This window comes from Lathyrus oleraceus, chromosome 3 (genome assembly GCF_024323335.1).
Source record: "Lathyrus oleraceus cultivar Zhongwan6 chromosome 3, CAAS_Psat_ZW6_1.0, whole genome shotgun sequence".
NCBI lineage: Eukaryota > Viridiplantae > Streptophyta > Magnoliopsida > Fabales > Fabaceae > Lathyrus > Lathyrus oleraceus.
Window position 1 is genome coordinate 234882160 of NC_066581.1, and position 72089 is coordinate 234954248.

The window sequence follows — 72089 nt, forward strand, 5'->3', positions numbered from 1 at the left end:
GATCTGAGGAGTACCTCCTTCAGCTTTTGGTTCAACAATCAGTGGTCCGACTGCCAGATATGGCATGACAAGTTCACGAGCTCTTGTGCGGACCCATCTGAGATAAGGTTCCATAGGAATAGAGTTTTTCTTTCCTAAAGTATTTCTTTTCACCATGCCCCAAGCTCGCACAAATCTTTGACGGAGACCTTGGGAATCGTTATCATAGTCAAACACCGTGCCTTGTATAATCATTTCATGTGGACCATCTCTTCGAGCACAACCAAACTGACGTAGGGCTAAAGCAGGATTATAAGTAATACCTCCTCTTATCCCCATGAGTGGTACATTAGGGAATTCTCCACAACGGTCAATGATGATATTGTTTTCTTTGAAATGAGGACACCAACGGATGTCTGAGTGGGAGAGCGACATTATCCTTTGAGACCATCTCAAACTTTGCTCATTCTTCAAGACTGACTGAGGAAGGTGCGAAATAAACCACCTGGATAATAAAGGTATGCAGCACATGAGAGTCCCTTGCCTCTTCATAGTACGAGTGTGAAGGGAATGCAGAATGTCGCCGAGCAAGGTAGGCACAGGGTTACGAGCGAGAAATATCTGAATAGCATTCATATCTATGAATTGATCTGGATTAGGGAATAACACCAAACCATAGATTAGTAATGCTAGAATCTCCTCGAAAGCATGGACATTCATGACTTTTAAGAATTCTCGGGCCTTATTCATCAGAAATTTGGCAAGTAAACCCTTAACTCCACTTCTTGTTACCCAATTAGCTTCAATATCTGACTTTGTCATGTGTAAAGCTGCGGCAACTTTTTCGGACCTCGGAATCTTTTCTAAACCACTGAAAGGTATTTGATCAAGAATAGGTATCCCAAGCAGCTGGGAAAATTCTTCTAATGTGGGCACCAACTGATAATCTGGGAATGTGAAGCAATGATGTTTAGGATCGAAGAACTGGAATAGGACTCTCATCATATCTTCTTTGAAACCAGTGGTAACCAAATCGAGGAGAGAACCATGCTTTTTGACGAACTGAGCCTGATCAGGAAGTTCTGACACTAAATCCTTGAGTTGAGGAGAGATGACTACAAAATTTATCCGGATAGTCTTCCTGGGAGCCATAGCCTTACAAAATAGAGCCAAGTTAAATCCCTAAGTCCTCGAAGTGATTAGTGCAATGTCATAATGTTATGATGTTATGATGTTATGATGTTATGATGTTATGATATTATGATATTAAACAAATAACAAGCATAAGCAAGTCATACAACAATCATTCCTAGGTTTTAAGGCTTGCATGAGTTCCATAGGTAAGTACCCTCCCCACTGAAGTTTGGTGGGTTCAACCTGTCTTAGAATAGTAACCGGGTTCTAGAAGGATCTCAAATCATTGACCTTTCCTTAAGTCCACTTCAGTGCAACACCAAGTGGTTGACCGAAGCTTCCCTAAAGTCCAATCTCAAAGAGTGTAGTATCGAGTCTCAACCAACTCCAGTCGGAACCGAAGCCAGTTATCTCACTACTTTCTAATGGCCAGGATGAGTCAATTAGGGTTCTAAAGGTCTGGTTAATGCTTTTATGACACCACGCGAATGCCAAATATTTCCTCAACTAACATGAGGAACATCAGGACATCCAAAGTGCCACATTAACCGTAGCCATCATTTTGACCATTCCAGTATACGCCGGACAGTCGCGATGATCTCTTGCTACTTACCTAAGGTACACTAGATCCGGGTGTAGGATCTTTCACTCAAGCATAACATACCCAAGCAATCCCTTAAAAATAAATCAGACAAATTGAATAAGTGATCTTGTTTTTAAGGTAACCTCTCTTTTTAAATATTCCCCAGCAGAGTCGCCAGTTCTGTCATACGGTGAACTGGACTTTTTGTGTTTTTAATCGCAATGTCGCGGTTAGTAAGAGTCGCCACCGACTTTTCTTTTATCCAATAAGGAAAGGTGGAAAAGAACAGGAAAGACCTTAATTTAGATTTTGGGTTCGGGAGGTACATTACACAAAGGGAAGGTGTTAGCACCCTTTGTATCCATGGTTATCCATGGGCTCTTAATTGCTCGATCACTTATATTATTTTTGTCTAAAAAAAGTGTTTGTGAATGGTTTGGAAAATTGTTTTGAAAAGAGAATTTAACTTTGTAATGATTCTTGTATGAATGTATACAAAGTGGTTATCTCGTTTAGTTTTGAAAATTGTTTAGAAAAATATAACTCGGTAATGATTCTAGTATGAATGTATACCAAGTGGTGATTTTCTAAAGGTATTTTGAAAGGTGTGAGGTGCGAAAAAGTGTTTTAAGTTGTGAGCCAGCAATTAAGAGTTATACCGACCCAAGGTCTTTACGGGCATTTCCTATCCTTATGAGGGTAAAACTGTCCTTATTATTGAGAAATAAGTAGTTTTATCCTTTGGATGTAAAAGGGTCATCGTAGGGTCATCGATTGGTCATTGAAGGCAACAGTTATGAGGATACCTTAGCATTCGAAGGGACTATCATCATTTAATCGTAGGCAACATCGGAGGGTCATCGAGGGACAAAGTTGTATATTCGAAGGCAACATCCGAGGGACTATAATTTATTTTATGATGATTTAACCGAAGGGTCTTTGCTAAGGGTATCCCCACATTCGCGGGACATGACCGTAATATCGTAATCGTAAGGCAACAAAGAGAGGTCCAAGATCACTTATTCAAAGGCAAAGTTTTACAATTAATTAGGTGATTAGGAGGAATTCTCCCACATTAAAATTAATACATTAAAATTAATACATTAAAATTAATACATTAAAATTAATACATCAAAATTAATTAGGTAATTTAGGGTGAAAACTCCACAAGGGTATCCCACAAATAAAGTGGAATACCTAGCCAATAACCTTTTCCTGGGATATGTGAACCTTTTCGAAGCTCAAAAAGAAACATGTCAGAATACCAAATCAAGGTGCAATCGAAGATTACACCGGAAAAATATCGCAACAGTAAATAGGATAGGATGAATAATGCATGGCTATGATAAAAACATAAAAAAAAACAGACTAGAAAAATCAGGTACTGTCTCGTTCGCCTCTGCCTCGCCTAGCGAAGGCCAGGCGAACGGCCACGGATTTTGAATTTTGAGAAAAACAGCCCCATGTTAGGAACCTTGAACTTTATGGCATTTTATCACAGGAACAACATGGTCAAACATTCAGGGTATTCAGGCATATTTAAATTCACATACGAAAGCAAATTATATATCAACATTCAATCATGATGCATTATATGTGTAGATATGGCCAATTGAAAGTATAAACAATAGAGATACGCAAACCTGTTTGCCAATTCAAGGTTGAAGGGATTGACCACTTGTGGTATCGGAATGAGTTAGGCGGCGGGAATTGGGCGGCGATGGCTTCGGGGCGGATGAGCTGCCTTCAGGGTTTCTTTATTCTGAATTCTCCGGGTTGGCAGGGTTCATATGCCAAAGTTTCTATCCGTCCTTCTCTGTTCTCTCTCTTTCTTTTTCCTCAAGGTTTTGTTCCAAGGAAACCTCAGAGTGTTTTGCTTCTCTTCCTTCTTTCTCCAGTGAATCTCCCAGTGTAAACTCTAAGTCTAACTCCCAGTCCCTTTTCCTCTACTAAAACTTCAGTATTTATAGACTAATTTTGTGGGTAATGGGCTTGGAATGAGGGAGACCCAAGTCCAAAATAATTTGTTTTATTTTATTTATTTATTTATTTTAATTATTTAATTAATTAATTAATTAATTAATTAAATTTTTTTTTTCTTTTTTTCGTTTTTTTTTTCGTTTTTTTTTTTTCCAGGAAAAATGATGTGTAAATTTTGGGGTATGACAAGTGGCATAATAAACCCAAACCAGAATGTAATCATTAGAGTTAGATAGAGGAAAAGGACTCATAAAGTCAATTCCTCAATAGTCAAAGGGTTTAACATCTATTGTACCTTTAAGCGACATATCGTCTCGTTTTGAAATGTTATTTATTTTCTGACACTCGAGACATTCTTGCACATAAGACTTACAATCTTTGAATAGATTTGACCACCAGAAGCCACTTTGAAGTACATTTGCTACTATTCATTTACCACTATGGTGGCCTCCATAAGTTGGGTTATGGTAGTGCCTCGTAATGTCCTTTGCTCATTTACCTGCAACACTCACATAAATTAAACCGTCAACACTAATATTAAACAAATAAGGCTCATACCACAAATAGTGGTTATCCTTTTTATAGAATTGTTTTTCTACTGCCAAGTGTAGTCTTCTAGAACATTTTTTGTGGCTTTGTAATTAGCCATATCAGCAAACCAAGGTTATTTTCTAATTTCCATAAATTTCTCATCGAAAAATTCTTCATTGATGTTCTTTTCTTTCCTAGTTACTTCCTCATTCTCGAACTTGAACAAGTGACTAGCTAAAACATTTTCACCACCATGTCATATCCCAAAATTTTCCCTCACTTTTTGCTTTTCAGCTAACCTATATCTGGAGATCCATTTAGACTCATTCATGTGCATCAGTCATTTATGATCAACATTCGCTAACAAGCATCATAGGTTTAATGCTTATGCTTAATGAAAACAAGGGCTTCGCTTGAGGATTATGGTTTTCCTTATCATATGGGTTGAAACCCTAACAACTTGGTTCTTAGGAACCTTAACTTCTAAGGTCTACACCATAAAATTCATCTGGGCATCATAACCCTAATTCTTGACTACGCTCCTTTTTGATCTTGCTGCTTGACTTTCTGTGCATTGACTTGACTTTTAAACCCAAATAGGTGGTCCTCAGTTTAATATGTTGCTTGGGGAGCATTGTGCTGTGTTTGAAACCCTAATTAGGGATAAGTGGTATTCAGGTGCTTTACTGGATTAACTTTCTGATATAAGGTTCATTAAAACCCTAGCTTTTGATCTGGGAGGTTTGTAAATCATGTGACTTGCATTGAGGCGTTGGAAACCCTAGTTGGGATTCATGGCATTATTTCACTACTTGAGTTGACTTCCCACTTGGCTTGAGGTTATTGTTTATAGCTTCGAATTATAATTTGACTTAGCTAAATCCTAATTCATGGTGCTGTATGATTGATTCAAGGCAGGTTTACATTCATGTTTCATTGACCTCATGGTCTCATGATCTGTTTGATCTGACTCTTATTTCATTCCCACTTCATCCATTATTCTCATAGTTTTATTAAAATGTCAAGATTCATTCATGCTTTAATTTATAGTCCCATTGATACAGATTCATTGTCCATTTGATCAAGTCATTCCATGACCCATTAATTTCATTTCATTCAAACATGTTCAAAAGTCCAGCAAAAGCTTTTGCATCAAGTTAATTTCATATTGAACAAGAAAGTCAAAACATTATGCCTCACAAATGAGCCCATGCATCAAAACAAAGTAAAAAAAATACATTTTTTGTGATGGAAATCAATTTCCATATCGTAGGGAATCGATTTCCCTACTTCTAGTAGCTAAAAATGCATTTATGGGTGATTTGGAGCAAAAAAAAAATCATTTTTCGTGATGGAAATTGATTCCCATATTTGGGGAAATCGATTTCCCTGCTTCCAGTAGCCAAAAAAATACATTTTTTTATGATGGAAATCGATTTCCATGTTCTTGGAAATCGATTTCCCCTGGGACAGTAGCCAAAAAATAGAATTTTTCAACAATACTGCAACACCCTTTACACTAAAAAACAACTCCAATGCTTAGATCAATGTACATTGAAATCTCCACATAATTATGCAACAACCAACCATATCATTCTTAGGGCATGGCATAGGATCTAGGGTAAGGGATAAACATTCGTAAAGGTTATCATCGATGTATGGCTTCCTAAAGTTATCATCTTCCAGTATGAGAGTTGATGGCAACTTAATTGTTTTTATGATTTCTTCTTGTTCTATTTCCCTAACGCATTCATCAATGATATTTATGGCATAACATGCGTCTCCCATCACAGGTGCCATAAGAAATTTTGAAAGTATAAATTCTATCTTCTCGTCACCTACCTCAAAGGTCAACTTTTCTCTCTTGATATCTATTATGGATCTTGCAGTTGATAAGAATGGTCTACCTAGAAGGATTGGTATATCATCGTTCTCTTTAATGTCCATGACAACAAAATCAGTAGGGATAAATAACTGACCTATCCTAACAGGGACATCTTCTAATATGCCTATCAGATACTTAACAGATCTATCGGCTAATTGAAGTGACATCTTAGTAGGTTGTAATTCTCTTAAGTTTAACCTCTCACAAACTGCTAAAGGCATTAAGCTCACACTAGCTCCTAAGTCTACAAAAGCTTTTTCGATGACATGACTTCCCAAAACACAAGGAATGGAGAAATTTCCAGGATCTTTATCCTTTTTTGCTAACTTATTCTCGGAAATAGAATTGTATTCCAAGGGCTTCGGATCGTCGAGTCTACGTTTGTTGGTAAGGATGTCTTTGAGAAACTTTGCATAAGAAGGTATTTGGGTGATGGCTTATGTGAAAGGGATTTCTACGTGAAGTTTTTCTATATCCTTAATGAATTTCTGATACTAGTTATTGATTTGGGTCTGTTTGAGTCTTTGTGGATATGGTATCAGTGGTTTGTATGGCGGGGGTGGTACATAAGTTTCGTCTTTAGGTTCTTCTCCTTTTTCTTGACCTTCCTGTTTTTCAAATTCTTCTAGTTCCTTCACTTCATCCGTGGGTTTGGTATATTCCTTAGAAGTTTTAGGTTCACTCAATCTTGGGTTAAATGGCTCCTCATAAGCGGTCCTACTTCGTAGGGTAATGGCATTGGCTTGTCCTCTCGGATTCTATTGAGGTTGTCCAGGGAAATGTCCTCCAGGCGTAGTCTGGGGGGCTTGGTTTAAGGCTACCTGAGAGATCTGGGTTTCAAGCATCTTATTGTGAGTAACTATTTGGTCAACCTTGGTTCCTAACTGGGTAATCAGTTCGTTAACGTGAATGTTCTGGTTCATGAACTCTTTGTTTTGTTGGGTTTGAGCAGTGATAAAATTTTCCACAATTTTCTCAAGGCTCGACTTTGGTGGCACAGGTTGCATAGGTTGATTTGGTCTTGGGGCTTGGTAACCTGGTTGTCTCGGAGGTGCAGTATTTTGGATATGGTTATTGTTCTTATAGGAGAAGTTCAGGTGATTCCTCCATCCAGGGTTGTAGGTATTCGAATATGGGTTCCCTTGGGCGTAGTTCACTTGCTCAAAGTTGGTTTCGTTTAAGAGATTGCATTCTGCAGATTGGTGTCCTTTGGTTCCACATATCTCACAATCCGACAAAACTGCAGCTGTAGTATTCAGGTTTATACACATATGCTCAACCTTGAGGGCCAACACGTCCATTTTGGCTTGCATCATGTCTATAGAGCTTAACTCATGTACTCCTCCTTGGGCTTCCTTCTTCTCAACTGTCGCTCGTTCAACTCCCCATGATTGATGGTTTTGAGCCATATCTTCGATGAGGGCACTAGCTTCAGGGTAAGGTTTGTTCATCAGTGCGCCACCTGCGGCAGCGTCGATGGTCATCTTAGTGTTATAGTGAAGTCCATTGTAGAAGGTCTGAATGATTAACCAATTTTCTAAACCATGATGTGGGCATGCTCTTAACAACTCTTTATATCTCTCCCAAGCTTCGAACAACGATTCTCCTTGATTTTGGGTAAATCTGGTTATTTGGTTTCGAAGAACGGTGGTCTTACTTGGGGGAAAGTATCTAGAAAGGAATACTTTTCTAAGGTTTTCCCAGGTTGTTATGGAATTGGGTGGAAGGGAATCTAACCATGATAGGGCTTTATCTTTGAGGGAGAAAGGGAATAATCTTAAACGGATTGCCTCAGGAGAAGCTCCATTGGTTTTTAAAGTGTCTTCTAATTAGAGAAAGATTTTTAAATGTTGGTTTGGGTTCTCAGTAGCAAGACCTACGAATTGTCTCTGTTGCACTAGTTGCAACAGGGGGGGGTTAAAGTTTGAAATTATTAGCTGGGATGGTTGGGTTTACTATACTAGAAATAGGTTCTTCGTTGGATGGTTGGGCGAAATCCTTAAGAGGTCTTTGATTTTGATCTTCGGCCATAGCTCTCATAATTCTATGGAAAAATAAACGTGCGCGAGCATAACGTTCAGGTTCCTCCAGAGGATCTACTAAGCTTTCGGTACTACGAGTCCTTCGCATTGACCGGCAGGTAACAACCTAAGTCTAAACGATATAACAACAGGGTACGAAATTTGACGAAATTGGTCCCCGACAACGGCGCCAAAAACTTGATGCATATTTTTCGCAAGTATACGAACGCGTCAGAGTAATATAAAAGATTGTCGAATCCACAGAGACCAAATGTTAATCTATCGTTATCTATTGTTACAGTGTTTATCTAAGGTAATCGAAATAGGGTTTTTAAGAGTTCACAATGAAAAATAAAGTATTAAATTAAATTCAATTAATAAAAACGGGTTCGAATGTAATTCACATGATCAATTAATAATCCAAGTACTTGCTAATAGAATTACTTATGGGCAGTGTTTCCTACTTTGAAAAGAACCAATTTAACGGGAACTGTCGCTTTCGCGTATTCAGAACCGAGTTGTACTCCCTAATCAAACCCTCTTATTATCACTTATAAAAAGGCGCGCATTGCGTTAGAGTAGTAAACATATTTTTAAGAAATATAGTGTCTTGACTAAGTTGAAAATTATTTTGATCTGGATTTTTTAACCAAAAGAGGTTCTCACGAACCAGACTCTAAACTTATAAACGCGTCCGGAAATAGTTTTAAAATCACTTTTCTTTTTAAGTTAAAAACTCCTAATGAACTAAACAAAGTGCTTTCGCTGTATTTGAAATAGTTCAAAACAACTAAGTTTAAACAGACGTCAGACGACTTTCGATCTTACCCAATGGAAATTAAGTGTGGGAAAACTTAAGTTGAAAGTCAAAATAACCCTTAAGTGTTTCTACGAACAATTGTACGGATTATCGGTTCAATTACGATCCTTACATTCTAACCTTTATAGGTTTAGCCAGACATGGTAAAGTAAAATTGCATTTTAATTTTTATCATAAAACGGATAAATAAAAAGGTAATAAGTGCGAGTGCGGGAAAGTAAATAAAAGTAGTGCGGTGCAAGAAATAAAGGAAAGTAGTGCAGTGCGAGAAATAAACAAAGTAAAGTGCGAGTGCGGAAAAGTAAACAAAATAAATACGAGTGCAGGAAAGTAAATAAAAGTAGTGCAGTACGGGAAAGTAAACAAAATAAAGGCAGTGCGGGAAAATAAAGTAGACAAAGGTAAAGCAATAAAACCTGCTCCAATCGGAGGGTCGAATAAAGTGCGTAACAGAAATGAAAATGGCGGTAGAATTAAACTTCCTTCCAAAGTGCTCCAAACTCGATTACAGACTCGATTTCACAGTGTGGCAACACTCTGATGTGAAGCGATTACCACTTTTACACAATACTGATATATGCCTAGTTGTAACTAAGTTTGGATGATGAAACAAATGAAATCAAGGCTCTATTTATAGGAAAGAAAAGAACATGGAGATTACAAGGATGCCCTTAAGTTTGAAAATGGGCGAGAACCATTTTGTTCTTGTGGCGCCCACCACAACATCATGGCGCTCGCCACAGGAGGAAATTGCAGCGCCCAAGTGGAGATCGTGGGAGGCGTGGCAGTTAAGGAGAGGTTGAGACTGGGACACGTCATGGCTGGACCCATGGCGCCCGCCACAAGTGTAAAATGCTGATTTTATGGCTTTTTAGCTCATTTTTGCTCCTTTTCTCGATCGGGGCTTCGATTAGATTGAAAACCTGAAAACAAAGAAGAACATAGTAATAACATAACAAAATAACAATAAAACAACTAAAATGCATGCGAAATCGGAGTCGAAAATACGGTGAATTTCAGTGTCATCACCGACTTCCTTGCCCTTTTCTCTTTCCCCCGGGTTTTATCGATGTTTTCCCTTTCCTTTAGGAATAAATAAAGTTTGATGGCGACTCTGTATTTTTCGTGTAGCGACAACTGGAGACTCAATTGGGGACCTTTCCCTAAGCAAGTCAAGCCTAATCTTGGTTGCTTCCTCGCGTGTGTGGGTGTTTATCCTTTTGATTGCTCGCCTTATTTATCGCATTTTGCTTTAAATTCTATAAAATCGTTCTATGGTTCTATGTTATTGATGGATACTAGTTTGATCGCAAGAAGCCTTGTGGGAAAGACTTTCTACCCGAGTCTAGAGTGGAAACTTGAGATATCAGAGGTTGAGTAGTATGGGCCACCGAGAAGCTCTTCTCGTAAGGTTCGATACGAGAACCTCGCTTAGAGTAGATTCTTTTGTAGATGTTGACGATCGTCAATCTTTTGACGTAAGCGATCAATGTGTTCACTAGGATCCATAACTCTAAGGACCTTTGTAAAACATTGAACCTTTGGCCAATTAAGATTGATGGTAGCGTAGTGTGGGTCCCCGAGAAGCTTTTCTCGCGAGGGTCGGCGCGAAGATCTCACCCATAATAGACTCATGTGATGGAGTTGATGACCGACATGCTTTTTCCGTAAGTGGTAAATAGTCAAATGAATCAATGACTATGAGGTTCCTGTCTAAAACCCTAGATCGTACCTAGTGAGTCCCTGATGTGGAAAGCAACCAGTGTTATCCTCCATCCGTACCTCAAACTTTTGAATCCATGTGCTTGAATGATTCCATTCATTCATTCATTCATTCATACATCAAAACGGAAAAAATCGCAGGTATCCATGCATCATTTTTTCATATCATTTTTCCAGACCATAACAAAAAAATGAAGATTATTCGTCCTTCGTCCATAATCCGTAATTGATTCCCCGACACTCGTATTGGACTTGAAAAATCATGGAGCAAAATCAGTTTGCGTCAAAGACGAATGTTGATTTGATGAAAAAATAGTTGGACCAACATGTGGAAGCTATGACAACCTTAGCAAGAAGAGAGGACAACATTCAACAGACTGCAATCACTGAGAATGTCATTCCACCTCAAGTAAACAACCTTGCTCAAACGCAGCCTGTGCAAATCCCTATTGAAACGCATGTTAGACAAGAGCGTCCCATTGTCCGGGATGAACACTCCTCTTGTGATGCTATTGAATATCATAGTTTTGCATTCTCTGCACAAAATTCCCAAAGGGAAGTCCCAGTGATGAAAGTCAAGGATCCACGAGATGTGGAGGTTGCTGGAAGATTTAAGGTGTTAAAAGAGAAGCTTAAAGCCATAGAGGGGCATGATGCTTTTGGTCTGAATGCTTTAGACATGTGTTTAGTGCCTGGTCTAATACTACCTCCAAAGTTCAAGACAACAGATTTTGAAAAGTACAAAGGGGATAGTTGTCCAAAGCAACATTTGGTGATGTTTTGCAGAAAAATGACTTCCTATGCTCATAATGATAAACCAATGATTCGTTGTTTTCAGGACAGTCTGGGTGGGGCGTCATTGAGTGGGTACATGAAGCTAGAAAGGTACCACATCCGATCATGGTTAGACTTGGCTAACGCCTTTTTGAAGCAGTACATATACAATTTGGACATGGCTCCCAGTCGTATGCAGTTATTGTGAAGACAAGCTTCCTATAAGATTTTGATGAAGACAACATATCAAGCCCTTCATATCAAAAGAATGGAAAAATAAGATCATATCAACTTTGCTCAAGTTTTTTTCATGAATCTAGTTAAGGTATATGGAATTCTTGACAATATACTCCTAGTGCTCAAAAAGTTTTTATCATACATTATATGATCATTATAAAACTTTTTCTATCATGATTTCTTGTTTTAAAATGATGTTTACAACATTGCATATTCAAAAGGTTTTTTAACTTAGAAAATTTTCAAAGTTTTGCCTGTGTCAATCGGTTGATCCTATATTGCAATTGATTGATCAAACTTTTTGTTTTAGCATTTTTCGTTTTCAAAGTTGGACCAATCGATTGGTGTTGTATGTCAATCGGTCGATCTTAGTGTATTTTTCAGTTTTTTTGTTGATGTCAATCGATTGGTCATGAGATTCAATCGATTGATGCTGGGAAATTTTTGAAAAATCTGAATTTTGTTTCACCACTCTTTGCACCAATTCATCATAACTCTTCAGGGCAAAACCTTACATATTTTCATCAAGAATTCTCAGATTGCTCTTCTAATCATTGTCATATTATGATTGAAGGGATGCATTCATACTATAAATACTCTTTATGTTTTCATTTCAAATTCACCTCTTTCAAATAAATTTCCAAATCTATATACATTCATTTTCATCTATATTTTCATATTCAGATACTTTTGAAATAGAATTTTCATATCATTTTCTTCAAAAGTACTCTTGAGCACTTAGAGATTATTTTATCTTGAACCTTCATATTGAAAGAGAAGAAGATTCTAATCAATTAATTAAAGTCTTGTCCAATACAAATATTCATATTCATTCAAAATTACTTTGTAAAATCCTAAGTACCAAGGATTGTTTTCTTTTAGGTGCGTTGCTTATTATCCAGGATTGTTGGATATAAGTGTCAAGAAAAGGAAGGATTATTTTCTTTTCTTGTGAGTTAAGTATTCAAGAGGATTGTTCTTGATCACTTAGTTAGAGGCTTGATTTAGGAGATCTAACAATAATAAAATCTCTTACACATTGTAAGGGGACTGGAGTACTCTTAAGTTGTGAGGGGAACCAGTATAATTCCTGGTGTTCTTTACTTTTCGCTCTTTACCGCTTTCATTATCTTATCAATCCAGAAAAGAAAAGAACCTTTATCCACCAAATCAGAATAAATTTTCTAAAGTCTTAATTCACCCCCCTCTTAGGCTCATTCCTAACTTACATTTGGTAGCAGAGCAGGTTCTGGTAACTTGCTCCACAGATCCAGACGATGGCTTCCGCAAGCGCAAACCCGGTGTTTAAAGATGGAGGTAGTAGTAACAAACCACCTCTATTTTTTGGAGAATATTTTGACTTTTGGAAAATCCGCATGAAAGCACATTTAGAAGCACAAGGAGATGGTATCTGGGAAACCGTAGAAAATGGTCCACATAATCTGACAAGTGTGGTCAATGGTGTTGGCACCCAAAGATCAAAAACTCGTATGATGAAGATGATAAGAAGAGAATACTTAATGAGAAGAAGGCCATCAATATTCTTCAAAGTGCATTAAGTATGGACGAGTTCTTCTGCATATCTTAATGCAAATCTGCGAAAGAAATATGGGATGATTTGGTGGAGACTCATGAAGGAACCACTGAAGTTAAAAGATCCAGATTAAACACGTTGAGTCAAGAATACGAAATGTTCATAATGCAGCCCGGAGAATCCATTTTTGCTTTGCAAAAAAGATTTGTTCACTTAACGAATCACTTAATTGCTCTTGGAAAAACCTTCACAAATGATGATCTCAACCTTAAAGTGCTAAGATCCTTGACGAGAGAATGGCAACCTAAAGTTACGACCATATCGGATAAGAAAAGTCTTTCTACAATGACGTCCGCATCATTATTCGGAAAACTCCAAGAACATGAACTTGAACTTTGACGACTTGAAAAGCATGAAAATCAGGAAAAGAAATCCAAAGAAATTGCTTTAAAAGTTGAATCAAAGGAAGAAAAAGATGAGGCCGCATTGAAGGAAGATGAAAATTCAATGCTCCTTGTTAAAAGGCTTGGTAAGTTTTTTGGTAAAAATGACAAACCTTTTCATGCTAAAAGAAATAAACATTTCAGGAAAAGGGAGGCTTCCACTTCCACACAAGAAGTCACATGTTATGAATGTGGAAAGCAAGGTCATATAAAACCAGATTGTCCGAGACTCTCAAAGAAAGGAGGTTTTAAAGGCAAGAAGGATTTCAAGAACAAAAAGGCGTATGTTGCATGGGAAGATAATGAGATAAGTTCTTCATCCGAGTCGGAGAGTGACGAATGTGCAAATTTATCATTAATGGCTTCACACCACTCCGACGATGAAGAAGATAAGGTTAGTAGCAACTTTTCTCTTTTCGATAGTGATGCACAAGGTGCTATAAATGAACTTCTTGAAGAATGCAAAATTTTGTATAAAACTATATCATCTCAAAAGAAAACAATTTTATCTTTAGAAGGAAAAATCGTGACAATTGAAAAAGATGTCAACGATGAAAAACAAAAGATGATTAGTGAAAAACAGAATTTTGTATGTAAAAATTGTGAGCCACTTTCTTTACAAATTGTCCAATTAAAAAGAGTTCTTGAAAGATATGAAAAAGGACAAATTGGATTGGAAGGAGTCCTTAGCCAACAAAGATATTCAAATGATAAAAGTGGTCTTGGTTACTCAAAGTTTTCCAAACCAAGTACCAGTAAAGTTGTATTTGTTAAGGCTAAGGATCAACCATCCAAAGAGAAAGTAAACAAGCCTAAAGTTGTTCATCACTATCCTAAAAATAAAATATTCCCTAAAAAGAAATCTTATGTTCCTTGATATATAAGCAACTTTGAACCTACTTGTTTTTATTGCGGAATAATTGGCCATAAACCAAATGCGTGCTATGTTAGAAATTTCAGCGTAGCAAGTGGGCATTATGTATGGGTAAAGAAAGTCACTAATTATGAAGGACCCAAAGCAATTTGGGGTACATAAAAAAACTTAATTATGTTTTGTAGGTATGTTTGAAAACCACTTCAAACCTCTGATATCTTGACAGTAGTTGTTCCAAGCATATGATGGGAGATATTAACAAATTTTCAAATCTAGCATTGAAGGCCAAGGTTTATGTCACATATGGTGATAACAACAAAGGGAGAATTCTTGGCATAGGCAAAGTTGGAGCACCACCTTTCACATCAATTTAAGATGTCCTTTATGTTGAAGGACTAAAGCACAATCTTCTAACTATTAGCCAACTTTGCGACAAGGGCTTCAAAATCAAGTTCACCAAGGATGAATGCTTGATTGAAGATGAAGTATCTCATGAGGTAAAACTCAAAGGTACAAGAATTAATAACATATTTATGATTTCCTTGATGATGTTTCTTTAAAGGTAAAATGTCTTATGGTGAGCAATAATGAGCCATGGCTGTGGCATAAAAGATTCACACATATCCATATGGAACACTTGAATAAGCTTATAAAGCATGATCTTGTTATTGGTTTGCCCAAGATAAAATTCGTCAAAGATAGACTTTGTGATGCTTGTCAAAAGAGGAAACAAACCAAATCAACTTTCACATCAAAGAATGTGGTGTCCATTACAAGGCCACTACAATTGTTGCATATGGACTTATTTGGTCCATCAAGAAAAAGAAGCTTCGGAGGTAATGTATATGCTTTAGTTATTGTTGATGATTTCTTTATATACACTTGGACTTTCTTCTTAGCGCAGAAAAATGATGCATTCAAGGCATTCAAGAAATATGCGAAGCAAAGCCAAAATGAGAAATCGCTAACTATTGCCTCCATAAGAAGCGACCATGGTGGAGAATTCCAAAATGCCTCCTTCGAAGAGTTTTGCGAAGAACATGGAATATTTCATAATTTCTCGGCACCAAGGACTCCTCAACAAAATGGAGTGGTGGAGAGAAAGAATAGGTCACTTATAGAACTTGCACGAACAATGTTGAGCGAATTAAATCTTCCAAAGTATTTTTGGGCGGATGCGGTAAGTACGACATGCTATCTAAGTAATAAAATTATTATTAGACCTATCTTGAAAAATACCCCTTATTAACTCTTCAAAGGAAGGAAACCAAACATCTCTTACTTTCACATTTTTGGATGCAAATGTTTTGTCCTCAACAATGACAAAGACAATCTAGGTAAGTTCGACGAGAAGTCCGACGAAGGTATATTTCTTGGATATTCTCTTACTAGTAAAACCTATAGAATATATAATAAAAGAACTTTAAAGATTGAAGAATCTATGCATGTTACTTTCGATGAATCTAACCCCTCCAAGGAGATATTGTTTTATATGATGATGATGATGATGATTTTGTAGAAGTTCCTCAAAATGATACTTCAAGTGGAAACAATGATGATCAGCCAAAACATCAAGATGAGCAAGATCAACAAAAGTCAAATAATAATGATCTACCTAAAGAATAGAGAAGTCATTGGGATCATCCAATTGATAAAGTCATTGGAGATATAAGTCAATGTGTTGCAACAAGATTGAATCTTAAAGATGCATGTCTCAACATGGCGTTTGTTTCTCAAATTGAACCTTCCAAAATCACAAAGGCCTTAGATGATGATCAATGGATTCTAGCCATGCAAGAAGAAATTAATCAGTTTGAAAGAAATCAAGTATGGGATCTAGTTCCTAGATCAAAAGGTAAGCATGTTATCGGTACTAGATGGATCTTTAAAAACAAGCTAGATAAAAATGGTATCATTGTAAGGAACAAGGCAAGATTGGTAGCCCAAGGCTATAATCAAGAAGAAGGTATTAATTTTGAAGAAACTTTTGCCCCGGTTGCTAGACTATAGGCAATTAGATTATTGTTGGCATATGCTTGTTCTTTGAGTTTTCAGTTGTACCAAATGGATGTTAAAATCGCATTCCTAAATGGATACATACTTGAAGAAGTGACGTATGTCAACCTCCAGGATTTGAAGATTTAAAACATCCCAATCATGTGTACAAACTCAAAAATGCCTTGTACAGATTTAAGCAAGCACCAAGGGTGTGGTATGATAGGTTAAGTAATTTTCTTTGCGAACATGGGTTCGAAAAAGGTAAAGTTGATACTACTTTGTTTATCAAAAGAATTAACCATCATACTATCTTAGTGCAATTTTATGTAGATGACATCATATTTGGATCTAGAAATGAATCTTTATGTGAAGAATTCTCAACAATCATGCAAGGAGAATTTGAAATGTCCATGATGGGTAAGTTGAACTACTTCATTGGGTTGCACATCAAACAAACAAAGGATGGGATATTCATCAATCAATCTAAATACTACAAAGAAATTCTCAAAAGATTTGACATGGATGCTTGCAAAGATATAGCCACTCCAATGGGATTAGGAACATATCTTGATCAGGATGAATCTGGAACTCCAATTCACATAACTAAGTATCGAGGTATGATTGGTTCCTTGTTATATCTAACGGCTAGTTGACCTGATATTATGTTTAGTGTTTGTTTATATGCTCGATTTCAAGCATCTCCAAAGGAATCTCATCTCTCTGCTGTAAAGAGAATAATGAAGTATCTCAATGGAACATCCAATGTCGATTTATGGTACCCCAAAGGTAGTATATGTAGTCTTGTTGGTTTATGGTGCAGATTATGCAGGATGCAAAACAGACAGAAAAAGCACAAGTGGAACATGTCACATTTTTGGAAATGCTCTAGTCTCGTGGTCGTGTAAAAAGCAAGAGAGTGTGGCTCTCAGCACCGCTGAAGCAGAATACATCGCCGCTGGTAACTGTTGTTCTCAGATTCTTTGGTTAAAGCAACAACTTCGTGACTATGGTATAATCCTTGGAAGCATTACTCTCAAATGCTACAACACAAGTGCCATCAATATTTCAAAGAATTCGAAAATGCATTCAAGAACAAGGCATATAGACATTCGTCACCACTTCCTAAGGGATCACGTTCTTAAAGGAGACATCGAGATATCCTTCATTGATACACAAAATCCACTCGCAGATATCTTCACTAAACCATTGGCAAGAGATGCATTCTATAAAAGCAGAAGGGATCTTGGTATTTTAAGCGAAAATGACATTTAATCGAATCAAGACCCTCAAATGGTTCACAAAAGGTACATGCACTCTTTCTCATGATATTTAGTAACTAATTATTTAATGTTATTGAAAATGTTTTTATTTTAATAAGTATGTTTGTTGATGTGTTAACTCTAAGCATTTATCAAAAATTGTTTTGTGTCAATCGATTGTTGGTCATGTGTCAATCGATTGGTCCCTCTTTTTTTCTCAATTTTTGTTTTATAGTAAGTTCATTCAATCAATTACATTCTTCTATCAATCGATTGGTTCCTTATTTTATTTTTTAAAAAAAATCATTTCATCAACCAATCGATTGGATTCCTAGCATCAATCGATTGATCCTCTTATTTTTTCAACTTTTTCACTATGCCAATCGATTGGTCCATGAGTGTCAATCTATTGGTCTTTAAATTTTTTAATTTTATTTGTTCAGCCTACGCATGATTTATTTCCCACTATTCCTTCACATGTGCTTCCTACTATATCTACTGATACACTCTTCTATATATCATTTATTCATTTTTGTCCTTTACCACTTTTTCTCCCATTCCTTCTCCTTTCCCTATTTTCTAGTAAATGCTATTTACCAAGTCTTGTTAATAGTCTTTATGTCACTTTATTTCTATTCATTGCTTTTTATTTTCTTGGTCCAACCACTTGATTCTTCACATTACTACACTTTACCACCATAAAACCACATCTCTCTACAAGTAACTTTCAACATTCTACACGATTTGTCTCATTCACTCAAAGGCTTTTGCTTTCTCCTTCAATCCCTTGTTTTTCTCCAAGCAACCTTCATGGCCTCTCAACTTCAATCTAAAGGCAAAGGCAAGGCTTCTAGTTATAGAGGCCCTCTAGATTTGTCAAGGATTTTCACCACCAAGAGTCAATAGGAAAGGTACGAGACATACTTCTTCCAAAAGAAAATCATGAAGCCAAAGTATGGCTCTTTTGTTTCTTTTCCTGAAGATGTGTTTAGGTTTCCTACTGTTTTTGAGGAATTAGGATTGAGTTACCTCATTGGTTATAATACAAATTTTTACCCCGAATTGGTCAAAGTGTTCTATTCCAACATGGTGAAGAAGAAAGGGAAACTGACATCTGTGGTGAAGGGAGTTCCAATCTCCATGACGGCTTCTGATTTAAGTGTTATTCTTGAAACTCCTAGTGGTGGTCACAAGTTTGTTGGCACAAAGGCTCCGTGGGAAGACTATAGCAAACATGCTTTCTACTATAGTTTGAGTCGTTTGTCTGAGCATCCATTTTACAACAAGAGGAAGAAGAGTTTGGGAGGAGATAACTCGGAACATGTGTACTGGTCTCCAGCTAAGTTCTTTATTGATGATAGAATGTTGCACTATTTTATTATTTATGTTATTGTGCCTAGATTCTCAAATCATTGCACTATAACAGATCCGAAAATGATGCTCCTCTATACCATTAAAAATAATTTTCGTGTTGATTGGGGGCATACAATTCTTTCTCATATGATGTCCCATGATGAATATGCTAAGGGTTTACCATATGCATATTTCTTGACAAAGATTTTCCGTCATTTCAACATCAACATGGAGAATGAACTTTGCTTCTCAATGGAAAAGCCTTCATTCATGATTAGTATCAAGAAGGTCAATAGGAAGATGGGAGTTATATAAAATCAACGAACCCATGAGGTAAAATACCTAGACAATGATGATGAAGAACCTCAACCTGAAGTTCATAGTGATGAAGACTTTAACCCTCCTTCGGAAGCTCAACCAGATCAACCCTCCAACCAAATTATTATGGAATATCTCCAAGGGTTCCAAACGGATGTTATGACTGAGATTGGTCATTTATCTTCTAGGATGGATCGTTGGGAGTTTTCACAAGGCGGTTATAAAGGTAGTGGGTCAAATAACAGGAACAATAATCAGTGATTGGATCTCTTGTGGTGTTTTTATGACTTGTTCTTCTTCAATTCTGTCTTTTGTCATACTTGTTTTATGTTCTACATAACTTATTTGGTTCTCTATGTTGTAATATTTGGACATCTTTGTGTGGTTGAATGTTTATTTTTCTCTTAGATTTTCTTGTTTTCTTTTCCCTTCTTTTTGATCATGACAAATGGGGAGAATATGTATGCATGTGTGTTTTGCTTGTGTTGTTTTATGCAGGGGGAGTTTTTCATTTGATTACTTTCAAGAGATAAGGGGTGTATGAGTTAAAGCTTCAAGATTGGTTGTCATCATCAAAAAGGGGGAGAATGTGAAGACAAGCTTCCTACAAGATTTTGATGAAGACAACATACCAAGCCCTCCATATCAAAATAATGGAAAAAGAAGATCATATCAACTTTGCTCAAGTTTTTTTCATGGATCTAGTAAAGGTATATGGAATTCTTGACAATATACTCCTAATGCTCAAAAAGTTTTATCATACATTATATGATCATTATAAAACTTTTTCTATCATGATTTCTTGTTTTAAAATGATGTTTACAACATTGCATATTCAAAAGGTTTTTTAACTTAGAAAATTTTCAAAGTTTTGCCTGTGTCAATCGGTTGATCCTATATTGCAATTGATTGATCAAACTTTTTGTTTTAGCATTTTTCGTTTTCAAAGTTGGACCAATCGATTAGTGTTGTATGTCAATCGATCGATCTTAGTGTATTTTTCAGTTTTTTTGTTGATGTCAATCGATTGGTCATGAGATTCAATCGATTGATGCTGGGAAATTTTTGAAAAATCTGAATTTTGTTTCACCACTCTTTGCACCAATTCATCATAACTCTTCAGGGCAAAACCTTACATCTTTTCATCAAGAATTCTCAGATTGCTCTTCTAACCATTGCCATGTTATGATTGAAGGGATGCATACATACTATAAATACTCTTTATATTTTCATTTCAAATTCACATCTTTCAAATCAATTTACAAAATCTCTATACATTCATTTTCATCTATATTTTCATATTCAGATACTTTTGAAATAGAATTTTCATATCATTTTCTTCAAAAGTACTCTTGAGCACTTAGAGATTATTTTGTCTTAAACCTTCATATTGAAAGAGAAGAAGATTCTAACCGATTGATTAAAGTCTTGTCCAATACAAATATTCATATTCATTCAAAATTACTTTGTAAAATCCCAAGTACCAAGGATTATTTGGTTTTAGGTGTGTTGCTTATTATCCAGGATTGTTGGATATAAGTGTCAAGAAAAGGAAGGATTGTTTTCTTTTCTTGTGAGTTAAGTCTTCAAGAGGATTATTCTTGATCACTTAGTTAAAGGCCTGCTTTAGGAGATCTAACAATAATAAAATCTCTTACACATTACAAGGGGACTGGAGTACTCTCAAGTTGTGAGGGGAACCAATATAATTCCTGGTGTTCTTTACTTTCCGCTCTTTACCGCTTTCATTATCTTATCAATCCAGAAAAGAAAAGAAACTTTATCCACCAAATCATAATAAATTTTCTAAAGTCTTAATTCACCCCCCCCCCCCCCCCCCATCTTAGGCTCATTTCTAACTTATAGTTGCATGGTTTATCTCAAGAGAGCAACGAATCCTTTAGAGAGTATGCCCAAAGATTGAGAGAGTTAACTACCCGCGTTCAACCACCACTTATAGAGAAGGAATTGGTTGACTTATTCATGGATACCTTGCAAGGTCCGTACTTCGAAAGGATGATAGGCAGCACTTTGTCTGATTTTTCTCACCTGGTGTCTGTTGGAATACGCATCGAGAGCATGCTCAAAAGTGGAAAGGTCCAAGACGTCTCGAACATCCAGGCTAGTGAGAGTGAATCTCTTGTTATTTCCCAAGAGAAAAAAGAGATAGAAATTAATGCAATATGGGAAGCTCAACAAGCTCCATATCAAACGTCACTCCTTTCACAAGGCTAATACCCTCCTGATAACTGAAGATCTCCTCGATATCAATGACAAACTCCGCATCAGCAGCGTCAACACACTCGACAAAGACCAAGAAAGCAAGTGAGGCATCTTGATCTTCTTCCAATGCCGTACACCCAAGTACTACTGTATTTGATCAAAGGTTGATTGATAGTGCCAAAGGAACTATATCTAGTGATTCCTCCATACCCACTAGGTTTTGACGTCAACGCCTGATGTGACTTCCATGTTGGGGTACATGGGCATTCAACTAAAGATTGTAAAGTGTTGAAAAGCCAGGTACAAAAGTTGCTTGACTCCAAGATGTTCTCATTTGCGCCCAAAGGTCTTCGAACCAATAATAATCCATCACCTGGTCATGAGGGTCCATCAGTGCATGTTATTCCTCATATTGGTCTCGATGAGCAACTATGAAGAAGGCTAGCCCGACAACAAAACGAAAGAGGAAAACTCAGTTCCCCAACACTGGCAATCCTTAGATCACTTCATTACTTTGCATTTGTAGTTTCTTTGTTGTTAAGTGCTACTTGCTTTTAAACATTGTTGTTTACAAATGGTAGTGTTATTAAATTAACATGCATGTTTTGAACGAATCCATTCATATTCACTCATATTTTCTCATTTTTATTTGAAAAAATCATAAAAATAACTCTCCATTTATTTTATCAAACTATTATTTTAGCAAAGATTGGAGGGAGGATGGTGAAAACAAGATACCCATAATTGTTGATAATATGCTTTTGGATAAAACCTTGTTGAGGATGTACATACATTGATTCAAATCCCCAAACACTGGAGAGATAAGGAAGATAATCCCTAGTTAACCACTTTGAGCCTAGAAGCGTGTGTTTCTTTCGGATCTAAAAACCCTTACGCTTAACCTGGGGCAGAGTAGTGTTCAGTTAATTCGACTATGCATTCAGATTACAAGATGAGATATCCCGTATAGGGATCAACCACATGATGTTCTTCGTACACATCCTAAAGTGTCGAAAGAATCATGAGAAACCCAAAATCTATGATAGTGGTTCTTCAATGACCAATGACTTAGCAGTCATAACCCTTTAACAAAAATCGAAGAAGGGAAAAGCAAAAACCCGCTAAGTTGGACCCCTAAAGGGTGACTTAGGCAAAAACTAGGGTAATCCCAGTGGACCAAAGACTTCGAAAAAATGGTCCTGGAAAAAATTAGGGAAAAACAAAAACAAAGAAACGAAAAGAGGTCGTTAAAACCTCAATAAAGGAAAAGCAAGATTCGGTGACCACCATATCAGGAATCCAAAGGTCACTGACATCCCTGAAAAATTGAGGTGACTGCCATTGTAAGCGAACCTTGGAACATCATCTTCATTCTTACATCGTCAAACTCTCTTGGAAGACAGATGCGTATGTTAAATTAGCTAAGCGTTGGACTGGAGGACATCACGAATAAGGGGTGAGTTAAAATTAAAATTTGAGCTTTATATCCTTTGTATCGATAACCGTGAACCATATCACATTACAACCCTCAAAATGCCTAATTGAAGCAGGGTTTATTCTGAAAAGTATACTACAACAAGGTTGCGTAAACTGACTCCTAGATATTTGCTAATCTTTTATGTTGATATCATATTTTCAGTGTATCTTGCACGTCAGCCAAATCAACACTACGTTTGGGCAATGGTTCACTCGTCACATGTCAATCAATCATCTCAAATAACTAATTCTTTTTCAAATCTTGCATGAATGTTACATTAAAATTAGCATTATTAAATGAGCAATTTTAACTTCAAGTCAGTACTTGATGTCAAGGAAATTTCAAAGATCAGTCAGAGAGAAGCCTGGACATTCACTGAGGCTAACTCGAATCAAGACCGCCTCATAACCCTATGGACCAGGGGCATGGCATCCAGTGACTATGTTGACCTAAGATTTGGGTAGTTCGAAGCAAATATCTAAGCATCAAGTTGACCAGGGAGATAAGTCATCAATACCCAGTTAATCAGAGGCAATCCCCTCAAAGGCTCAAGCAACGGAAGAACACTCCAGATTCAGACACTGGGCAAAATCATCTTAGACCATGGCATGGTATAATCCCTCCCCATGATTCCTTTGAATACCCTACAAACAGGGGAAGACAAGTTGTAGATGGGAGGATTCTCTCCACGCTTTCAAGTTAGTCAAGCAGACTATGCCAGATGCTGGTAACAATTGAGTTCATAACAAGTGTCTAAAGATTACGCTAGTACAACATCATATCTTGACAAGAGGCCTTAGGGAAGAGCAAAATCATGATTATTATGCATTGATTACGCCGTTGCGCTCATGCAATCATTTGCAAACTGTCTTGGCATATCAGGCAAAGGAGTGGAAATTACCTTGGGAACAAAGACACAACTTCGCCTTAGGGCAGAGCAAAATCATGATCATTGTGCATTGATTACGCCGCTCCGCTCATGCAATCATTTGCAAACTGTCTTGGCATATCAGGCAAAGGAGTGGAAATTATCTTGGGAACAAAGGCACAACTTCAACGGAGGATCAAACCTGGGCTCAGACACCAAGAGCATCTGTATCTATCTCTGGTCATAGCATCATTAAATATCGAGTGTTGGAAAGTCAAATCCTTTCACAAACCAGAAGTCCAATCCATATTGGCAACTACCAAAAAACCAAAGTCCATTTGGCTGACATCATCATAAATTCAAATCCAATCGATATTGGTACCCAAAAGATCTCACCTTCAAAAAAGGGAGACAAATCCAAAACTAATAACCCGTTCGCATTTCCAAGTGCACTGCATACGACATACATGCATAACTTTTATGCCGAGGCAAGAAGTTCCGTATCACAAAAAAAATTCTCTCACCGAGACGAAAAGATTGCATCAACTTAACATGCATCATATGCATACAGAACCTAACATTTTCCATCAACCTTTTCATGATGACTATCCTTTCTATCAACCCTTTGATGACGACGATCCTTTTCCGTTAATCCTTTGACAATGATAATGGTTTTTCCGCCAACCCTTTGACGATGATATTCACTATTTTTCCATCAACCCTTTGATGAAGATATTACCTAAGTAGTTTTTCTGTCAACCCTTTGATAATGACAAGTTATTTTTTTGTCAACCCTTTGATGAAGATATCCCCTTTCTGTCAACCCTTTGACGATGACAAGTTGTTTTCCGTCAACCCTTTGATGACGATATTCTTGTCCCGTCAACCCTTTGACGATGACATTTACTTTTTCATCAAAAGTAGTTTTTCTGTCAACCCTTTGACGATGGCAAGTTCTTTTTCCGTCAAACCTTTGATGAAGATATCCCCTTTCTGTCAACCCTTTGACGATGACAAGTTGTTTTCCATCAACCCTTTGATGATGATATTCTTGTTCCGTCAACCCTTTGACGATGACATTTACTTTTTCATCAACCCTTTGATAAAGTCATCAACCTTTTGATGACGATATTGCCTAAGATGATTTCCATCAACCCTTTGATGATAATATTTTTGTTCAGTCAACCCTTTGACGACGCCAAGTTCTCTTCCATCAACCCTTTGATAACGATAATCCTTTTGCGTCAACCCTTTGACGATGTCAATTGTTGTCCCATCAACCCTTTGATGACGACATTCCTTTTCCATCAATCCTTTGACGAGGACAATTGTTGTTTCATAAACCTTTGAAGTCAGATACCCCAAAGGCTTTACCAAAAGCCCAACCACACTTGGTGTACCCAGACATATTCAGACTATTGAATTTTTGCATAAATAATCTTGCATTACATATCATTGCATCATGAAGCGCATAGCATATTCCATCAAGATGGAGCATTACGCAAAATATACATGCATAAATGCATAGAAGTCTTTCTCGAAAGCATAAAAGAATCCTCTGTTGAGACATTCTTCCTTCCTAGTTAAGAACATCATCATGAAACCTTGGAATGGTATTCCCCACAGATTTTCCCGAAATATCTCCTATGTGTTGCCTTTTGCAAATACCTTTGGAATCTTCAACCAGTCACTTACCTTTCGTAAGTGGTCCCCTTCCGTTTGCATGGGAGGTCCCTCTTCCTTCTTTCAATAACTCGTTCGTATTGACCCTTAGTTAAGTCTCCATTTTCAACACTCATCCGTGTTGGCCCTCTTTCTAAATACTCGTTCGTATTGATCTTTAACACTCGTCTGTGTTATCCCTTTTTCTTTAATACTCGTCCGTATTGATCTTCAACACTCGTCCGCGTTGATATCTTCTTCTCCTAATACTCGTCTGTACTGATCGCCAACACTCGTCTGTGTTGATACCTTCTTTTTCCAATACTCGTCTGTATTGACCTCCGACACTCGTCCGTGTTAACTTTTTTCAATACTCGTCCGTATTGATCTTCAACACCCATCCGTGTTGATCCTTCTTAAATACTCGTCTGTATTGATTTTAAACACTCGTCCGTATTGATCCTTCTTTTTCAATACTCGTTCGTATTGAGCTTCAACACTCGTCTGTGTTGGTCCTCTTTCCCGATACTCGTCTATATTGACCTCCAACACTCGTCTGTGTTAAATTTTTTCAATACTCATCTGTATTAAGCTTCAACACTCATCTGTGTTGGTCCTCTTTCCTGATACTCGTGTGTATTAACCTCCGACACTCGTTCATGTTAACTTTTTTCAATACTTTTCCCTATTAATCTTCAACACTCGTCCGTGTTGATCCTTTTTTCATACTCGTTTGTATTGATCTTGATGCCCGTCCGTGTTATTAAGCCCCTTTTGATACTCGTTTGTATTGGTATCTGCCACTCGTCTGTGTGAACCTCACCTCCTCCTTAGCCTTTTGCTCGAGGATTTTTATCCCTAAGCCTGCTTACCTTTTGTAAGTATCATTTGCCTTTTGCATTGGAGATTTTCCCGTGATAAGGAGTTGTTGCTACTTTCGGTATGGGAAGTTCTTTTTTCTTAAATTTTCGCTAAGAATCTTTCTCACTACCTTTCGTGTGAGAATCCCCAGCAGACTTTGTGTCTAGGAGTTCCCGTTACCTTGTGTACGAGAATCTCATCCCCATCTTTCTTCTCAACCTTTTGTTGGGAAAGCCTTTTTCCAGTACAGAGGAGCCGTTGCTACCTGTTGTGCGAGAAAGTTGTATATCCCCAGTAAAGTTGTCACTCATTCCCATATTCTTCATGACCTTTTGCCAAGAAGTTCTCATCACCTTTTGTATGAGAAATCTTCCTATATTTTTAACTGAATTTGAAGATTCCATTTCTCTTGCTAAGGAGCCCTTGCTGTTTATTGCAAGAGAAGGTCGCTTCTTAGTTGAGCTGTTTGCCTTAAGCAAGACGCCTCTCTGCCTTTTGCAGAAGGTCCCATTTCAATACTTCTTATCCACGGGTACTTGCCTTTTGCAAACACTCATCCCTTTTACCTTCACGAAATCCTGCGGGAATACCTCGACCACCTGTCACATGCCAAAACTTGATGGTGGAGGCGAGAAAAGTAAAGAAAGAATGAAAAATAAAGAAAGAATGAAAAAGAAAGAATGAAAAATAAATAAAAAAAGATAAATACAAAAGAGGAGATCAAGCATACACTACATACATAGCATACTGCATACTTCATGCATGTCCTTACAAAACATTCCTTTGCACAGCTGACCCATTTCCCCATAGATATTTCAGTTAGTCCCTAACAAATAAGCATATACAAGAGCCTGCATGCCATTCATTGAACAACTTTCCATCAATACCCTTACCTTAAATCTCATTCATTTCATTCATTCCCTGCGGATAAATTTCTTTGTTATTTTAGTATTTAATCCCCTCTTACCGCGAATGTTTGAAAGCCATTGCTATTCATACCTTCAGGTCTGAGAAGATTAAATAGGGGCAACTTTCATACCCCAAAATTTTCCCTTCCTTTTTGCTTTTCAGCTAACCTATATCTAGAGATCCATATAAACTCATTCATGTGCATCATTCATTCATGATCAACATTTGCTAACAAGAATCATAGGTTCAATGCTTATGCCTAATGAAAACAAGGGCTTTGCTTGAGGATTGTGGTTTTCCTCATCATATGGGTTGAAACCCTAACGGCTTGATTCTTGGGAACCTTAACTTCTGCGGTCTACATCATAACATTCATATGGGCATCCTAACCCTAATTCTTGACTATGCTCCTTTGGGATCTTGTTGCTTGACTTTCTGTGCATTAACTTGACTTCTAAACCCAAATAGTGGGTCCTCGGTTTGATATGTTGCTTGGGGAGCTTTGTGCCGTGTTTGAAACCCTAATTAGGGATAAGTCGTATTCAGGTGCTTTACTGGATTGAATTTCTGATATAAGGTTCATCAAAACCCTAGCTTTTGATCTAGGAGGTTTGTAAATCATGTGACTTGTATTGAGGCGTTGGAAACCCTAGTTGGGATTCATGGAATTATTGCACTACTTGAGTTGACTTCCCACTTGGCTTGAGGTTCTTGTTTATAGTTTGTCTTTGTAATTTTGACTTATCTAAATCCTAATTCATGGTGTTGTATGATTGATTCAAGGCGGGTTTGCAGTCATGTTTCATTGACCTCATGGTCTCATGACCCGTTTGATCTGACTCTTATTTCATTCCCACTTCATCCATTATTCTCATGGTTTTATTAAAATGTCAAGTTTCATTCATGCTTTGATTTATAGTCCCATTGATACAAATTCATTGTCCATTTGATCAAGTCATTCCATGACCCATTAATTCCATTTCATTCATTCAAACATGTTCAAAAGTGTAGTGAAATTTTGCTTCAAGTTAATTTCATATTGAACAAGAAATCCAAAACATTATGTCTCACACATGAGCATGTGCATCAAAACAAAGGAAAAAATACATTTTTTGTGATGGAAATCGATTTCCATATCATGGGCAATCGATTTCCCTGCTTCTAGTGGCCAAAATGCATTTCTGGGTGATTTGGAGCCAAAAAAACCATTTTTCGTGACGGAAATTGATTCCCATATATGGGGAAATCAATTTCCCTACTTCTAGTAGCTAAAAAATACATTTTTTTATGATGGAAATCGATTTCCATGTTTTGGGAAATCGATCTCCCCTGGGACAATAGCCAAAAAATAGCATTTTCAACAGTACTGCAACACCCTTTACACTCCAAAACAACTCCAATGCTTGCATCAATATACATTGAAATCTCCACATAATTATGCAGTAATCAACCATATCATCCATGCATTGAGCCAAGCTCTTAATACTTCAGTTCACCAAATTTCTCAACATTTGTGAGTTACTCATAACAGTCCCAAACCAAATTCCAAACTTTTTCAAACTAATTCCAAACCTCTTCAAACTAATTCCAAACCATTTTAACAAACTCCAACCACATAAAAACTAACTACAAACCTCTATTTGGTACAAACCTATAATTATATAAACTTATCACTCTCATCAAATCAAAGGAGAACCAAAAATCAGAATCACTTTCAAGTTACTCATTATAAATTCAACTTTTCTTCTCTCACTTCATCTTCTACAAATCATATCCCTACACCAAAGCTCAAATCACCATTGGAGCAAGCTTCACATTGAAGTTTGTTATTAGTTGAGCTAAACCTCTTACACTCAATAATCATCCCTACATTCATGTAGTCAACAACAACAACAACAATTCAATTCATAATTTTTCATAATTGGTTCTTGAAGAGGAGAAGTTCATAATAGAAGTAGAAGATTGAAGGTTTAAAGTAGCATACCTATGGTTTTCACATCATCTTCTTTATCTTCATCACCTTCAAATTTCAGCAAGTTCCAAGACAATCCTCCATCTTACAGGTCGGTGAATTTTCATCCTTGCTTATTTGTTGAATTTTTGATACCACGATGTAGCTTGTGTAGTGGAGGATCAAAACCCCAATATTTTGTGGTTTGATTCTCCTCAATCTCCATTTAATTTCAGATTTTGTGCTTAGGGTTCTTGACTTTAATGACTTAATTTCCAGAATGGATTAACTTGTGGTTAGAATAAATGATAGATTAGGATAGAAGAGGTTGAGAGGAGTAGGAAGATAGTGTTTTTTCTTGACTCCGGCCAACTCCGCCGCCTCTGGCGCGGTGGTGCCGGAGCTCCGGTGGTGGTTCTGTTTTTACATGAGAATCAAATTTGGTGTGTAGAGATGATGAATTATGGTTGCTGGATTTTCCCCCCATTTCCTTTGCAAATTTTGTTGGGCTTAGCCATTAAGCCCAATATTTTCCTTTTTTCCACCCCTGTTTTACTTAGCAACATACTTGCTGAACCTAACTACATTTCCTTGTATTTGGGCTTATTCTGTTGGGTCCAAAGCCTCTATTTTGGAATTCTGCACTCCATGTTCAGGTTCTACACCTCTCTCCTTATGCTTGTTTATGATCTTAGGATTATTAGATTAGAATTTTTAGAGATTTTGAGCTTGGATTAGTAATATAATTTTCAGAAATATTGATAATTAGTTTTAATTAGATTTTTAGGAAATTAGAACTAATTAGATTTAATTGATTTTTATGATTAGGATTTAATTCAATATTAATGATTTTGTAAAATGATCAGTTTACCCTTTGGAGGTTTATTTTACCATTTTTAGCCATGTAAATGCATGTTACCTTAGGATTAATTTTGACTTGGGATTTTAATTAGTTTTAAATCAAGTTTGGATTAACAATTGCATGATCCTCTAACTTTAGAACTTAGAAATATTCTAATTGATCAATTAACCCTTTAGGTTATCGTATATTCATTTTCAACTAACTTTTTCCCAATTGATCAAGTTGATCAAAGTACGCTTTGATCAACTAAATCCTTTGATTGTGCCTAATTTCTCAAGCTTAGTCAAGTGATCATAAGACCCTTGATCACTTGAAAAAGCAAGTCCTTGTGCTCAAGATGTGCTGGATACTGGATCTCCAACTTCAATCAAGATTCAAAGACAAAGATCAAGAGTTCAATCAATTCAAATCAGTACAAGACATGACTACTACTCAGGCACTACAAAGGTCAAATTCAACACTTGTCGATCATGCGAAAAGTTGTGCGCCATGAGTCTTAAGTAATAGAGAAGGAATAGGACTGAAGAATTCCTACTCACATTCTGAATATCTTTGGGTATGGGACGAATGACCCAGTTGCTCACTGTATTCACCTTTATTCATAGGCTTTAGCACAATTTGATTCAGATTGATTAACAAGCCTCTTCATCATTCAAAGATAACCCTTCATCATGGGAAGCTGCAAGGAAATTCAACTTCAACACTGATCGATTATGATGCAAATTGCACGTCATGAGCCTTAAGTAGTAGAGAAGGAATGAGACTGGAGAATTCCTACCCTCATTCTGAATATCTTTGGGTATGGGACAAATAACCCAATTGTTCATTGTATTCACCTCTATTCATAGACTTTAGTGCAATTTAAATCGAATAATTGATAAGTCTTTCTACACATACGTGAAGATCAAACTGAAGACCAGACTTCAACATTTCAGGGTTTCTTTCTATCCTTTTGTTCTCATAGTAAAACTAAAACCAATTTGTGAATAAACTCAAAAACAATTAACCCTATGATTAGGATTATACGACACGAGTCTTAAGTAATGGAGTTAGAATGAGACTGGAGAATTCCTACCCTTATTTTGGATACCTTTGGGTACGAGTCGAATGACCCATTTTCTCACTGTTTTCATCTCCATTCATAGACTTTAGTATGATTCCAATCGTGACTCTCATTTCAGAATAAAAGCAAACTCACCTCATCAAACTTAGTTTTGCCTTTGGGCTTCATTTTTAGTTTAAAACCTTTTCAAATATGACATGTTACTTCCATTATACCGTGAACGATGATTAAGCCTCCATGTGCGAGCAAACAATGTTTAACTGCTAGAATGCGATCCGAGTTCATCCATTCTAGTGCAAACACACAAACGCTTAAAGCTCTCATGCTCGAGCATATAATCCTGACAACAATAGAACCTGAACGTTAATGTTGTCCACTAAAAATAACTAACGTATCTGTCCTTGTTCCACGAACTACAAAACTCTGATTTCCTCATTGCATGAATGAGGATACGCAAGCACGAGAGCCAAAATCCTTGGCGAGCACAATTATCTATTCCTCACCTTTTTCACACTTATCTATTAACCCCCATTCTCTTTCGCGAGTAAACTTCATAGAATAACACATATTTTTGAAAAGAACATTCAAAACGGGTTCCATGGAGTACCACGGATGTTAGGGGTGCTAATACCTTCCCCTTGCATAACCGACTTCCTTACCCTTTTCTCTTTCCCCCGGATTTTATCGATTTTTTCTCTTTCCTTCAGGAATAAATAAAGTTCGATGGAGACTCTGTATTTTTCGCATAGCGACACACCCTTTTTATCTTTTATTTTTAAGTTGAACTACTATAGAAACAATATCCATCGAAGTAGCCTCAACTTAGAATCTCCTTTGTTGAAAAGGTATTTCAACACTACATAATCTATAAAAAAAACGACTATCGAACCAATTATATACGCCCAAAAGTTTTCCAAGGAAAATACTACGGCTAGTAATTATTTTCCTGTGGTGGCATAATTCACCTGATTTTCGTTCAAAACTCTACTAGCATAGTAAATCATGTGGACAAATTACTCGTGCCGTTGACCAAGATTTGCGCCTACGGCATAATGTAACACTCTAAACCCCAACATATATTTTATAGAAAGGCATGCGGAAAATATAATGATAAAACAAAAATAGGGTGTCACACATATCTCTCAGCATTCAATCTTTAATTCAAAATGCATAATTAAATTCGAAACAACATACCATCATTATTCAAGTAAGCAACTCAGAAAACAAACTCATTCATGATATAAAGTATTCAATGAAACAACACAGAAAAAAACAAAATAAGATATTCCTAACCCAATGTTACACTATCAGAGCGATCCAACGAACAACTAAACAACCGATAAGCTATGGTGAACAAAATAGAAAATAAAGCAGCGAGTAAGCCAACTATGCCATCCTTCAAAATAAGTAACAACCAATGCTCATCAGTCCCAACCTGAGAATCTGTATAACATACATATATGACAACATGGAAACAAAAGGAGGCGAGAATACATTCCATATATAAATGGTGCATAAAATAACAAGGATATTATAATCATCGTAATTAATTAACCACAATCATGAAACTAAACAACATCAAACAATCAATTAACATATGTAATTAAGCATAGAATATGCATATCCTCTACTCCCATGCATACCAATCTTTAGGATATTCAAAGGTATGTTTCAGAAGTATCCAACTCATCACTAGACCAAAGTCATACTCGTCACTGGATCGAAGTCATACTCTTCACTGAAAGAAGAGGTTCTTCAAAGCTGAACCCATGTACCAAAGTATTCATACCAGTTGGGAAACATCCTCACAAAAACCCAAACAACCAAATGAAGTTGCGAGGGAGAAATGCAAAGGTGGTCCAACACATCCTTCTCAAAAGAAGTAAAAGGAAATCGGACACCTAACTTCTGAAAAATACATTCATAAAAAGGAATGGAGCATTCGTCGAACTTGCTGCATAGCCTCTTATTGATAAGAATGGCGAAGATTGACCAATATGAAGATGATCCTACTTCAAAGGTGGTTTCTTTCACAACAACTTCTCGAATATAAGTCTAAGTTTTATAGTGCACAATCTAGGGAAAGAATGAATTAAACTTGCTAGATTTTTCTTGATATTTAAGCAAGTTCCTTTTCTTTTTAATTTTCTAGTTTAGAATAAGATGCAGTGGCTATTTTGAATGATGAAAAACAAAAAATTAAAGTGTAAAAAATAAAGGACAGAACAATATATCCTGGTTCCTTTTTCTAAACAAGAGTACTCTAGTCCCCTCACACCCCGTGAAAGATTATACTATTGTCATATCTTTGTACAAGCCTACCAACGAGACTTCTCTTACAATTTTCTAACAATAAAAAAGAAGCACACCACCTTCTCGATTTCCAAATACCAATATGGTGGACTTTGAATTAAACCAATTCAAAGAACCTTTTTACAACAATCACCAACAACTTGATGATCACAATAATACAAATTTAACACTTGAGTTTGTATCTTGTTTGACTTACTTGCATTACAAGATATATGAAAGTTTTGGCTCTTCTCTTTCTCTTTGATCACAATATAAACACATGTACTTCAGTGCTAAAAAATGATAAGAACGAAGCTTTTTTAAACGATGTGAAAGTTCATGCACAAAGTTTCATTTTAAAATATATGAACACTTAACAACTTTGCTTGAATTGATTTGAAAATAACATTTTGAAAAAGTTGATTTTCGTTTTACTGATGTATACACCTCATATACATCAATAGGAACCCCTTTGAATGAATACAAATATTTCAAGTGGCTCCATGAAGCAATGAAATCTTTAGGAATGAAACATATTGATGAAAATAGATGTTGCTTCAGTGGTAACCGGTTACCATAATGCTGTAACCGGTTACAACTGTATCTGTTAAAAGTTTTTTAAAATTTTCATGCCTGTAACCGGTTACAGGTTTTGTGTAATCGGTTACAGGTTTTGTGTAACCGGTTACAACTGTAGTTGTTAAAAATAAAACATAGCTGTTAAAGATCAAAAGATAGTTGTTAAAAATTCACGTTTGTAACCGATTATAAGTTTTGTGTAACTCGTTATAGTTGTTTAAAAATGTGAAAACAACTTTGTAACAATATAGTTTCTTACCAAATCCTTTCAAAACATGTATGGATCATTAAATATAAAAAATGCAATTTGTCTAGAGTCCTTAAGATATATAATATGAATTGTAATGCATACTTTAACGATCTTGATTCTTTCCTTTAATTTTCAAAGCTTATGATCATTCGAGCTTGATTGTGCTAGCCTTCAGGCTTTGTTTTCTTTTTATTGATGTGGTTATCTTCATAAAAAATTTAACCAAGGTCAAAAAGAATTTTTCTTCACAATAAGGGGAAACCATCCCTAGATACACGAGGTTCACCTAAGAATAATCACCCATACATATCGCCACCATAATCTTTTCAGGTTTTGTAATTTCTGTGTATGCATCACAAAATAAACTAGTTTGATCAGAAGCAATATAACACCAAAGATAAGGATTTTTCTCGAGAGACTGAATGAAGATACCAGTCTCTCGCACCCTTATCTCTAACAGAATGAGACCTATGTTGAATTCGTCACAATGTAAATAATTAACTCGGATGGCGGCGTCAATCACCAATAAATCGCCTTCACCATCAGAAGAATTCAACCCTGACCCAAAATTACCATGTGATGGGACATGGGTAGGAAGTTTAGTGCGTAGATGAGGTCTACGGGTTTGTAAATCTCCACTTTCAGAGACAACAAAGACTCTTCGCTGGTAAACTCAAGAGCATTGTTCACATGCACGCCTCCTAGACCTACCATAACAACACATAAGGAAAACGTTATCTTACCTTCGAATGAGAGGAAGAGACAAACAACACTAAGAAGAAGGAGTGAACACTAGGTTGCGAGTGAAGTAAAAATAAACGTTTGGAGCAAAACCTGCATTTTATAGGAAAATCAAGCACAAATCAACAACCCAAACTAAAAGTCAAAGCGGATCTAAAGGTAGCAAAGCAACTGTCCCGTCAGGAATCTTAAGTACTCGAGCATCCTAGGCAGGGGAATCATACTCTAACCTGTACCTCTAGAGCCAATGCTCAGAAGGAGTACTTAAACATTTTAATGATGAGAAAACATTTAATGTGCTCCCCACTACTTTGGAAACTGAGGCAAGACGTTTCCACTTTCGTTAAAGAGCTGAACATTACTACCGGAGGTCGACTACAACTTCAAAGGCTTCCCTGACTAATCCTTGCCAGACAAGCCTTGGTGGCAAATGTTTTGGACCGACCAAAGGCCTAAAGCCAAAGCCCAAACCGATGCAGGACCAATCCAAATAACCCAATGTATAAAACCCATCACATATGATATTCTAAGTACACTTTTCTGATCTCCAACTTTCACTACACTCATCTTGAATTTTAAACTGTCTTGAACGTTGGAGTGTCAACCTTGCAAGTCCATCCCACACCACCGCTTCGGAGATCAACATCATCGATTTAGGATCCATTACCACACATACATATTCTGGTTCCACAATGGTACAATAATAATAATAATAATAATAATAATAATAATAATAATAATTATTATTATTATTATTATTATGGATTTAATTGTAATACACTGACAGTGTAAAATTTTACACTGTCAGTTAATCATAGCCGTTGGATGTTGAAACAAGTTTGACTTTCATTTAAAAAAATTATAAAGTAATGCAAACGGGTGATGATGATGAATCGATTGTGTAAAACATTTTACACTGACAGTGTATAGTAATTAATCTTTATTATTATCATAATAATAATAATATAATTATTCATACCTATTTAAGTAAATTAATATAACCATTTTATGAATTTTGACCGTCATTTTAATTAATTAGACTTATAAAAAAGATAGACTTATAAAAAACATATGTTTTCTCTATTAAAGAAAATCTAATATGATCTATGTCTATGTAAAAAAAATCTGATCTATAGACTGTATGCCAATATTAATAATTTTCATCTATTCTCACCCCTTTAATAATTTGATGCAATTGATTTTTATTTTGTAAGTAACGAAATTCTTTATTTTCAATATAAAACGTTAAAATCCATTATTTGATCATATTATAATATCTACATAAATAAATTACAGTTAGATACAGTTGGGAAGTAGTTTATTTAGATAGAATTGCCTCAATAAAAAAACATTTTTTTTAGAAAGTGACACATAATAGAATTACAATTAGATTAAAAAAATGCCCAATTTAACTCCACCAAAAATTAAAATTAGAATTAGAATTTATTAATCTTCAAAATTAGTCAAAGAGTTTCCAGACCCAGCACGCATTTGACCTGTCTCTTCCAACACGCTACTGTCATTCTTGACACCACAAACACGTCACCTTTCATTTATTTCTTTATTTTAACTTTTTTTTTATTCTTTTTTTAAGAAAAACTTTTTTTTCTTCCTTTTCAAGTACGAAAAGTAAAAACAATATATTTTTCTTCGAATTTCATTTATATTTATAAAACCCTTCAAACAATTTTTTTGTTACTTTGCATTTTCATTACTGAGATTCGTTTCACTCGTTGAAATTCAGGTATTGTTGTTAACAACTCGTTGATTCTTTTGATTTAAATTTCTGTTTATTCGGTTTGGTTTAAGTTGAATTTAGGGTTTATGCTGTGTGTGTTATTGTTGAAATTCAGTTATGTTGATTCATATATTGTGTTGATATTCATTGAATTGAGTAATATGGTGCTTGTATGAACACAATGGATTTTTGTTTGAGAAAATTGATGAGCTTGGTGGTTTTTGGATTTTAGAATTGGTATTTTTTTTTGTGACTTGTAGGCTGAGATATATAGTAAAGAAGAGTTTTGATGTCTTCAAGAACATTGAGGAGAAGACTCCATCACGGGGATGTCGATGGCAAAAGGAAGGATCATTTGGATACGTCCGAGTTAGATTCTTTGAATGAGCCCTTGTTGGGGGGTGATGATTATATTGAGAACAAGAAGGTTTGGAATTGTTGTTGTTTTGATTTGGGGAGTAAGGGATAAGTTTATTTTGTTTTGTCTGATTTTATGTTTTTTTTAATTTTTTATGTTATGTTTATCTGTTATGAAGATATGTACACTTGAAGATTTGTGGGATGATGAGAGGAAGAAGGCGCAAATTCATTGGACATTCTTGTTTTCAAACCTTATCGCGCAATGGGCACAGTGGTTAGGTATGTGTTCGATGGTTTGGCTTGCCATAAATTTTTATGCTTGACAGTATTGATAATTATTGAATAGTGCATTGTTTCGTTATTATTATCTAGTGAAAAGCAATGTTGGACTGTTTTTCAGTTCTTACATTCTATGCTAGCTGATTGTGGACTTATTTTCCATTAGTGATAGTTATGGAGTGAATAAAATCGGATTCCAAGTGATTTGTCAGGAAAGTTGATGATCTATTTTTCCTCTGAATTTCTCAGTTCATACATTCTATGCTAGAGGATTGTCGACATATTTTCCATTTGTGATAATTATGGAGCGAATAAAACTCTATTCCAATTTCCAAATGATTTGTCAGGAAAGTTGATGATCTATTTTTCCTATGAATCTGAAATCTCACGTTTAGAGTGGTGGCTAAAAGAACCAGTTGTAGAATTTGCAATATCGAGCACTTCTTTTGTAGCTTATGAGTATTAGTTGACTGAATTGATGGAGCTGTGCATATCAATTTTGAATATGAATCACAGATTGACTCTCAATTCATTTTGCGAATGAATTGCAACTTACCGCTAAATTTTGTTTATTCAGCTACATTTTTTTGTCATTTTGATTTAGGAACTAATCATGGATTGTTTTGAAGTTCGTGTATGTATCTTACAGTTCATGACAAGATTTGATTCACGAATTCCTGATTTGATAATCATGTTTACACTCTTTGGAGTTTGTTGTTTTTGTAAATAGATGGATTTACTATCACAAAGATTGCTTATATATTATTTTCATTTCTCAAAGTATCATTTATAGAGTTGGGGGAAAATTGGGTTCTTATGTATGTTTTATATCTATGTTTTCCTCATTGTTGACTGGTGTACAAATAAAAAGAAAATGCAAATTGCATGATTTTAGTTGTGATTATCTGACATGTAATCAATCATTTCATATTGCCTTTGCAGCGAACGTTGTAATCGGGTCTGGGTCTCTTCTTGGTCGTCTTTTATCTCTTCCTTCTAACGCTCTTTACTTGCAAAATAATAGGATGCTGCCTCCACCTCTTAGCCCTGTGCAGGTATGTATTGTGATATCTTATTTAAATTCTTATAAGTGTGTTTTGACCAAAATCAAGTAACCAACTTCAACCTTAAGTTGAATTGGTGCCCGGGGAAATTCTGATTTTTGATAATAAAAACACTAGATAGGATATTATATCACTGGATTTAGTTTGATATTGCCACACAGTTTCTTGAATAGGTGGGTAATGGATAATAAAAACACCTGGTAGGATATTATCACTGTGTCATGTTTTGCAAGGCATACATGGGTAATGGATATTTCATTGGAATTTGATGATATTGATAAGTATTGGTTGCATTGTTCTATATCCATCAAAGTACACGTTGTTTTCTTCCTTATTAATTAAAGATCTCGTGAGATTATAAAAATTGTGGGAATTATAAATGAAAAAGTCATCTGAACAATCAATTTTAATCAAATGATTGTAAGTAAATGTTCTCATTTCTCAGACAATAATTCTCACTGACTGTATGCTTTTGTGTTTTCAACTTTCAGTAATCTGCTACATGTGGTTATGTCATATTTATTCATATTTCTTTCTTTCTTAGGAAGAAAGACTAAGAAACTTACGGCAACGGCTTGAAGTCCCTTTTGATGGTTCTAAAACAGAGCACCAAGTATGTATTTAATGTTTTTCCCACCTAATCACATGACTGATTTTTCTTTCTTGTTTGTTCAATCCTGCTGTCGTTTTCATATGCACCTCTTGATACCATTTTGTTATACTGATGTTCTATTTTGCTCTGCAATCTATATGCATGCTTAATGAACAATCTGATTTTTTTGGATCTGGAATGTGTGTGTGATAACTGCTCAACTTGCAAATACTGGTTTATGGGGATTGATAAACCGTTTGTAAATTGAGTTTCCTTACATGGATGAATTAACAGGTGGCCAAGAAAGTTGCTCTACATGTATATACAGCGCATATATCTAATTTATCCATAGCATGCTTTTGAGAGTCTATAATACAATAGTTGAAAATAAACTTGTAACTAACATTTTATTTTATTTTGATAAAGGATTACATTTTCAAATCTCTTTTTTGTTGTTGTTGCAGGAAGCTCTTTTACTATTGTGGAGATTGGCTTATCCCGACAGGGAGCTTCCTTCACTTAAATCAGATGTTTGGAAGGAAATGGGATGGCAAGGTTCAGACCCATCAACAGATTTTAGGTGCGTGGTCAAAAGCTATATGTATTGCTCTAACGAGATGGGGTAGGGGCCTGAATATGAATAGGGTTTTAGTCGGCTATAGGTCAGAGACTCAAAGTATTACTAGACTATTACGTAAGGATTCATTGACTTAATAATGGGTGGTGACTTAAAATACTCTGATCCTTATTGGTTAGACATGCATCTACATGTTTTAATGGTTATGTTTTTTGATTCTTAGGGGTTGCTTTTGTTAGATTATATAAAAATATGTGTTAGCATCCCAATCTCCAAAGTATTCTCTCTAAATATTTTGGCAATCCTCACCCTTTCATTGCAAATACATATCAACATCTCAAAATTATGAGAGTTCATAAGAATTTATTACCATGGTTTGCAGGGGTGGAGGATTTATATCATTAGAGAACCTCATCTTTTTCGCGCAGAAGTATCCAGTAAGTTTCTTCTACCATAATTGCATTTATATTTAAATTCTACATAATCTGTTAAATTATTAAGTGGGTGATTTTAATTAGTCTAGCACATTTCTACCTGGCAATGTCATAGGCTTCATTCCAGCGATTGTTGCTTAAACAAGATGGAGTCAGAGCAGAGTGGGAATATCCATTTGCAGTAGCTGGAATCAATATTTCATTTATGTTGGTGCAGATGCTGGATCTTCAATCAGGTAACTTGAATTCTCTTGAGGACAAATTCAGTGGTTGTAATTATTATATTATGGTGACAAGGTGGTTTTGAGACGCGTAATACTTAAACAGATACCATAAAATATTGTCATATCACGCCACACTCATAGATTATGTTTGGATTTCCGTTGCAAACTACGCTAGAGTCCAAAAGTATGTTTTGCTTCTTGGGAACTATTATCATTATTAATAGGGGTTTCCTAATCTGCAGCAAGTGTTGATATATCTTCAATACTCACCTCATGTTTCACGTGTAATCATCTGATGATGAACTATTCTATTCTTCTTGCAGTTCATCCATCTTCTTTGCCAGGAATCTATTTTCTACGGCTGCTTGAGGAGGATGAAATGGCATTTGATATCCTTTTCTGCATCGCCTTTCAAATGATGGATGCTCAGTGGCTAGCAAAGCGTGCTACATATATGGAATTTAACGTAATATATCATTAAAAATTGTGTTTGCTCACTGATTAGTTAATTTATCATTGTTCTTAGACAGTGTTCTTATTGCTTTAAGCTTTTGCTTTTGTCTTTAGGATGTTTTGAAGTCAACAAGAACGCAGTTAGAGCGGGAGCTTGCTCTTGAAGACATCTCCAGTATAAAAGATTTACCTGCTCACAACATGTTGTGATGATTAGTGATCATTTTAGTTCAACATTTCTCTCTTCCATTTTGTAGCTAGAGAATGTTACATTAAATGTATCTAAAGTATTTGTGATTCTATCTCTGAATAGAAACATGAAAATCATAAGTGAAAGTGGGATCCCAAATATCAGATTAATCTTTCTGTTGATTTCCATCACAGCTTGTATTTAAGCATTTATTAGTAGCATTCAGGAAATTGTTTATAATAATACCAAAAAAAAGGGTCAATCATATTTTGTAAGGCACAATTTTATTTATTTTTTGAATGTGACATCCAATCTATGTTGAAGGGTGGAGAAAGCTTTTACAATAAACAAACAAATTAGAAAATAAATAAATAATAGAAGAATATGGTAATATGTTCATGTTTAGTCTTTCTAATGTAACATGTGTAACTGCTGCTGCTAGTCTCGTGGGTATGCCGTCCAGTGGTTTTATATGCTTGCTAAAGCTTGGTTCTGAGGTTATTTTCTATTGTTTTGAATTTAAAGAAAATCAGTTTTAGTTTTGACTTTTGAAATTTTCAAAAACCAAAATCAATTATATTTATAATAAAAAATATATTTAAATTTAAACAATTCATACAATTAAGTTTGTAAAGTAATAAAAATATTAAATATATCATGTATTTTGCTTAGTAGTAATTTTAATATAGCGACCAAGTTTTTGGCGCATGCATGCCCGAATTAGTCATCAGGGTAGGGTGGTGGTAGTTGACAGTGTCCAACTCTTACAAAGTCAACAACAAGTTACAACAGAAAAAGCACAACAAACGAGAATAACTAACAACCAGCAAACACAATACAAAAAAAAGAGACCGGTGAGACACCAAACATTCCACAAGCAAGAATTTCCGCAATGATTAAAGATTACAAACCACTCCCACGAGAAAAATTTAATCAAACCCAACACATCCATCTTGTTTAAAATACCATCCTTGAAAACAATAACATTCCTACATGACCAAATAACCCAATAGATAACCAACCAAAAAAATCAAAACATCCTCCTCTTAGTGATCGAGACCCTTCACCATCAATAAAATCCAGCAAAGAAGTTGCTAAAGAGCTAGAATACGACGACACCCCGCACCAATCCAACCACAAGCTTCGGCCCAAAAACGAAACGAAAAAGGACAAAGCAAGAAGAGATGATCCAAGCTTTCCTCAAGAAAAAAACATAAAGGACATACTGTATTATGAACTCCAACAATAATGTGCCTCTTCTTTAATTCCTCCCTCAACGGAAGCCTGCTCAGAACCATCCGCCAGCCAAATAAAAGCACTTTACTAGGAGCCTTGGTCTTCCACACAAACTCCAAAAGTCACAGTTTATCCGCCTCCATAACAACCCCACTCGACTCAACAACAACCATCCTACAATAACTATCACTAACTGAGAAACCACCATTGTTTCTCCACCAAATGAAACGATCATCCCGCCACAGATCTAACTGAACAACCTGAAGAATCGCATAAAGCTGGGACAACAACACAAAATCTTCTTCCGAAAGCAAATCCGCCCTTATTTCAATGTCCCAAATCCACCTACCAAACAACCAAAAGCCACACTCCCCCACCTTGTAACTGTGATGATCAGAAACCAAAAATACAGAAGGAAATAGAAAACGGAGCGGCACTGAGCTGAACCAAAGATGCAACAAAAAATCTATAAAATTCCCCTTTCCAAGCCTGCAGAAATAGACGAAACAAACCAGTTTTCCTAGTTATCCTCTTCCACCTTACCAATTAAACACAAATCATTCCACCAAAGCGAAACTTTATCGCGAGGAATAAAAACCTGATCCTGTAACACCAAAAGACGCTAAATCTCGATACCTAAAACCAAGAAACCCATGCTAAACAAAAATATTCTCGTTCAAAATGCCCCACTTCCACTTACTCAACAAAGCTAAATTGAATATACCACAATGCTTAACACCAAGATCCCCCTACTTCTTTGGCCGATAAACAATATCCTAACTAACCCAATTTATCCTATTCTTATCTTCCGATCCACCCCACAAGAAAACTCTTTGCAACATAATAATTTCATTAATAATCACCTTAGGAGTTTTATAAAACGAAAAGAAGAAGATCAGGATATTGACTAACACCGAATTCAAGAACACCACCCTACCGCCAATTGACAAGAATCTATTGTGCCAAATGGCCAATATTCTTCTGATCTTATCCACAATAGGCTTCCACACTTCCCGATGTCTCAGGTTGATTCCGGTAGGAATACCAAGGAACGTGAAAGAAGGAGACCCAATACCACAAGATAAGAAACCAATTGTCGCCTGAACAAAATCACACTCCAAGTTATAGCCAATGAACTTACTCTTGCTAAGATTGACCCGCAACCCCGAAGACAACTCAAAACCCCTAAGGAACACCTTAATACTTCACAAATTATGCCACGAACCATCCCCTAGTAAAACGATATCGTCGGAGAACTGAAGCATCCCCACACTCACATTTTCACCACACTAGAACCCTTTAAAACCCTTAACAGGTCACACTTGACACCAACCCATCCATCCCCTCGGCCATCATAAGAAAAATAAATGGAGATAATGGATCTCCTTGGCGCAATTTGTAACACCCTAAATCCCACACATAATTTATCACGTCTATTAAATATAAAATAAAACTACGTAGAGTGTCACACATTCATAACACATGACCTGCTCCGTAACACGGGTTTCAACAATAAATTTCAATGCACACATTTGTAATAAGGATGTTTACACGACATCTAACTCATCTGATCGATATTATATATTCACATAATAAGACATTCATAACTTGTCACTGCATGCCCACTTCCATTTAAAGTATCATTGCAGCGGAATTATAATCACAATTATGGAAGATAAAGCAAGTAATAACATCTAGTCTCAACTTCATCTGTAATAACAAAATAAGAGAGTTGTAATAAATCAACTCAACATCTTAAGAATACTCAACAACAAAATTAGTCTTATGACTTTAACATAATCAAACATAAGGAATAAAATAAGAGTTTAACCCAACCTGATGTTACATGATCAGAGCAAGGTACCATTAGTAAAAGCGACAAAATAAAGAAGTAATCCAAGAGATACCTTCCACTTACTTCAGCAATACTACTTTTAAGTATCTGCATGATGCCCATGTAAAGGCAACATTCAAACAGAAGGGGTGAGAATTAATTTCAATAATAACGATATAGAATGAAGAATAGAGTACAACATCTACACAATCATGCATAACAATATATCATATTCTTACATCCAAATCATAATCAACATCATACACGACAACATCTCAATTATCATCAATATCATACAAAATCACATCTCAATTGTCATTAACATTATATGCAACAACATCTCATCCAACAACACATCAATAACAACCAATACAAATGCAACACTTATGTAATGTACTCAACAACGACTCAACATGAATGTGGTATCTGATAACATGAAATAATATCACATTTTTGGACTCGATTTAATTAAATTATATTATTATTTGTTTCGATTTATTTCATTTTATTCGATATTACGTGGTATTTTCCCTTCTATTTGTCTCAGGTAACTTATTTGAAGCATAAGTGAAAAAGGAAGAAAAGGGGTGCAAAAGAAAAGAGGATTCTCCAAAAAAAAGAAGCATTCCACTAAAGCCCAGCCCACAACCAGAAGGAAATGCGCTGAGGCCCTGTGACGAACGCCACACAAGGTGTGACGAGCGTCACGCCCCCTGCTAAGTGTTACGAGCGTAACACAAGGTGTGACGACCGTCACACCCCCATTCCTATATTTTTGGGTTTGACGCGTAACAGAAGTAACGGAAGCACGTTCCTCCTCTTTCTTCGCTTGACCAATTGACGTGAGAAACCTACCAAAGGGAAAACGGTCACTTAGGGGATTAATATAAATAGTTGCTTGGATCCAACCCTAAAGCTCTCCTTCTTTTTTCCGCCGTGCAAGCATTTTTACAGCATTAATTTTCTACAGCTTTCTATTTTATTAGCAATTTTTATTTCTCTTCTTTTCCAGTCAATTTTCAGAGCACTTAATTAATTTTTCACACAATAGTTTCTACACCGGAAACTATTGTGTATCTTTTACTGGATCTAACCTTACGTTAGATCATAGTATTTTATTCCTTCGCTTTTATTTTCCTGTCCGATTGAAGAGTTCAAGAACAAATCCAACCGGTCTGTGGTGGAGTGTTCAAGATTGCTATCAATTATTCAGGTTCTTTAATTTATTGTTTTAATTTATATATGCCCTGCATTACTGTTTATTTATATTGTTTGCCTGATATGGTTTTATTTAAGCATGATAATTGTTCAGACCTGTTTAGCATGTCCGGCTAATTAATTTAGATGTCGGTATGTAAAGTAAGCGGAATAAGGAATCAAAACTAAGTTGGTTTAATTTTATTTAAAATTAAAGTCACTCTTTTTATGGTCTCAATTTACAGAGTTAATACCAAGGTTTTTGTACGAAAGTAAAAGACATAAAGAAGTTAAAATCAATAGAACGAAAGTTTGAGTTTTTAACTGGACAGTGTAAATTGGACATTAATTCTAAATCAGGGCGAAAGCAATTTTTAGAGTTAATTAAATTCTAATCTTTTTCAAAAAGTATTTTTAAAGGTTAAATGTGAGGACGAGAGTTAAGCATTTAAGTTTAATTATATAATCTAAGTCAATAGAGCGAGAGTTTGAGACGAGGGTGTTTAAACGGTTATTATTTTGATGAAAAGAGTTTCTATAGATTCTGTTGTTTTCAAAAAGTGATTTTGGACTTAACTAATAAGTGACAACTACGTTAATATAAAGTCATAGTCTATTCAACAAAGCGAGAGTTTGAGATAAGACTTTTAATCAATAGTGTCTACCGAAAAGATTTATTTTAAAAACCAAGAAACCAACGAAGATTTGATTCCCTAATTACGACGAACTACATACCGATATCCGCTTAATTGATATTAAACCTAGATCTTATTTTAGTTTTACTTTTCCCCCAAACAATCAAAGTATCATCCGCCTTAGCTTTACGAAGTAACCTTAGAAAACGGTATATCGATTCATAAGTCCCTGTGGGATCGATATCTTTTAAAATTACGCGATAGAACTGTGCACTTGCAGTTAGTACCCCAATCGACTCATAAAGTCGCGATCAAATTTTTGGCGCCGTTGCCGGGGACTTTTATTTAGTCGATATCGTAACCCTTCTGTTACGTTGTAGAGACTAAGGCTTTTTTTTCTTTCTTTCTTTCGTTGATTTGTATGCCACACACTCGCTCACAAGGCGAGCCGTTTTACTTACGAGTCAATGACATTGAACTATATCTTCGAGTCTTACGACGAATTCGGGAATATCGTGCTGCAAACAATCTCCCTCATATCGAAGTGCCCGACCTCAAAAATCTTCTTCCTTCGCCGATACCCGAGATGGCAGAACCAGCTCGTGCTCTTCGAGATTACGCCGCTCCATCGTAAGATGAGCCGCATTCGAGTATTGCTCCACCCGCAATCGAAGCAAACAACTTCGAACTTAAACCTTCGCTGTAACAAGCAGTGCAACAGAATCAATTCTCTGGAAATCCTACCGAGGATCCAAACCTTCATTTATCCGTATTTGTCCAATACGCTGATACTGTTAAAGCCAATGGTGTCACTTCAGAGGCAATTCGACTTCGTCTTTTTCCCTTCTCATTAAGAGATAAAGCTAGAAGATGGCTTCAGTCTCTTCCTTCCAACTCAGTCACCACATGGAATGAGTTGAAGAAAGTCTTTCTTGCCCGATATTTTCCTCCAAGCAAAACAACTATGTTGAGAGCCCAGATAAATGGATTTAAACAGAAAGATAACGAGTCTCTTTTCGAATCATGGGAAAGATACAAAGACATGATGAGACTTTGTCCACACCATGGTTTAGAGGACTGGTTAGTAATTCATACCTTCTATAATGGTCTCTTATACAACACAAGGTTAACAATAGACGCCGCCGCAGGTGGTGCACTTATGGACAAACCTTATGCCGATGCTTATCAACTTATCGAGAGCATGGCCCAAAACCATTATCAGTGGGGAAGCGACCGAACAATGGTAGAAAAATCTCAAACGAAAAGTGGCATGTACGAGATAAGTAGCCTTGATCATGTTAATGCAAAAGTGGATGCTCTGGCCCAGAAAATTGAAAGTTTAAATGTATCACCTCCAGCCACCGTGGTTGCCGCAACTCAAAATTGCGAAGTCTGTGGAATCCAAGGTCACACTCCTGTAGATTGTCAACTCCTAACAGGAATCCAAGCAGAGCAAGTGAATTATGCTCAAGGAAATCCCTACTCGCATACCTATAACTCAAACTGGAAGAACCATCCTAATTTTTCATATAAGAGCAACAATGCTTTATACGCACCAGGACAAGCTCCCAATCAAGCCCCAGCTATACCCCCTGGATATCAAAAGCCGACCCCATCTACACCTAACAATAATGTTCCTAGAAAATCCAACTTGGAAATCATGATGGAGAACTTCATAGCTTCTCAACAGCAAACCAATAAAGATTTCTTAAACCAGAATATACACACTAGCGAACAAATCAAACAACTAGCAAGTAAAGTAGATGCCCTGGCTACCCATAACAAAATGCTGGAAACACAAATATCACAAGTAGCTCAACAACAAGCGCCTACTGCTTCCCCAACTGGTACATTTCCTGGACAGTCCCAACCTAATCCGAAAAGCCACGCTCATGCAATCATATTGAGAAGTGGAATAGAAGTAGAAGGACCGTCTGATCCAAGAATTGAAAACCAAAACTCTAAAAAGTCAACTGAGGAAGAAAAAGAAAATAAACCTAAGGAAAAGGAAGAGAGTAATAAGGAAACCGTAGAAAAGAAAGAACCTTATGTACCTCCACCACCTTATAAACCACCTATCCCTTACCCTCAAAGGCTTATTAAAACCAAAGATGCGGGCCAATTTAAAAAATTTCTTGACCTACTGAAACAATTAAACGTCACAATTCCTTTTACAGAAGCTATTACGCAGATGCCCTCATATGCTAAGTTCTTAAAAGAAATTCTTTCTAATAAAAGGAAACTTGAAGAGAGCGAAACCGTTACACTCACTGCTGAATTGGAGCGCTATAATCCAGAATATGCCTCCTAAACTTAAAGATCCTGGTAGTTTCTCTATACCCTGTCACATAGGAAAATTTGTCATAGACAAAGCTCTATGCGATTTAGGAGCCGGTATCAGTGTTATGCCTTTATCCATATGCAAGAAACTGGAAATGGGAGAATTAAGACCAACTAAAATGTCTGTACAATTAGCAGATCGTTCTGTTAGATATCCTGTAGGAATTCTTGAAAACGTTCCCGTGCGCATAGGTCAATTCTACATTCTAATCGATTTTATAATTATGGACATAAGAGAAGATGAAGTTACACCCATTATATTGGGAAGACCATTCTTAGCAACCGCCGGTGCTATCATAGACGTAAAACGAGGACGACTCACTTTCGAAGTAGGAGAAGAGAAAATTGAGTGCATTCTTTCCCAATTTTTGAAAGCACCTGCAATAGATGACAGATGTTACTTTATGGATATCATCGATGAATGCATAAAAGAAACAGAGTTAGAAAATGACAAATTGTCTGACTATCGTGTAGAAGACAGACTTAACCAATGTTTAGCAATGACATCGGATCCTACGCAATGCCTTAAGAAACCAAACCTCGACCTGAAAACACTTCCCAAAAATCTGAGATATGAATTCCTAGACTTAGAACTTGAACGACTAGTGATAGTTAATGCAGACCTAGGAAAACTCGAAACCGAAAAACTCCTACATATCTTAAGAAAATATCCAACCGCACTAGGATACAACATCACCGATCTTAAAGGGATAAGTCCTTCTATTTGTATGCACCGCATCATGCTAGAAGAAGACTGTAAAACTTCTAGGGAATATCAGAGGAGACTAAACCCGATCCTGAGTGAGGTAGTGAAAAAGGAAGTAACAAAGTTATTAGAGGCAGGTATCATATATCCTATATCTGATAGCAAATGGGTTAGTCCTGTACACGTAGTACCAAAGAAAGGAGGTATAACAGTTATTGAAAATGAAAAAGGAGAAACTATAACCAAACGAATCGAATCGGGATGGAGAATGTGCATTGACTATAGGAAACTAAACAAAGCAACCCGAAAAGATCATTTCCCTTTACCATTCATTGACCAGATGTTAGAACGATTAGCAAAACATTCTCATTTCTGCTATCTAGACGGTTACTCAGGCTTCTTTCAAATACCAATTCACCCTGATGACCAAGAAAAGACAACATTCACATGTCCTTTTGGTACCTTCGCTTATCGACGAATGCCGTTTGGCTTGTGCAATGCTCCTGCAACCTTCCAAAGGTGCATGATGGCAATATTCGCCGATTTTCTCGAAAACATCATGGAAGTATTTATGGATGATTTTTCCGTATACGGACAAAGCTTTGAAGAATGTCTTGAAAACCTAGAAAGAGTTCTAGAACGATGTGTAAAAGTAAACCTAGTACTTAATTGGGAAAAATGTCACTTTATGGTACAAGAAGGAATTGTTTTAGGACACATCATATCAAATAGAGGAATTGAAGTAGACAAAGCCAAAATAGAAGTAATCGAAAACCTTCAACCTCCGAAAATTGTGAGAGAAGTACGAAGCTTCTTAGGACATGCCGGTTTTTACCGACGATTCATTAAAGATTTCTCTAAAATAACTAAACCTTTAACCGGATTATTGATGAAAGATGCTGAATTCATCTTCGACAATAAATGTTTAGAAGCATTTCAAACGCTTAAACAAGCATTGATCTCCGCGCCCATAATGCAGACTCCAGATTGGAATGAACCATTCGAAATAATGTGTGACGCAAGTGACTACGCCGTAGGTGCTGTCTTAGGACAACGAAAAGATAAAAAACTTCACGTCATATATTACGCAAGTAGAACCCTAGACGAAGCACAAATGAATTACGCCACGACCGAGAAAGAACTTTTAGCAATAGTATTTGCACTAGATAAATTTCGTTCCTACTTGGTCGGAGCTAAAATAATCGTTTACACTGACCACGCCGCCATTAAGTACCTCTTAACAAAAAAGGACGCTAAACCTAGACTCCTAAGGTGGATTTTGTTGCTACAAGAATTTGATTTGGATATCAAAGATAAGAAAGGAACTGAAAACGTAGTAGCAGATCACCTCTCTAGACTTGAAAACCTGGAACCGGAAAGAACATCGATCAACGATGATTTCTCGTACGATAAACTTATAGCTACTTTGGAAGAAAATAAAGCTGATAAACAGGTAGAGACCACCCTAGCTATATGTGTTACACCATGGTACGCCGATCTCGTCAATTATTTAGCTGTCGGAATAGTTCCACCTAATTTATCGTACCAACAAAAGAAACGATTCTTCCATGACATAAAACATTATTACTGGGATGATCCTTTACTTTTCAAAAGAGGCCCCGATGGTATTTTCCGTCGCTGTATACCTGAAGAAGAGATAGAAAATATAATCCAACACTGTCACTCCGCACCTTATAGTGGACATGCAAGTACATCCAAGACCTGTTCTAAAATCCTACAAGCCGGTCTTTATTGGCCAAACATATGGAAGGATGTGCATGCGGCTATCAAGAAATGTGATAGATGTCAACGCACAGGAAACATATCTAGACGTGACGAGATGCCACAAAAGGGCATTTTGGAAGTAGAGATTTTCGACGTGTGGGGAATAGATTTCATGGAACCTTTTCCACCTTCTTTCGGTAACAAGTACATACTCGTAGCAGTTGACTACATATCAAAATGGATTGAAGCTATAGCTTCTCCAACAAACGACACACGAGTAGTAACTAGACTCTTTAAGAATATAATTTTTCCAAGATTTGGGGTCCCAAGAATAATAGTCAGTGATGGTGGATCGCATTTCATATCTAAGGTACTCGAAAAACTACTGTTTAAGTATGGTGTGAGACATAGAGTAGCAACACCTTACCATCCTCAAACCAGTGGACAAGTGGAAGTGTCTAACAGAGAAATTAAACAAATATTAGAAAAAACAGTCGCCACCTCAAGGAAAGACTGGTCATCAAAGCTATCCGAAGCTTTATGGGCATATCGAACCGCCTACAAAACTCCCATAGGAACAACCCCATTTAAGCTTATTTATGGAAAATCTTGCCACCTCCCGGTAGAATTAGAACATAAGGCCTACTGGGCTATTAAAAATCTAAATTTAAACTATAAAGCCGCTGGTGAAAAGCGAATTCTTGACATAAACGAATTAGAGGAACTTCGACAAGACGCCTACGAAAATGCCAGAATCTACAAAGAAAGAACGAAAAAATGGCATGATAAACGTATATCAAGAAAAATCTTCAAACAAGGCGATATAGTCCTTTTGTTCAACTCTAGACTTAAGTTATTCCCAGGAAAACTACGTTCTAGATGGTCAGGCCCTTTCCAAATCACCAATGTCTTTCCAAGTGGAGCGGTGGAAATTAAAGGAAAATCTATTGAACCATTTATCGTAAACGGGCAGCGTCTAAAACATTATCATTATGCAGAGAACAATGAAGACTCACAAGTCCCGCACTTAGACGAAATGCCCCCAAAATTTATAGATTATATTTGATAGTTTTAATGTCGAGCTTGCGACATTAAACAAAGCGCTTCGTGGGAGACAACCCACAAATATTTTATTTTTATTTCTTCTTTGATTATTCTTTTAAATTTTATTTAGTATTCATTCTTCATTTATTTTAATTTATAAAAAATTTCTTCTTTTCTTCTTTCGGCATTTGGCCAAATCCTGACTAAAACTCTTGTTTTTCTTTTCTCTAGCTAACACTAACCTGATGGGACAAATTGATCGTATGGGTATCAAATTCAGAGGGAAAGCTCAGAAACAAAAGTTTAAGGAACTAGCAGAGAGAGAGATGCTACCTAGCTTGTATGTTGATGATTGGGCAATGACTGCCCTTGGACTAAGAGAAAGTGTCATGTATTTGCTGAGTCAAATAGGGTGGGAAACCACTCCTATTCGAAGACAATTCGTCACTTACCGGAGACTGACTCTAGAATTCCTTAGCTCTCTGATCTATCTACCCAGTCATGGAAAAGGAATAAGCAGAGGTTTCATTCAGTTCAGAATGTTCAACATGGAGTATCAGTTTAACATTCAAGACTTTACTAACCTTTTAGGATTCCCTACCTCTTTTGATACATTCATAGTGAGCCAAGAAGACCTTTTTGAATATAGAGAACTTGAACATTTTTTGGGGAAGTTTGACTGGAAATGACGACCCCGAGGAACATGAGTTTCTTTCTGGAAACATACATAATCCGGCCTTTCGTTATTTCCATAAGATCCTGGCCCACAACCTTTTTGGGAAGAAGTCAAATATTACTACAGTATCGCGTGATGAACTCTTCATCATATTTTGTGCTTCCCAGAACCGTCCAGTGAATGGTGCCACTTTTATGTTGGCAAACTTTGACCGCCTTATCCAAGATGAACGAGCACCGATTCAAATAGGCGGATTGATAACCATGATTGGTAATGCTATCGGATTACGTCAACCTATGCTTGACCTAAGCCCTTTTTGTGGCATTGCGACTATGAGTATACCTTTCCTCTTCAACATTATGTTTATAGCAAATCTCGGGCCTGAAGAGTTCGAACTAATAATTGACAACCAAGTTCTTTGCCTATTCACCTTGCCTAGTCAGAGGACTAGTGTTCATAACCGCAATAACTGGCTCTACAACCTGAACGGAACACCTTCCCCTGCTAGATCTACTGAATCCATCCAGGACTATGAGATTTGTGACGACCAGATTCCTTATGCTGAGTCTGACCCTCAGACACCATCTGGTTATTATGATATTAACCCTCCTCCTCAACCTATCCCGACCGAAGAGTCGGCAATACCCGATATTAGACATCATATGCCCGAAGCTAATTATAACACCACCATTCAAGCTTTGATGTCAGAACAAGACGCCCTCAGAGAAGAGTTAGCTAATATGGGACAGGAATTTCTGGGATGCATGAGCAGCATGACAAATCAATTCCACGAGTTGCTAAACCGTGTTAACTCATTCGCTCCTCCGGCCAGAGATCCTGCAAGTGGCTAGAAGTTGTTTTTCTTAGCTACTTAGTTTTAGTTTATGCTATTTATTAGTTTTGTTTCACATTATTTTTAATATTAGTATTTGTTTTTCTTTCGCATGTTTGCTTTTGTTTTCCAATGTTACATTATGATTATTTTATGAAGCTTTTGCATTATTAGTTTATTTTGATCTATGCAATTTCTATAATTACAAGTAATGATATCCACTATATGCTATGCCTGTTAAAGAAATACATACATTATGGTAGTGGAATAGCATGCAAGGCAGCTTAAAAGCATTACAATAGCAAAATAAAATAAGCATAAGCAAAACAAAATAACAAAAATAAAATGTAATAATAAAAACAAATTATGAAGCACCCACGCAAGCAATGACCGTTGCAAGCTGACTGTGTGACGAGCGTCACACTAGCCATCATGGTCGTCACACCAAGTGCCTGTGACGCCCGTAACACCCCTGTCACGAGCGTGACACCTTCAGACTAGGTGAACGTTAGTAACCGTTGGGGACACGACCGTTACACCACCCCACTTTTTACCTTCCCCATTCACTTACCCATTTACTCACATTTACCAACATTTAATTATTTTTCACCCACTCCCTTTCCAACTTCCAAACTTTTTCCTATAAATACCCACCATACCTCTCTTTCTACATCATTCCAACATACATTTCTCCATACAAAATCCTTTTTCATCCCTTCTCCTCCTTTCAACCCACTTATCAGTATGGTGGGAAACCAACAATTCGGAAATATCATCTTCCGATCCGAAGATGATAATTATCAAAGGGAGCAGTTCGAGCGTTTCCAACAGCGAGGTGTCTTATCTACCAGGTATCCTGATTTGAATTGTTTACAAGAATTAGGATTACTTCAAGGTATACAATGGATGCTCCGCCTTGCTGATTTAACCTTTCTATGCACACACAATCAACCTACCTACCCATCTCTCACCTTAGAATTTTTAAGTTCTTATTCATACAACACTCCCACCGGTGAAGACGAGTACTTAACCGGTACCGCAACCTTCTGCATGTTCAACACTGAATACTCATTATCCCAGGATCAATTAAGTGCCATGCTACAGTTCCCTGTAGGAGACCGAGTCCACCCAAGAATCCCTCCGAACTCCCAATGGCACATACACGCCTTCGAACTCTTTAGAAAAATATCCGGTGTGGAAACCAACAACTGGGATGTGCTACTTGCTTCGCATATACATAACCCAACCATCCGGTATTTTATCTGCACCCTGCAAAACACAGTTTTTGGAAGACCGAACAACAGCAAAGTCAACGCCAAGGAATTATTCTTCCTCCACTGCGTCTTTGAGAGGGATACAAAGGTAAACGTTGCTTCTTTCTTATTTCATCATATCCGCACCCTATGTGCTAGAGGCCGCCAACCTTTCGTGATTGGAGGATTAATAACCTCCATAGCACTTGGTTTGAATCTAGGGGACCGAGTTAAAAATTTACAATCTCTCCCACCCCTATTTATGGATATAAGCTATTGTCGGTCCAGCCGCCTAATCAAAAACAGGGTAGGCGGAAGGTATTATCTTATGGTAAACAACCAAGAAGTCCCAAGCGTTGTTTTACCCAACATTGCCCTCACAGATGTCACCAACCCCAACTGCTTCATCTACGACCTTAATGCTCCCGAAGCTACCGAGCCTACATACGCAAACCCGCCTCCAGACGAGTTTGAAGAAATGGAGCAAGGTGATGAAGGTCTTGAGCAACAATCAATCCCGCTCAACCCTTCCGATAATGCAACTGGTCCATCCTCACGACGTCGTCGACGAAGAAGGCCAGCAACCAACGACGACATCATGGATGCTATTGACGGCATGCAAGCGCAGAATCTTGAAGTGATGCAAATGATGCGCCAGATGCAACAACAACAGGAAGCGAGGAATGCAATAACCGACCAACGGTTCACTGAGTTGCTCAGCAGGTTTGACGACTTAGAAGTACGTCAACGATCACCAGGTCCAAGAACAAGAGGCGGCAGGCAGCATTGACTTTAGTTTCTTTTTCTTTTTCTTTTGTTTTCTTTGAAACATTGGGGACAATGTTTCATTTAAGTGTGTGTGGGGGGGGGGGGGGGGGACCTTGTTCTTTCAACCTTCCCTTTTCAAGTATGTTACTTTCCCTTTCATTGTTATTTCCCTTCCTTATTATGAATTTTTTTTTATTATAATATATATTTATTTTAAGTTAAGTCCCTAGTGTGAAAAATTTCTATTATCTATTCCCCTCAATTTTCTTGAGCCATAACAAAAATTCAACACACTCAGTAAATATAAAGGTTGTTTATTTTATCAAACTTGAGTGAAATCAAGACAAAATTATTACCATACCAACGCTCAAAACAAACCTCAACATGTTAGATCAGGAAAAGTATCTATTATACCAATCCCTTGAACTTTTAGTTTTATAGTAACCCCGAGTAGTTTATACAAGAAGTCAGCACCATCTTAATAGCAAACTACGTGGAGAGCCGATGAATATAAGTGAATGATTCCCAAAATAACAAAAAAATATATATATCAGGAAATGCACTAATTAAGTTAGGTGATCCTTACCAGATCATTTAATCTAAAGGTCGCAGATCATACAAAAGCATAATACGAAAGATCCATTACGAGTTGGTTCAGCAGGTATCTGGTGCTGAACTTGGTAGGGCGGACTACAGTCCGATCCCCCGCAATTTGCAATGGACTAAATAACGAAGTTATCCAACTTATGTACCAGAACTTCAAGCTAAAAAGGGGATCAGAATCACTAACCGGTTACTCCACTATGTGCGCGAAAAGATAAAGGGCTTAATGTGATTTCGCTAGAATGAAAACGGGTGAAATAAGAGCAAAGGAACTAGGATAGCTATAATGGCGTTACTCGAACTGGTTTGCATAAGGTGGGGTTATTTGAGGTTGTAACGGTAGTTGTTGATGTTAAGGTTAAGCTCAGGTTATTTCTAAACGAGATTTACTTGCAACCTATTACGACTTGATTTGTGTTTGGAAATTTCATCAGGCTAATACTTTAAACTGATTTCTATACTGTATCTTGCTTGAGGACAAGCAAAGGTCTAAGTATGGGGGAGTTTGATAACATGAAATAATATCACATTTTTGGACTCGATTTAATTAAATTATATTATTATTTGTTTCGATTTATTTCATTTTATTCGATATTACGTGGTATTTTCCCTTCTATTTGTCTCAGGTAACTTATTTGAAGCATAAGTGAAAAAGGAAGAAAAGGGGTGCAAAAGAAAAGAGGATTCTCCAAAAAAAAGAAGCATTCCACTAAAGCCCAGCCCACAACCAAAAGGAAATGCGCTGAGGCCCTGTGACGAACGCCACACAAGGTGTGACGAGCGTCACGCCCCCTGCTAAGTGTTACGAGCGTAACACAAGGTGTGACGACCGTCACACCCCCATTCCTATATTTTTGGGTTTGACGCGTAACAGAAGCAACGAAAGCACGTTCCTCCTCTTTCTTCGCTTGACCAATTGACGTGAGAAACCTACCAAAGGGAAAACGGTCACTTAGGGGATTAATATAAATAGTTGCTTGGATCCAACCCTAAAGCTCTCCTTCTTTTTTCCGCCGTGCAAGCATTTTTACAGCATTAATTTTCTACAGCTTTCTATTTTATTAGCAATTTTTATTTCTCTTCTTTTCCAGTCAATTTTCAGAGCACTTAATTAATTTTTCACACAATAGTTTCTACACCGGAAACTATTGTGTATCTTTTACTGGATCTAACCTTACGTTAGATCATAGTATTTTATTCCTTCGCTTTTATTTTCCTGTCCGATTGAAGAGTTCAAGAACAAATCCAACCGGTCTGTGGTGGAGTGTTCAAGATTGCTATCAATTATTCAGGTTCTTTAATTTATTGTTTTAATTTATATATGCCCTGCATTACTGTTTATTTATATTGTTTGCCTGATATGGTTTTATTTAAGCATGATAATTGTTCAGACCTGTTTAGCATGTCCGGCTAATTAATTTAGATGTCGGTATGTAAAGTAAGCGGAATAAGGAATCAAAACTAAGTTGGTTTAATTTTATTTAAAATTAAAGTCACTCTTTTTATGGTCTCAATTTACAGAGTTAATACCAAGGTTTTTGTACGAAAGTAAAAGACATAAAGAAGTTAAAATCAATAGAACGAAAGTTTGAGTTTTTAACTGGACAGTGTAAATTGGACATTAATTCTAAATCAGGGCGAAAGCAATTTTTAGAGTTAATTAAATTCTAATCTTTTTCAAAAAGTATTTTTAAAGGTTAAATGTGAGGACGAGAGTTAAGCATTTAAGTTTAATTATATAATCTAAGTCAATAGAGCGAGAGTTTGAGACGAGGGTGTTTAAACGGTTATTATTTTGATGAAAAGAGTTTCTATAGATTCTGTTGTTTTCAAAAAGTGATTTTGGATTTAACTAATAAGTGACAACTACGTTAATATAAAGTCATAGTCTATTCAACAGAGCGAGAGTTTGAGATAAAACTTTTAATCAATAGTGTCTACCGAAAAGATTTATTTTAAAAACCAAGAAACCAACGAAGATTTGATTCCCTAATTACGACGAACTACATACCGATATCCGCTTAATTGATATTAAACCTAGATCTTATTTTAGTTTTACTTTTCCCCAAACAACCAAAGTATCATCCGCTTTAGCTTTACGAAGTAACCTTAGAAAACGGTATATCGATTCATAAGTCCCTGTGGGATCGATATCTTTTAAAACTACGCGATAGAACTGTGCACTTGCAGTTAGTACCCCAATCGACTCATAAAGTCGCGATCAGTATCAAATATGAACACTCAGGTTCATCTCACTCCATGATCCCCACCATAGGATCAATTCCCTCTTGGAATCAGAGCACACCAAAATCGCTACCAATGCCATAGGTAACGCTTCACTAATCCCCCATAATAGGAATTAGCTACTCACACTCGATCCATCACAATGGGATCGAGGCTCACCAAAACTCGTTACCATCAACACAGGTAACACTCCATTAATCCATCCTAATAAGAATTAGCTACTCGCATCCATCACCATAGAATCGGGGCTCACCAAAATTGGACTGAAGCCCGTACACCAAGATGCATGACTCTCAAATAACATGCATCAACACAACAAAGTTCCCCTAAAGGATCCCCATAAACATCTCATCATTTATGCATCACATCATTCATCATGCAACAACCAATTCATTTTACCACGTGAATAATATCAATAAATAGAAGCAACTCGCCAACATCTTAACATCACCGACATAACAACATAATTATCACACCACGATATTACAACAATGCAACGACTCATCAACCAAACGTATAAACCAATACATTGATTAACATACCAGGTATGTTAATATTATTAAAACATATCAACAATCACTACCATGTTATAGGTATAAGCATTAACTTTCTAACGTTTCAAACGACATCAAAATCGGACTTACAGAACAAAAGTTATGACCAAAATCGTCGTGATATGTCAATAATTCATTAACCGAACGTATGAACAAAACTTCACCAACATAGTAGGCATAGGAATAGTACTTAAACAATTCACTTATCACCATTATGTTATATCTCTGAGAGTCAACTTTCTAATACTTCAAACCCCAACCTAAAATGATTCAAGAGTTGAAAGTTATGATCAAAATCGTGCACAAAGGCATAACTAAAAAGTTGTTGTTTTCTAAAATTTCCAACACAATTTTCATCTTTTTCAACCCCAAAAACGTCAATGAATAATCACCAAAATTATTTTATCCTTGAAACAAACGACACTCGATTTGGACTTACGGATCAAAAGTTATGGCCAAAATGATTTTGACCAAAAAAACACAAAAAAGGCTCCCGCGCTGAGCGCGATCGTGACAGACAGAATGCATAATTTTCTGCATTTTTCATCGTTGGAGGCCTTCCGGACCTCCGATTTCGATTCTGTAAAAATCCAAATGCTCAGAAAATTACAACTCATGCAATACTCTAATTATGTAAAGTTAATTTATAGTTTTAACACAATTAAATCATTTAATCACAGTTTTAAGATTATGCCTAAAACCTTTGAAATTGCAACAATGGTGGATATATGTTCAATCATAAAAACAAAAAAATACACGCACATAAGAGACACAATATTCATCATATAATCATCATATAACAACCATCATAGCATCTAAATTCAAAATTATGAATCAAAATACCAAACCCTAAGGAGGTTAAAGGTTCCTCTATTCTACCATTCTAACATACCCATTACTATTGGAACAAGTTTTCACCCTTACCTGAATTTTTTATAAAAACTCTGAATTGAAACCTTCACCCTCTTCCCTTGATCATCTTTCCTATTGCCTCTTTGCTCCTTAAACCTAGGTTTCTCTTAACTTTTTATTTTTAGGGTAAACTTTTCCAAATCACCAACTTGATCCAAACTTAATTATCTCATATTCATTCCTCCCATTAACTTTCTCAATTTCTCATATTTGGCCCAATTATTCTATCTTCACTAATTAATTAATAAAAATAAATAAAATATTATTTTTAATTATCAAAACAATTCTAAATTATTCTACTTACTTCTATCATCCCTATATACCCCTAACTCAAAGATACATACTCCGCCAACACCCAGGCATAAAATAAATCATAAAAATTCATAATTCAAACAATTAAAATATAATAAAATATCTAATAAAAAAACATGGTGTTACAACTCTCCCTCACTTAAGAAATTTTCGCCCTCGAAAATTACATGAGGAAAACAGAGTCGGATACGACTCCCTCAGCTGCTCATCACGCTCCCAAGTCATGATCCCACCAGTTACCCGGAACTACCTTCACTAAGGAAATCTCTTTACCATGCATCAACTTCATTTCTCGGTCCTCTATCCGAACGGGTGATACATCTACAGTCAAATTATCTCCCACCTAGACATCATCCACCTGGATCACATGAGATGGATCTGAAATATATCCCCTCAACTGAGACACATGAAACACACCATGAAGATTAGAAAGCGGAGACGACAAAGCAATCCGACAGGCCATCTCTCTCATATCCTCTACAAAATCTGGTACGGACCAACAAAACACGACGTGAGCTTTCGAGACTTCAAAGTTCGACCAACACCAGTTACTGGCGACTCTGCGACGTTTTCATTTTTTCTTGGATCATCTTGATCTTTTCAGTCGTCAAGTGAACAATCTCAGGTCCGAGCACAACATGTTCGCCCGACTCATACTAACACAAATAAGTTCTACACATCCTACAATACAATGCCTCATATGGTCCATTCTGATACTATAATAGAACTGTTGTTGTAGGTAAGCTCAATCAACGACTATTAGCTATCCCAAGTACCTCCTTGTTCTAGAACACAAGCCCTCAACAAGTCCTCCAAAGACTGGATAGTCCTCTCTAATTAACCGTCCGTCTACGTAAGATAAGAAGAACTCAACTTCATATTAGTACCCAAAGTAGCCTGCAGACTCTCCCAGAACCTCAATATAAATCTCGGATATCTATCTGACACAATACTTGAAGGATTACTAGCGTATCTTGAAAAACACGATCCTTCACGAGGCGCTCGCACGCTCGTGGAAAAGATGTTCGAACAGAGTCGCCACCGAACTTTATTTATTCCAATGAAGGAAAGAGAAAATATCGATAAAACCCACAAAAAACAAAAAGAAAATGGTCGTCGCAACCAAATTCAAGTTCGGGATTCGATTATGCAAGGGGAAGGAATTAACACCCCTTACACCCGTTGTATTCAACGAGAACCACTTAGTTAAATTTGCGATAGAGTGTTAGCTAAAGTTAATTGTTATCTTCTACTTATTGAGAAAGAAAAAGAAAGGAAGAAAAGAAAGAGTTAGGGTTTTTTAATATTAATGTGCCTAACAAGATTTCGTAATCCTGTTCCTACGTATCTTCAGGTGCTATGAAGAACTCAAGGCATACGTAGTTCTACCCAAAGAGAACTACTGGGTGGATTGCTTTTTAAAGAGAGTGATACTTGGATCACATTTGAGCGATTAAACCTTTACTTGCTGCTCACTATTGGAGGCTGAAGTCTTTGTTTGTTTCGCATCAAAATGGATGTTGCATACTCTTCTTTGAAAATGTTTTCGTGATCGCGCAAGGGCGGAAAACAAGTTTGATTGGTTTGAGTGTTTTGTTTAAATGACGATTACTCAAATGGCCGAGTAAGGCTACTCGTATCCAAGTACTCGAGAAGAGGAATAAAAGGCTCTAGACCATCTCCCTTTTCATCCTTAATTGCAAAAAGATTTAAATAAGTTTAATGTATTTTGGACGGACGACAAATACTCGAATGGTCGAATAAGGCTACTCGTATCCAAGTACTCGGGGAAGAGAATGGAAGGCTCTAGACTGTAGCACCTCAAATTTGCACCTATCATTATGCATACATTTTCATCTTAGGTCATAGCATATCATGATCCATTGCATAGCATTTGCATTGTCCCTCAGTCGCCTCAAGAGCAAGCAATCAGAAATTAGGTCAAACTAATCTCCTGATCAGTCAACCAAGCAAGCAAAGGAATTTCTCATTGAACCAAGGCCCTAGGGTTTGTGCAACAAGTTCACATGACTAGAGGGTTCATTTGAAGTGTTAAAGTCAAGGGTTGAAGGCTCAGAGGTCATCAGTTCATGCACAGACAGTCAAAAACCCTAAAAAGTCAACTGTCAGTCAAACAATGGTTGGTGGCCATTCTTGTGGGATTTGGGTACCATGATCAATAATCAAGAGTTCATATGTCTTGGGACATCATTTGAAGTCAAGTTCTCAAGGAATTAGGGTTTGGAATTCATCAGTCAATGCACAATCAGTCAGAAACCCTAAAAGTCAACTGTTGGTCAGCTGTCCATTTAATCAGTGGTTGGATGATTGGAATTGGTTTGTGAGAGTTCATTCATGTCCAAATAGTCATCATACATCATGCCAAACACCATCATGGAAGAATTTGAAGCCAGATCAAAATTTCCCAAAATGGAAACTGGGCCTGTAACTGAAACCTGCCATAAATGGAAAGTCTTGATCCTCAAACTTACATTTTGATACAAGCCTCAAATGAATTTTTGCCCAACATGAAAGTTGAAGATCTTGTTCTCCCATTTCCAAAAAGTCCTAGAACTCTCAATTCCCATGTGTGGTTGGCGAGTTATGATCGAATCGATTTCAGAAAATCTTGAACTTCAGAGGGCCATATCTCTCAAACCATTGGGCCAATTTGGGTGGGGTTTTTTCCTACAAGTCACATTTGATCCCCTCTTTCCAGAAATATAAATTTCATGAGCCGAAACATTGCCAATCAAAATGGCATTTTTGAACCTAGCATGTGTAAAATTCAAGTTTGACCAAGGGTTGACTTTTTGAAATATTGATTTCCAACCATTCCCACTATCCAAATATGTTTAGAAACCAGATTTTGAGCATGTACAAAGTCAAATTCGTGCAAGTACTTGCACCCATCATGTAGCCATGCCTAGTTGCTTGAAAATGGGAAGAAAAGTACACTTTTCACCCACCATATCCCACATATCCATGAACCATGCTTTGGGCAATCACATAGCAGAGTTTATCATCAATTTTCTGTCACTTAGAAACCCTAGAAGCAACCACAAGAAAAAAGAAAAAAACCTTGCTCTTGGCTTGCTCTCAAAAACTCATTTTCATCATTTTTCAAAATCTGTCAAAAACTCTCAAAGAACAGAGCCTTGCCTTGCTAGATTCATCATCTAAACAACATTGAGAGCCCATTTCAACCATCATTCCACAACTGGAAGGCCATTTCGCGGACTGTTTTTGCAAAGCATCATCAATGGCAAAGTTTGGTTGAAGCCATACCAAGCTGTTCCGAACAAAGCTAACTTCATCATCCAACCTTAGGGAGCTTAAGGAGCATCTGTTTCACTTTAACATGGCCAAATAACAACTGTTTCGACACTACTCTTCCGACTTGGTAAATTTCGACCTCTTTGTTTCTTTAAACCATGCTATGCTTATGATAGAGCTTGCTTTGCTGGTCATTCTGAGCTTTGAATCCATAAAAATGGTTGAGTATTTGTGGAGTCATGCTGTTTTAAAGTTTGATGTCCATTTATGTTTTCACATGATTCATCCATGATAGCCCGATTTAGGATAAATGCTTGCTGTTTTGATGTTCTACATGATTAGACGTTTCGATTGGTATATGGCTTGCATGATTTCGTGAAAATTCGTTCGGGTGTGTGTGTTGGGGTTGCTGTTCTGTCATCTTCTTCATGCTGAAATCGCGTACTCGCCTAGCGAGTAAACTGCTCGCCTAGCGAAGGCGAGGAAGATGATCGCTCGCCTAGCGAAGCTTCCAGCTCGCCTAGCGAACGTCTCCAGTTGAAACGCGCCGTTTCACAAGAGGCGCTAAATTCAAATATTTCATTAAACCATTTTCATTTTCAACATTTATCTCATTTTTGTCACACATCTTTGAAAAATCATATCTCCATCTTTTTTAACCCAAATTGAATGGGATTTTTTGCAGTAGCTTCATCATGATCTCTACTTTTTTATCATAATTTTTCCAGAATTTTGTGATCATTGGTTTTTGATTGGTATTAGGGTTTGTGACATGTGCTCATATTTTGTACACTTTGCCAAAACATTTGTGAAATGGTGATGCTTTGTCCAATGGCTCCCAAATTTTTTGTGCTTGAACCAGACACACTCATGGTGATTTTGGTGTAGAGTTTGTGAATTTATCATTGCTGGTTTGTGAGCTATGATTTTTTTGAATTAGGGTGTGACAGTTTGTGTCACACCATTGATGTGCAACTTCATGATTTTTGATACCATGCTTCTTGAACTCTAATTGATCTGAATTTTTGCATGAACCTACTCCAGTATGTCTAGTTTACATGTGATTTTTCTTGGATTTGTTTATGACATTTTCCAATTGTTTGAGATTTTTGTCCCCTGTTTGGTCAAAATGCTGACCTTGTGTGACACGTGTGTCCATTTCATTTGTGAAATTCTCATACTTTATTAGATGAACATGAAATTTTACATGAGATAACTAGACATCCTCATCTTTGCCATGGTTTTGATCCCATTCATTTATCATACACCATTTCTAACTTATGATTTTTCTAAGTTGATACTTGTTTGGTTGACCTCTTTAGGCATGTTCAAAATTGCTTTGACTTTCTGATTTTCATTGACTGCCTTCCACTTGCCCAAATGGGATGAAATTTGACATGCTTACCATGCTGTGGGTTGTGATTGATCATGATTTATTTGATGATTTTTGGAAATGTTTAAGATTGCTTTTGAGTTGAGTCCTGCTGTTGACTTCTATGAGCTTCTGTTTGCCATGTCTTGGCCTAATTTGTTCATGAAATGATGATGATGATTGATATGGATGTGAACCCAATTGGTTGTGTTTCTTAATGGTTTGAACATGATTTTGGATACTTACCCCTTGCTGTTTGGACTTTCTCATTCATTTTTGACCCTAGGCTTGTCCTAGTGGTCCCGTTACTCACCTTTGAGTTTGTGATTTCAGGTTGACCAACAAATGGCCATTGAGACCAATTCTTTTGATTGAGCTTACTCAAGTATCATTGTCTAACCTCTTTGTTTTGTAGGTGGCTTGGCTCACATGCCATAAGCCTTGTGCCCTGCACATCCTTGTGCCCCCTAATTGACTGTTGGTGTCTGTTTCTGTTTATTTTGTTTGAAGTTGCATACTAACATCTGCTTGACTGTTTCAGGTACTTTAGTTGCTTAGTTCCTTGTGAACTTTTTGCTTTACTTTGCTTGTATAAGCAACTTGCATTGAGGTATGTCTCTTTTACTCCATGTAGTCTGGAAGACCTGGCCTGTTACTTGGCCAGGCAACTGTCTGAAGTCCTCCTTAAGAGGCAATGTTTGTGGATGTTTAATTTTGTCCTTGCATAGAGTCAAAGTCCTCCTAAGTGAAGAGGCAATTGGTGGAAGGTAGGGATATGCAATCTATCCCCCACTATTCAGTGTGTCATCTGTTTTGCTCACACCACTGTGTTGATGCATTGTAGATACAAACCCAAGATCTTGTACAATTGTACAGTTGAGTCAGTTTTAAATGTGTAGAAGGGTTCCCACTTTCTGAACCCACACATTCTTGTCTTGAGCTCTCCCTGGCCAGGGATAAGAGCTGTGAGGTCTCATCCTCACTTCATCCTGTCATCTGCTTCACCTTAGCCCCTCGATGGCAAGGTTAAGAGCACCTTTTACCCTATTCCAGTTGGCCCTAGTGCCTAACCTTTTGCTTGAGCCTCTTGTATGCATATAGAGTGTGCTTCTTGTGATTGTGATTGCCTGTTTGCTTTGCCTCTCTAGGTTTAGCTTAGTCTTGCCCTTGTGCAATATAGGTTGTGCTTGACTTGCCCTTGCGCAAAGTCAAGTCTGTGTGGCTTGCTTCCTGTGTGAGCCATGTTTAGAGTTGTTAAGCCGAACTACGGCAACTCTGATTCTCATGATCAGGTGAGATACGTAGGCACGAGATGCGATGTCTTGTCGAGTTTGACTAACCACTAACATCTAATTCTCTTCTCTCACCCCTGTTGTGATTGAGATATCCCCTTTCTCTTGCCCTAGTTGCAATCGAGACCTTGCTTTTTCCTGTGTCTGTTTAGGATAGGTTGGCCCTCGTGCCATTTAGCTAGAAACCATAACTTGGGGTTGATTTTGCATGACAACATCTAGGCTCGAGTCGTAGTCTCCCTAGAGTTGTGTCCCCCTCTGTTATCTGGTTAGGCTAGTCCTTTATCCCTCCGTAGGGGAACTACATCGCCCTGATCTTCACACCAGATGAAGTATGTAGGCAGGAGATTGAGCTGATCTCTCCGGGCCCTTTTCTTTTTTGTGTGTGTTGTCTGACAGTTGCTAGGCTCGAGTGCCTGACTCCTTAGCAATTTGTTGTCTGTCTGTTTGAGTGTGTGCTTGACAGTTATAGGCTCGAGTCCCCGACTCCCTATCAACTTGTTGTGTTGTTGTGTGCTTGGAAGCCGATGTAAGTCCATCGAGTGGCATTTGGGTTCCAGTGTGCGTGTGTTTGGTTCGGATGCTGATGTAAGTCCAGTGATTGGCATTCGGGCTCCACGTTTGCCTTCGCCTGTGTTTGTTTGTGCGCGTGTCAGCCGAGCTACGAATGCTCTGATTCTTCTCTCGCCCGAGAAGATACGTATGCATAGGATGCGACATCCTAGCGAGCATGTGTTGTTTCCCCAGTCCGAACTACTTCGACTCTGATGTCTATGCCTGATAGACTAAGTAGGCCCAGGATGTGACATCCTGCCGAGTCAGTCTCAGTCAGTTTCTTTTGTCTCTTTTCAGCCAGTGTGTGTGAGTGTGAGCAGTGTTTAGCAACCAATTTATCCTTCCTTTTGTGCGTGGATCCCGTAGAGTACTACGGATGCGTAGGGGTGCTAATACCTTCCCTTCGCATAACCGACTCCCGAACCCATTCTCTTTGGTCGCGAGACCATGTTCTTTCCCAGGTTTACTCTGAGCGTTTCCTTTCCCTCTTTTGGGATAAATAACGCACGGTGGCGGCTCTGTTGTTCTTTCTTTTCCCGCCGTTTTTTCGCGCGATGCGACAGCTGGCGACTCTGCTGGGGATATAGAGAAGTTGACCTGTGCTGGTCCATCTTCCCTAAGCGAGTCTCTCCTAGCGCTCTCTAGGTTAGGGTTTGGTTGCTTTGTGCTGTGTTTATTTATTGCATTCATTATTTACTGTTTGCATTCATTGTCTATTGTTTGCATTTATGTTTGCATTAATGTTTGCATTTATTCATCTGTTCACCTGGCTGGTTGTTTGTTTCTCTCTGTGTGGGGGGGAAGAGTCAGTTGAGGTAAAAGGTCCAATACCCAGACCATGAGTGCAATCTAGGATACCTAGGAATAGAGTGATTCATGGGAAGCGGGTGGTATGGCGCCACTTAGCGGAACATTGATATCACGAGCAGTTCAGACCCTGGTGGGATGCTGTCGTTACATACTTCGGGTGTGTATATGACAGTATTTTGCGAAAGGTTATTTATGCTGCGTTTCTCTCAAGCTTTACCCTGGCCTAGACTACACCCGTGAGTAGGGAAGGGTTATTCATTATTACAGGTACCGTTGGTGACTCGGTTCTGTTGGTGACTTGGTTTTGTTGGTGACTCTAGTTCAGACAACAGTTTTCGGTTGACCTTAAGTTGGATTTGAGTTCCGAGTTTTGACTGAAGCTTCGACCTAGTGATCAGAGATTGCACAACCAGCCAGTCCAGTCTGCATCATGTGCATCATAGCATATTTATTTTTCAAAAGAAACGCAAAAAAAAAATCCAAAAAAAAAAAGAAAAAGAAAAAAAAAGAAGAAAAAAACTAATCCCTGCATGCATATCATTTCTCAGGTACATTCCCGAGCTTGTCTACTGATAGAGATGGCAACGGTCCCCGAGCCGAAGCGGAAGACCTGTTCCTACAGTTTCCACCGTGAGCCGTTGACTCCGCTAGCTGAGTTGGGTAGCCTCGTGACAGACGATCGACTGAAGAGTTTTGTCGGGCGGTATGGAGATATCTTGACAGTATTGAAGACGGTAGTAGATCCAGTGCCTCTGCAGACGCTACTACAGTTTTATGATCCAGAGCTCAGATGCTTCACTTTCCAGGATTACCAGTTAGCACCGACTCTCGAGGAGTATTCTATCATGTTGAGTATCCCAGTTCAGCATCAGATTCCCTTTTTGGACGTCCCAAAGGAGGTCGATTTCCGATTGATTGCCAGAGCTCTACGAATGAATGTCAAGGAAGTTGGTGAGAATTGGAAGCCCTGTGGGGAAGTTGTGGGTCTGCCGTTGAAGTTCCTTCTGAGAGTTGCTAGAGATGAAGCCGAGAAGGGGAATTGGGAAGCCTTTCATGCTCAGTTGGCCGTCATGATCTATGGGATCGTCTTGTTTCCGAGTATGCCGAATTTTGTTGACTATGCTGCAGTCAGTATTTTCATTGGAGGAAATCCAGTTCCTACTCTATTGGCTGACACTTACTATGCTATTCACAGTAGGCATGGTAAGGGTGGGGCTATCAGGTGTTGTCTCCCACTTTTGCTCAGATGGTTCTTGTCTCTTCTGCCAGTCAGTGGACCTTTTGTGGATGCTCAGAGCACGCATAAATGGACTCAGAGGGTTATGTCTCTTACCTCCTATGATATCAGGTGGCAATCTTACCGGATGGATGTGCGTAACGTCATTATGAGCTGTGGAGGATTCCGTAATGTACCACTCATAGGGACTAGGGGTTGCATCAATTACAACCCAGTTCTTTCTCTTCGCCAGCTAGGGTTTGTTATGAGCAAAAGACCGCTTGAAGCAGAGATAGCCGAGAGTTTTTGTTTTGAGAAGAAGGATGACCCTGTTAGGTTGGAGCAGATTGGAAGAGCTTGGAAGTCCATTGGTGTCAGAGATGGATCCGTCTTAGGGAAGAAGTTTGCCGTTGCTATGCCCGATTACACTGATTGGGTCAAGAAGAGAGTGGAAACTTTGTTGCTACCCTACGATAAGATGGAGCCGTTACAGGAGCAGCCACCTTTGATCCTTGCTGAGAGTGTGCCTGCGGAGCACTACAAGCAAGCCCTAATGGAGAATCGCCGTTTGAGAGAGAAGGAGCAAGACACTCAGATGGAGTTGTACAAAGCTCAGGCTGATAAGCTGCACTTGGCCCATCAACTCAGGGAGGTACAAGGAGAGGATGCTAGCAGACTAAGAGGTAAGAAGAGATCCTACGAGGAGATGGAGAGTATGTTAGATGCAGAACACCGGGAGCGCTTGAGGCTGCAGAGGGCAGAAGCCAGTTATCAGAAGAAGATCAGAGACTTGGAGAAGCGACTCAGAGACAAAGATGCTCAGTTGAAGAAGGAAGTAGACTTGAGACAGGCATCAGAGGACCACCTTGGAGGAGAAGTCTTGGAGCTGAGAAGACAGTTGAAGGAGAAGATCACCCCTCTACCAGAATGCTCAGAATGTTCGCTGTTGATAGACCAGTGTCATTACCTGAAGACCCTCATTCCGGAAGACCGTCTGTCTTAGTTTGTATCTCTGATTGTATTTTGTTGAGAATCACCTCCAGGCTTGTTGGATGGGATTCATTTGCGTGTAAGCCATCTCTTGGATCGTTTGTTAAGAATCACCTCCAGGCTTGTTGGATGGGATTCTTTTTCTTTGTACGTTGTTTATTCCGATATTCTGTTGACATTGGTTGTATGCCTTTTACCCTTATGTATATATAAGGATGTCAGCATTTCCCTGTATCTGTTTGTTCTCTTGTTGCTGCAGGTTGCCATCTTTTCAGGATGGGTCAGGCTCTTTGAATGCCTGAGAAATGAGCATATCATGTGCATCATACGCATCATTAGCATCATACTCATATCATTTTGCATGACAGGTGTTCTTGACCGTGACTTCTCACTCTTGGTTCCTGTTCAGGCAGGATAGCTGATCAACGTCCGCACCGCTACTCAACAAGACTGAATCAACAGAGAAGTATGGATCAATTTCAAGCTGAGTTAGCTGAGATGAAGGATAGCATGGCCCAGTTTATGAATATGATGCAAGGGGTTGCGCAAGGTCAAGAAGAACTCCGAGCTATGGTTCAGAGACAAGAGGCTGCAAATCCACCGATCAACCATGCTCCGCCAGAGGGAGGTCCGGTCAATGATAACAATGTCGCTGCTGCTGTACCCGTCAACAACTATGCTGTAGGTGATGAGTTGGGGGGTATTCGAATCAACGGTCAACCTATTATTCCAGATGCCGCTAATGCCAGAGTAGTCCGTGCTCCGGCCCGTAATCCTGCTACGATTGTTGACAGACAAGAGGATATGTTCTCTCTGCTCAGTGAGGACGAAGACATTCTAGGAAGGGTTAATGAGAGAGATCGTAAGGTTGAAGCTCTTGCTGAGAAGATCCGTGCTATGGAAAGTCAAAATTCCCTCGGTTTTGATGTTACTAATATGGGGTTGGTAGAAGGTTTGAGAATCCCATACAAGTTCAAAGCACCGTCCTTCGACAAATACAACGGTACTTCTTGCCCTCGCACCCATGTGCAGGCTTATTATCGAAAGATCTCTGCGTATACTGATGATGAAAAGATGTGGATGTATTTTTTCCAAGACAGTCTATCTGGGGCTTCTTTGGACTGGTATATGGAATTGAAGAGAGATTCTGTCCGCTGTTGGAGGGATCTGGGTGAGGCCTTTTTGAGGCAATACAAACACAACATGGACATGGCACCGAGCCGGACTCAGCTGCAGAGTCTTTGCCAGAAATCCAATGAAAGCTTCAAGGAATATGCCCAGAGGTGGCGTGAACTGGCTGCTAGAGTTCAACCCCCTATGCTGGAGAGGGAGTTGACATACATGTTTATTGGTACTCTTCAAGGTGTGTTTATGGACCGGATGGGGAGCTGCCCGTTCGGTAGTTTTTCTGATGTTGTCATTTGTGGAGAGAGGACTGAGAGTTTGATCAAAACTGGGAAGATTCAAGATGCTGGTTCCTCTTCTTCTAGGAAGCCGTTTGTTGGGGCACCTCGTCGAAGGGAGGGTGAAACTAATGCTGTTCAACACCGCAGAGATCAGAATAGAAGTGAATACCGTCAAGCTGCTGCAGTAACCATTCCTGCACCTCAACCTCGTCAGCAACAACAACCAAGAGTTCAACAACCGCAACAACAACAACAACAGCAACGTCCTTATCAGCCCAGACAGAAATTGCAGGCTGATAGAAGATTTGATCCTCTGCCCATGTCTTACACAGAGTTATTACCCGAACTACTCAAGTTGGGGATGATTGAGTTGCGTACAATGGCTCCGCCTACAGTGCTGCCTCCTGGTTATGATGCAAACGCCCGTTGTGACTTTCACTCTGGGGCACCGGGCCACCATACTGAGAAGTGTCGAGCTCTCCAGCACAAGGTTCAAGATTTGATCGATGCCAAGGCGATCAACTTCGCTCCTGTGCCTAACGTCGTAAACAACCCTATGCCTCAGCATGGTGGGCATAGAGTGAACAATATTGAAGGGAAGGAAGCTGAAGATCTGGTTGTTAATGTGGATGATGTTCAGACTTCTCTGCTAGTTGTGAAGTGCCGTCTGCTGAAGGGGGGTGTCTACCCGGGCTGTGATGAAGATTGTTTGGGCTGTGCAGAATCTGAGAATGGTTGCGATCAGTTAAAGGCCGGTATCCAAGGTATGATGGATGAGGGTTGTCTGCAATTCAGTAGGGCTGTAAAAGATCGTGGAACAGCGTCAACTATCACCATTTACTTTAAACCGTCTGAAGAACGTGGACAAAGGGTCGTCAGTGCACCTGCAGCAAATGGTACCCCAGTTACCATTCCCGTGCCTGTAACCATCAGTGTTCCAACTACTATCGTGGCGTCTGGAAGAAGGGATGTTGAGAATAGTAGAGCCGTGCCATGGAAGTATGATAATGCTCACCGCAGTTACAGAAGGGCTGAAAGTCAGACGAGGCCAGTGAATCAAACTCCAGTGACAATTGGTCTACCGAGTAGAGTTCCTACAACTGTTGGTCCGGCTGTGGACAATGTAGGGGGTCCAGGAGGTTTTACCAGAAGCGGTCGTCTGTTCGCACCGCAGCCTTTGAGGGACAATAATGCTGAAGCTCTCGCC

At 37.7% G+C, this 72089-nt stretch overlaps 1 protein-coding gene and 2 non-coding genes across 3 annotated transcripts; 2 read left to right on the forward strand and 1 right to left on the reverse strand.

The window, feature by feature from the left end:
• The first annotated feature begins 7631 nt into the window (after nt 1-7631).
• Nucleotides 7632-7738, forward strand: LOC127133052 (small nucleolar RNA R71). The gene has a single exon (XR_007807047.1). It is a non-coding gene; the product is annotated as a small nucleolar RNA R71 (small nucleolar RNA).
• A 29003-nt stretch (nt 7739-36741) lies between these two features.
• On the forward strand, nt 36742-41282 carry LOC127126551 (uncharacterized). Its single transcript, XM_051055497.1, has 10 exons — nt 36742-36927; nt 37182-37348; nt 37458-37560; nt 38503-38615; nt 39169-39237; nt 39681-39796; nt 40176-40230; nt 40343-40463; nt 40775-40917; nt 41019-41282. The coding sequence occupies exons 2-10, from the start codon at nt 37211-37213 to the stop codon at nt 41112-41114; spliced, it is 954 nt and encodes a 317-aa protein (XP_050911454.1). The 5' UTR covers nt 36742-36927; nt 37182-37210; the 3' UTR covers nt 41115-41282.
• Nucleotides 41283-46960: 5678 nt separating this feature from the next.
• On the reverse strand, nt 46961-47067 carry LOC127133668 (small nucleolar RNA R71). The gene has a single exon (XR_007807618.1). It is a non-coding gene; the product is annotated as a small nucleolar RNA R71 (small nucleolar RNA).
• Between the last annotated feature and the right edge of the window lie 25022 nt (nt 47068-72089).

Excerpts from the sequence above, each read along its gene's own strand:
- LOC127126551 (XM_051055497.1), top strand. The coding sequence starts at position 37,211 with ATGTCTTCAAGAACATTGAGGAGAAGACTCCATCACGGGGATGTCGAT. Across the intron at positions 37,349-37,457 it reads ATTATATTGAGAACAAGAAG|ATATGTACACTTGAAGATTT; the intron begins GTTTGGAATTGT and ends TCTGTTATGAAG. Across the intron at positions 40,464-40,774 it reads GATGCTGGATCTTCAATCAG|TTCATCCATCTTCTTTGCCA; the intron begins GTAACTTGAATT and ends TTCTTCTTGCAG.